This window comes from Cydia amplana, chromosome 18 (assembly GCF_948474715.1).
Source record: "Cydia amplana chromosome 18, ilCydAmpl1.1, whole genome shotgun sequence".
NCBI classification, from domain to species: Eukaryota; Metazoa; Arthropoda; class Insecta; order Lepidoptera; family Tortricidae; genus Cydia; species Cydia amplana.
The window spans coordinates 7,136,136-7,200,413 of NC_086086.1; the positions used below are offsets into that span (position 1 = coordinate 7,136,136).

At 37.8% G+C, this 64,278-nt stretch overlaps 1 protein-coding gene, 2 non-coding genes and 1 pseudogene across 3 annotated transcripts; 1 reads left to right on the top strand and 3 right to left on the bottom strand.

Annotated features, from left to right (window-relative positions):
* Positions 1–3,967: 3,967 nt before the first annotated feature.
* LOC134656538 (alpha-(1,3)-fucosyltransferase C-like) lies at positions 3,968–5,388 on the bottom strand (annotated as a pseudogene).
* Positions 5,389–22,528: 17,140 nt separating this feature from the next.
* On the bottom strand, positions 22,529–22,605 carry Trnam-cau (transfer RNA methionine (anticodon CAU)). Its single transcript has one exon. It is a non-coding gene; the product is annotated as a tRNA-Met (tRNA).
* A 603-nt stretch (positions 22,606–23,208) lies between these two features.
* On the bottom strand, positions 23,209–23,285 carry Trnat-ggu (transfer RNA threonine (anticodon GGU)). The gene has a single exon. It is a non-coding gene; the product is annotated as a tRNA-Thr (tRNA).
* A 2,031-nt stretch (positions 23,286–25,316) lies between these two features.
* On the top strand, positions 25,317–26,992 carry LOC134656405 (forkhead box protein L3). Its single transcript, XM_063511931.1, has one exon. It carries the CDS (start codon positions 25,426–25,428, stop codon positions 26,365–26,367), a length of 942 nt encoding a protein of 313 aa, XP_063368001.1. The 5' UTR covers positions 25,317–25,425; the 3' UTR covers positions 26,368–26,992.
* The last annotated feature ends 37,286 nt before the right edge of the window (positions 26,993–64,278 follow it).

Sequence of the window (64,278 nt, forward strand, 5' to 3'; positions counted from 1 at the left end):
AAAAAAAAAAAAACTTTAACACTTTTATTAGCTGTTGTGATTGTACACAACGTGCAAACCCTGTCCTTGATAAAATATCAAACTTTACTGTTATTCTGATTGATAAATTTCAGCAACCCTTGCTATCCATAGCATTAATTTTTCAGGGAAAACACTAATTTTAAATTGAATGAGGTGTAAAACATTGATTACCTGTATATAAATAACGAACAATAATATTCGTGATGGTAGTTATTAACTTGTTAGTGATTATTTATTGCCCTCAAAATCATGAAAAAATCACTTCCCAAACGATTTGTAGAGGGATTACTTAAGTCAACTCTTAAAGATTTGTATTGATATATTTTTATTTTCACCACCTATTTAACCTGTTATGTGTTGTGTCAACCGTAAATCGTTTAGGAGTTATTGGTGGAAGAAAAACATCAAGGTGGAGTGATTCTTGTAATGAATTTTCTCAATTTCATAATCATGGTTCCATCCAATAATTTTGGTAAATCCTTACTATGATAAATGAGAAAATAAGTGTTACTTAAAGGTGTAACCAGCAACACACTGCCAAGAGTTGCTTATAGTTGTTGTATTCGCCAATAATTGAATCTCATGCTATCCTGTGATTTCTTTGATATTCCTATAATAATTAGGTTTTATGTGGTATTTGGTGGTATAAATGAAAATACTTAAGTACCTATTAATAAATAATAATATAAAAAATAATAATTCAGCCTTTATACGTCCCACTGCTGGGCACAGGCCTCCTCTCATTCGCGAGAGGGCTCGGGCTATAGTCCCCACGCTAGCCCAATGCGGATTGGGGACTTCACATACACCTTTGAATTTCTTCGCAGATGTGTGCTATTAATAAATAAGGATCAAATTATTTTTGTTTCAACTATCTATAGGTACTATACGATAGACAGTTTGATGAAATGATATCACTAGATCTCTAAATAATGTTGTAAACTAAATATACCTACATATATTCTGAAATCAGTTAATGATAACTAAAAAGGTACCTAATTTAAAATGAAATAATAAATCATTGTTAATCATTAATCAATGATTTCATTGTTCCCATACAAAGCCAAATCAAACTTTGAATACTTATCTCTAAACATCTACAAGTTAAAATTATCATTGAAGAAGTTTGTGCAGCGTAATAATAATTGGAAATTAAACGAACTTACCTGTAAGTGAAGTTCATTTCAATTATATTAGCTGCACAAACTTCGAAATGATAACCCATCCCACCCAGTACCCACGTTGTCCTGAGACAACCAGGGATTCGTGTACCTACCTATAATCCCTGTCAAAGTTATGGTAATATTGGCTTTGCTGAATTGGGGGCCAAGTTATTCCATCAATTGGCATATTCACTGCCAGCGTGAGCTACAAGCATAGCGGATACCATATGTTTTTTCCGCTTTGTAGCGATAAGTACCTAAGAATAGAGAACCCTAGCGGGCTACTGGCAGTGAAAGTGTTATGTCTTGGCTTGTTACTCTAAACTAAATGACATTTGACAGCTGACAGCGCGGGAACCGTTCAACGTAGGAGTTACGTTCATAAATCAGATACATATTTTTAATTTTGGCTTTGCCTCTCTGTAACATTCATGGAACAGGCTACATGATAAAGCGCGTACTACAAGTTAAAATTATCATTTCGAAGTTTGTGCAGCTAATATAATTGAAATGAACTTCACTTACAGGTAAGTTCGTTTAATTTCCAATTATGTTTAAATCAACAAGTTTAAATAGAAACATCAAAAGTCATTTGACGATAACTCAAACTTTATTGAGACACTCAACTCAGAGAATCTTACAAGACTCTGACTTTTCAGAGAACCGTTTCAAAAATAAACATGTTACATGACTCAAAACTCAGAATTTGTCACAATTAAAAAAAACTGAAAGCGGCTCGACTCTATGCCCTCGAATTGTAAAACTTAGGAAACCTTGTAAAACTAAAAGGTTGCAGGTTGAAGGATTGGCTTATACAGCCACGAGAGACGTTGTTCCTCGCTTACAGACACTGCATAAATCATCTGTCAAGATGTTAACGGCCTGATGTGTTGTGGTATTCAAATAAAGAGTCCCTGTCACTCGGTACCTACTTTTACTGGTTTGACCGAGTCGAACGCCTCGCTTGCAAGAATGGCAGTCATGTAGCCTCTCAATTATGTGGCAATTCAGACTCGCTGTTTGCAATACTGCCGCCCTGCAACCAAAAGCCTTATGTGGACGAGCCACGTGAGGAGATAGGACGTTGCTCAGAGCGGGACCGCAGTCGCGAGCGCGCTCATTGGAGGAGGCCGCCCCCCGCTTTGTGGAAGGGACAAGAGTGCCGCGATTGTTTCTATAGCTATTGTAAGTAAATCTTTCTTCGTATGCTTTAGTTTAGAAATATAAATGGTTAAATGGTCACTTTCATACATTATTTAACTATTTAAATATACAGGTTAATGTGATCGGCCAATCTCTAGATTTGTGCCTGCGTCTAAACTCCGTCAAATCATATGTTCTATTTGTTAAGTGTTTGCTTGTGATAGTTGTAGCTCATTAATAAATATGGTCCAAGGTTAAATACAACTTACGTGTGTAAAATTTACTCTAGAGAATATTTTTTTGGTTGGTGAAATAAATAATTTTTCTCTTTCTTAAACGTATGGCCGCGAAAAGTTAACAAAAAAAATTATAATTTGACTACATTTTGTCATAAAAAACGCAGGTCTCGTTCAAATTGCAAAAACAGAATCCGTGGCAAACATTATTCTACATGCTTTTATTCCTCATCAAGGCTGGTTTTAGTGTCATACGAATCGTCAGTACGGAGCGATCCGCGCGGAGGTGATCTGCGCGGATCGTCCGCACAAGTCGTTTTAGTACGCTCACTGCAGGCAGAGGCGCGCGAGCAGCCGCCCGCGCGGATGGCTCCGCGGCACGGACGGCTGCGCTCGCTGCGGAGTGCGGACCTTTCCGCGCGGATGGCCGCCCGTACGGACGCGTCCGCTTTACTCTAAAACGCTCCCTAAGCTTAATACATATTGGTCCGTGCGGAGCGATCCGCACGGACGGTCCGCATGACACTAAAACCAGCCAGCCTAATAATCAGCTACAGGCATCGTCAATAAAAATTATGTTTTATTCTTATCGCACTTATATTTGTGATTTAAGTGCGATACCTAAGTTGTAATAGGTATATGTACCTAGACCTAATTTACATAACGTCACTATGCTAAGACCACCTAAAACTGATGCAAGTTCATGTGAAAAACTTAAATCAGTTGAGTAGTTCGTCAAAATCTATAGGAGAGCGATGGAATCTCCACTGGGCTCCGGGAAATTGTCCCGGCAAGCAAATCCTAGCAATGCGCCAGACGGCCCTCGCCCCTCACTCACACTAATGTTATTATTTGGCAACATTTACTAAATAATTTCCTCGTTAAACGTTCCGATCCTCCCCTCCCTAACTACCGCATTGTGTAGCGATTTGCCTCCCCGACTAACGACTGATTCAACCAATACGACTCCAACATTAATTACTTCGTCTTTTGTGTCTGTATTTGTAGCAACATGCTCTTTTGTGCGATGTGAAATTAATAACGGGAACCTTATTCTTGTTGAACGTGCATTACACCGTTACACTTAGGTATCAATTGATAGCCATAACACTCAAATGCACGCGCTTGCTCGTTTTTCGAGCGCAGTCACTAAAGTGAGAGTGCAACTCATTGATAGGTATTAATATTGAATTGATATTATATTGGTATTGGATTCTAATTTCTCAACGGCTCAGTAGTAAACTATCGTGAACTCGCACCTACCTACAACGTCCTAATCGCCCGGATCTGATGGGTTTACCTTGAGCCCGGTTTTGTTGTTGCACATGAGTACGAGGGATTAATACGGATTTAGCAACAAAACTTTAATCGAAATAAAATAATTATACAAAATTAGTTAAAGTATTATTCTAAAGGTTTTGGAATACTGTTAAAGATTGGGAATAGTGAAGTTACCATTGTTTTGATTTCTGAGTAATCTATAGGAAGACATCGATGCATACGGTTAGGAGAGTTCCACCATACCCTGAACTTTTTCTTAGCAGGAGCATACTTGGCCCTGTCGCCGTTCAACGCCGCGCACAGCTCGCACAGGGAGGAGTGATCTTCCTCTATTGAATACACGTTCCTCCATTTGAAGTAACTTTCGTACGTCTCCCGGCTCTTCGTTGCCTCGTAAATGGCTTGTGCTAGGTTGTAGGGATGCGTTTCGCGCGCATTGATGTAGGAACCCGGAGGAAGGAACCTGTGGTTGATGAGAATATTTTGAAAATATGACCTTGGCCTACTTGGCGAACTGTGTTATATAAACATAAGTTTTCTGTGTGCATAGAGTACCTAAGATAGTATTTTAAACATTTAAGGAATCTACCTGTCATAATTGGCCCCACCGTAGACGACAGGCACAGCATAGTTTCTGTAAACTTCCATGACCTTCTTTGACACGTAATCTTTGACTATCGAGTTTTCAAACCACAGCACAAACCGATAATTTTGAGGCAAAATGTCGCTATAATAGAGACTGCTCTTTTTCAAATGCTTCTGCTTGTACAGTTTAAGATTGAAGTGATACAGATGTTTTTCCAATCTCAGCAGATATTCAAAGCCCTTAAAACTGCACTCGTCCACAATCCACACAACTGCTCTCATTTTACTTCGCAGCGTGGATTTTATGTCAGATCTGAGCGGAGCGGAGCCCAAGCCACCTCTGTAGAGGGTGCAATGATATCGCCGGTGAGGTTCCGCACTACGAAGGGCCTCCATAATACATCGGAATCGAGACGGTACGTGAACGTCCAGTTGAAGTAATCATCGTTGTACAACTCGCACGCCGGGAACTTGTAGGACGATTCGACCGACATGTACACGAATAACTGATGCGGGCTCCGCTCTCTCGGTCTGGTATCGGAGGTCAGAATGTTCTCACCGAAGACGATCGCGTCAAACACACTGAGGTTCAACAAGTCTTTATTTGTAGTGAAAAAACAATTCTTCACTGGACAATTCAATTTACGAAAGTTATCGGTCACGTTTGAAGTAAGATACGTATGGTCCCAGGAGAGGATGTATTTCGTGTTTGGATCGGGTATGAATTTAAGAGTGCTAAACCTAGTTGAGAATAAGGAACGCGTCTTGTTAGTGAAGTCGAGGATCTCGTCGAGCATCCACACGTGAAGGGCGACACATAGCGAAATTAAGAAAAGCGTATAAAACATATTTTTTATTGAGCATAGCCGCCAACACGAAACCCGGGAAAGCATGCCGGTACAACATTGATGTGGAGTTCTGGAATATTTCCAAGAAGAAAACGAGAATAACGTACCCTGCTTTGGGATGTTTGGGATAAGAAAGTGACAATCAAGTGTCTCGTTGACGTTACAAGACTAATGCTTTACTTTATGGTCGCCATAAAATCGTCGAAGCACTTTTTTAAACAATAATACTTATTACTGTCAGAGAATAGGTAATATAGCAGCCAGCCTATTATGGATAGCTTTATCCATCTTTATCCACGTGATAAAATAACTGTCACTGTTTAACACCGTGGGAAAGAAAGTGACGGACACCGTTTTATCACGCTGTCACGTAGACTAGAACGACCATCTGATCAACCAAATCTTGTCAGTAAATAAAAAAAGCGGCCAAGTGCGAGTCGGACTCGCCCATGAAGGGTTCCGTATTTAGGCGATTTATGACGTATTAAAAAAAAACTACTTGCTAGATCTCGTTCAAACCAATTTTCGGTGGAAGTTTACATGGTAATGTACATCATATATTTTTTTTAGTTTTATCATTCTCTTATTTTAGAAGTTAGGGGGGGGGGACACACACATTTTACCACTTTGGAAGTGTCTCTCGCGCAAACTATTCAGTTTAGAAAAAAATGATATTAGAAACCTCAATATCATTTTTGAAGACCTATCCATAGATACCCCACACGTATGGGTTTAGTGAAAAAAAAATTTTTGAGTTTCAGTTCGAAGTATGGGGAACCCCAAAAATTTATTGTTTTTTTTCTATTTTTGTGTGAAAATCTTAATGCGGTTCACAGAATACATCTACTTACCAAGTTTCAACAGTATAGTTCTTATAGTTTCGGAGAAAAGTGGCTGTGACATACGGACGGACAGACAGACGGACAGACAGACGGACAGACAGACATGACGAATCTATAAGGGTTCCGTTTTTTGCCATTTGGCTACGGAACCCTAAAAAAGGCGCGAAATTCAAATTTTCTATGGGACGATATCCCTTCGCGCCTACATTTTTCAAATTTGCCGCCTTTTTTAACCGACTTCCAAATCTCAAAGAAGGAGGTTATCAATTCGGTTGTATGTTTTTTTTTTTATTTTTTTTATTTTTTTTTTTATGTTTGTTACTCCATATCTCCGTCATTACTGGACCGATTTTGAAAATTCTTTTTTTGATTGTATGTATATGCATACAGATTGGTCCCGTTTTTGTCAAAACCCAGTTCTGGTCATGGGATCCATGAGGAATCGAGAGAACTCAAATCTTAAAGGCATACATACAGTGATTTTTGTGTTTTTATCAACAAATCAAGCATCTATGTACATTCAAAAACGTGACATTTGATGAAGTGGAACTGCTGATGATGATCAGAATGGAACTCTTCAACGACGCATAGTTCACGTTTCAATTTGTCCTCTTCGTTATGTTTGTTAAGCAAGTTTAGTTTTTAAGACACATTTCTGTCAATCTCGAGTTCTGATGATGGGATCCATAAGGAATCGAGGGAACTTCTCAAATCTTAAAGGCATACATATAGTGATTGTTGTGTTTTTATCAACAAATCAAGCATATACATTCAAAAAAGTAACATTTGAGGAAGTGTAACTGCTGATGATGACCAGAACGAAACTCTTTAACGACGCATAGCTCGCGTTTGGCGATTTTTCCTCTTCGTTATGTTTGTTAAGCAAGTTAGGTTTTTAAGCCATATTTAAATATTTATGTCAAGCTCAAGTTCTGAACATGGGATCCATGAGGAATCGAGGGAACTCCTCAAATCTTAAAGGCACACGTATAGAATTTTCTGTATTTTCATCATAAAATAAAGCATTAACATTAAAAACTGTCGCATTTGATGAACTGGAACTGCTGATGATGATCAGAACAGAACTCTTCAACGACGCATAGTACACGTTTGGTGATTTCGAATTTCGACTTTGACTTGGACTGGGACCCGGACTCGGATTCAGATCCGGACTCGTACCCGGATCCGGTTCGGACCCGGACCCGGAACTGGACCCGGACTCGGACCTGGACTCAGACCCGGACTCGGACCCGGACTCGAACCCGGACTCTGACCCGGACTCGGACCCGAGCTCGGACTCAGACCCGGACCTTGACTCAGAAAACCACTATGATACTTACTAAATAAACCACTACGATTACCTACCATAAAATGTAGGTATAAAGTATGATGAGGCCAAACCCCTCCCGCTCAAACCCCCGTACACCGCACCGCATGCGCCGTTAAGTGGGTTAGGTTAGGTTTGAACTGCTATCCTCACAGAACTGAACAAAAGTGGGTTAGGTTAGGTTAGAACTGCGAGCCTTACAGAAACGAAACGCTACTAGAAAAGTGGGTGGTTTTACCTCCTTTTCTACATAGCGCACCGTCTACAATAATCTTTCACCAGGCCGCATAGAAGTCGGTTTTTTTTTCTTAAAAATTATCTGTCAAGATCTGGTTGACCAAGTATAGATAGAGTCTGCCTAGCCAAAAATTGTTGACAGATATTTCGTTGTTGTATCACCCATGTATCACCAATTGTCTATTATTTAAAAAAATGCTAAAAGTCAGTGGTCAATTTATGTCATTGATTCAAATTGTTTGTGGTTTATAAGGGGTTTATTTTAAATAATATTAATAATGTCTATACTGAGTGAAGTTCGCAAACTATTATTTTAAGCTCGTAAATAATTACGACAATGTGCGAAGTCGACATGTAGCGTTGTATAACGAAAAACTGCAATGTTTACAAGTGCTAAACAAATGTACTTAAACAAATTAGGAGGTTGGTGCTGTATAAATTTTTTGATACTTAGCATTTAGCATATTTGGCATAGTACTTATGTAATTTTTTTGGTGATGGATTAATATTATGGTATTATCGAGATAGGTCTTATTTACACTACATTTCATTTTTCGCCTTGTTACAATGGCATATGGTGAGTAAGTGTTTTCATATGTGTTTATCGTTGACTGTACTTTACATAGTGGTAGAAATTATGTGAACAGACTTTGAGTGCCCGTCAACGTATATTTAACTTAGATGCTTATATCCTTAGGTACCTTACGTGTGCACAGAAAATCTAAAACATTTTCTAGTATCAAAACTATAATTCCTACTACACAAAGTGTGACCAGCCAAGATTTTTTGAATTTCTCGCAAAACATTTGTGTAATATTTCAGAATATTTCAGTAGCCAGACTCTATGAATGAAGATGACTGAGAAGTGAAATAAGAAATATAAGAATACCTATTTAATTTATTTAAGGGTAGGTAACTCTTGAGTTCATACATTTACTATTTCTATTGATATTAATCCACTTATACTACAATATGTTTATTTCCAAACCGGATGTGAGATCATAGGAAAATCCTCAAATATCTCATTGTATGCGTGGGACTACACCTCTACGGTCCGTCGATGACCATTCAAAAAGCAATTGTGCCTCTTAGGTGGCAACGCCATCACTTACCACTGATAAAGAGACAAATTTAGACAACCTGACAAAGACTTCAAACCCCACTAATCTCAGATTAAGATCGATTTGGACCAGAGCACGATAAACACTTCACACACAAATACTCAACCTTTCAAGAACAGTTATTATTACAAAAACTACCGGCCACTGGTCGTACTCGCGACTTTTGTAGAGATACAGTTATTGTTGACAAAATAATCTTTTGTCATGTAAGATCAGCAAAAACGTGACAATGGTGTTGTAATTGAATTAAGAGCACTCGGAGGCGTCACGAATGTCACGATGACCGTTCTTGGAACGCCGCCGGACTCACCTAGTTGTTGTTTGCTACACAGGAGCTGATGCAGCTGCGGTGGTGTCGACTTCCTTGCCAAGTAAAGAGGCAATACAGATGGTATTTTATCCAGTCCAGGTGACTATTATAGGACTAAGCAACATGGAAATGAGATAAATTTACGAGTATAGATTTATACAAAGAAAATTACTTTGCACGTACCGCTCGCTCTCCTACCTTAGCTTAAGCACTACACGAAAGTGAACTGCCATCTAGCAATTTAATTTAGACCTTTACGTAGGTGGCCGGTGCACATATTATATTTATTTAAATACAATGTTGCAAAAAGGAACTGAACCTATCAGAGTACTATTAGTTATTCTGTGCTATCTTACTAGCATGACATCAATATATCTCGTTTGCATTAACAATTTGTTAACCTTACTTATCAAATAGACCCGTCGATGGCTCATTACGAATTTTGCTGTTAGTACCGATTTTTTAAATGTATAAACGCTCCTCCATCACACACCGCGTGCGCCGGAATCACAGCTGAAAAACTAACCGCAACCGAGTGCGCACAATAATGCAAAATAACATTATCTGTCTAGGTAAGTAGCACCGGCGCTGAAATATTTACCAAATATATAAAACTGCTCGCTGAATGCACGTGAAACTGTGGTTAATCATGTGCTTTATTAAATTTAAACCATGACGTTACAAATGCTACAATCGACATACTTAATATTTGGATCATATAATATGCGAAATAAACGCTGCATGTATTTTATATAGGTACTACTGAAAAACTTCTTAGTTAAATACATAAGTAGGTACATAGGTCTAGTCTAGGTAGAGCTAACTAACGTCAGATGAACTTTTCAGCTTGGGATGGCGGAGTGAAATAAGTTTACTTGATATTATCTCAACTATATATCTAACTAGTAAAATGTGAGATGTCCTTTTTATCCAGCTCAAACCAAATTGCCATTAAACATAAGATGAAGTCCCGAGTTAATCAGGATTAGCGAATAATAAGGCGTTAATTTGTATAGGCATATGACCTCCTCTCTCCAGTGTTTTTAAGTTTCTGTAAGCAGCAAACATCTTATTGTTTATCTGATTTACAATGCAGGCCAAAATAGTCAAATAAGTATTATAATAAAAACAATATAAAAGGAAAAATCGTTTTAAAAATCACAATTATGGCAAATTTAAAATTAAAGCTTTGCAGACGAGCGTCTCGGACATCCGGCACATTCATCTCAAATCATTTCAACAACTTTTTATTCTAAAACCGCATGTTCCCAAGGGTTAATCCATAAGCTGTTAAAATATTTATGCACTATTTACGTATTGACAAAACAAAATGGAGGACAATGCCTCCATTGTACTAACTTCGATTGTTGGGTGTAAGTCGTGATCAGTCTATTGACCACTCGAGTACATCCTATTGGGGTGAGAAGGGCCTTTTGTTAATTTTTGAATCGAATATTTTGTTTCAAATTTAATTCTATGTTGGTTTGGTACCTATGGTATTGCTACATTACTTATTTATAGTACTTATATTTTATATTAGTAAACAAAGTCTTTTCAATTATATAAAATTATACATAGATATGAAGACCAGTCTATAGCGATAGATTTTTAGGAGTATAAAAGTAGGTACCTAATGCTCCGCTTTACACTGAAACTGGAATATACTTTTTGTCCTTTAGTTAGTTTTTCTTATATCATAATGTATTGCTGACCTTACATAGCTGTATTCCAAAGTCTCCAAATGAGATGGGTAGTAACAGTATAGTAGGTAAGTATACGAGTAGTTAGTAGTAGTTAGTTAGTGGCGCGGGTAACTACTAGTTACCCGCGCCACAGATATGAAGACAATCGAATTGTCATCGGAAGGGAGTCCTCATGTAAGTACAGTCGAGTCGTCAAGTGTCGAGTGGCCACATGGAGAGTAATCCACTTACGGTTAATCTGTATTGTGCCGAAGTGCGCCCGGCCGTGTCTAATTCAATCACAATTGTTGTGGGATTGTTGGTTTTTTCATGTGCACTGCAGTGATTTTTTTAGGGCATTATTGTAATTATATAATTTGCATTAACATATATTTTTTAAGTAGAACTGTTCTATTTGAAAGCAATTGCTGCTGTAGTGAGTACAATATAGAACGTTAGCTTTAACTTATTTTAACGACAGTTGTTAACAAAATATTTAGGTATGTTTGCTAACACACCTGGTCAGAACTTTAGCTACGTATATCATTAGTTTTGTGTGCCTACTCCATTATTGGCATAATCTAACCATCTAAGGCATGACCAGTTGACTAAGGTAGGGTAAATAGGTACCTACCTAGGCTACCTATCACCTCCCTCCCCTCTACATTCAGCGGGCGACACCGCATCGCCACCATCACCACCACCATACCATGAGTCACTGACACTGTCAAAACTGACTAAGTTGACTGCCTCCGTTCCAGTATTGCCTTATAAATCATCTAAAAAAAGAAAATGAGAAGTGCGGCTACCACCAGTTTGGGACTGACATAAACGCAATCGAGAACGTAATTTACTTTCTATGCATCTCGCTCGTACTCGCATATTAGTGCGAACGAGATGTATATAAAGTAAAGTAATAAGGCAATACTGGAACGGAGGCAGTCAACTTAGTCAAGTCAATTAAGAATTTAAACTGTTACTGACACAGCCTGACAATATTTATCTTAACAGCAATCGAAGCAAAAATGACACTTTGCAAAAAAATCATATCTCACCCAATCAGAGCTTACAAATACCTATCTCCCATCTCCAGATCAGATCACGCAACGACAAGAAACATTTATTGTGTTTACACAAACGTAGGTGGTAATCCGAGGATCTGACGATTACTTATTCAAAATATTAACTCACTGGGAAAGGAGACCCTCGAAAAAGCGCTTAATAATATTATTGGGTTCTAATTTCTCTTGTGAGTGTAATCGCGGGCATATAAAAGTGTCACCGGGCCTGAATGGAGGTGCCAATTTGTATAGAGTTACCTCTTGAATGGGACGAGGCGCTTTAGGTGTGGAATTACACAATGCCTTGAGGTTACGCAAAAAATACTTACCTAATAAGTCCGTAAAATAATTTATAAACCGGGACAATGCATTGATATCATTTTAGTAAAGATACAATTGGATTCTCGAAGTTTGGATTAAGTGGGCATATTCTGTTTGAAGTAGGGTCCATCTTGAATTCGATATTACTATTAGAGGCAATAAAAATATTGATTTTAACATCAATAACGCTCCAGTAGCATATAAATGCCGGTAAAAACATCTACACGTGACCCAAACCCAAAAAAAAAATTATAACTTTAGAAATATATTTAGTTTATTTATTAAACGACATAGTCAACTCTCGGATTCGTACCTACGCTAAGCGGTTGCGCAATTATCAGTTAACCTAGTTTCCAGAACTTGAAAAGCTCCCTGAGGTGTAAGTACCTACTAAAACTTCCTTCGTTGGGCTAAGCCCATATAATATAATATATACTATATATATTGAGTATTAAAGTATATAGTATATACCTACAGCTACACATAAAGGGGCCCACAGATTACCAGTTCGCCGAACGATATCAGCCTGTCAGTTATTCGGAACTGTCACCTTTTACGTTTAACTGACAGGCTGATATCGTCCGACGAACTGGTAATCTGTGGGCCCCTTTATACCTACTCAGATATTTATTATATATCGAGATTGCCTTCAGCAGTCAAAAAATAGTTAAAGCTTTCAGCCAGCCAACTCATCTAACTTGGCTAACAAAACAGCAGTTGGCAGAAATCTTTCTGACAAACCTCTATGATCTACCTAGTTAACCTTAATTACGTACATTTCGCTCTCGACTCTCTCGAGCCATCTTCACTAGGTGTACCTATATAGTACGTGTACTACCTAATACTTGTGTAGGTAGACCCGTAGGTATAGACTGTGTACGGCACAGACGGGGCCCCCACTCCGTAATTAGCCCCCTACCAGGCTTCCCTTCCCTGAAAACACGGAGCTACACGATAACAACAACTTTTTGCACGTAGGTACCCGTACCTATTTACATGTAAAAGGAGATTTTATTTTTCGTTGATTCTTGTGTTTATAACGTCAAAATGAGTAAGATGTACTTATGTATGAATAAGCTGTCGGTGTCGGTGATATAAGATCCTACTTATTTAGTTTAGGTACTAATTTAAATTACTTAGTACTTAGGTACTACCTTTTGGTAGTTCTTTGGGGTTTAAATAAATGAATTTATTTATTTGCGATCAACTTGGGTCAATTCAAATATGTTAGTGACAGTATTTATCTTAAGGCTAATGTTAGTATAATATATAAAATGATCTACTACTAACTATATACTAAAAATAAAGGTACATAGGTATAATAATGCTCAGATAATTTTTATACCTTGCCTGCTTAGCTCTTTCTGCTGTTAATTGAAAAAAAAATATCGTTATGTATTGCAAATAAATATTATAAAAACTTCATACATTTCAGACAACACCGAAACGAAAAGAGAAAGCAAGATATGAATCACACAGTTGATCAGATTATATTTACGTCCATGCTTCCGCTTCCGGTGCAAAATGCAGTAAGTCGGTAAGTAGAAGGTGTATTATTACTTAGTATTTAGTTTACTAAGAAATATAAATTCTCGATCTGGTAATCTATCCCAAAATTTGTGATTAAAAAGCGCTATGTCACCAACTTAAGGTGTAGTAGGTTCAGCCAGCCGATTTTTTGTAAAATCGTAGCGCTTTTTTAGTGATTATAATACGGTTGCAAAAAATATTAATAAGTAGGAATCTTGAGACCTTTCTTTTCTCTAGTAACTTCATCGATTCGAAACCTGATTTATTGACCTTCGCTCGATAGAAAGAAAACCATGAACATACTTAGGTCTAACGCACCTTAAAAATCTGTATCATTTTTTGCACAAAAGCTAAAAAAATGAAAATGGCTTCTAATAAAAATGTGCAATTAGATTTTTGATCGAACTCACCGAAACATTACTTTTTTTGTAACCTCCTGATTTTTATTAGAACATGCCCCACGGACCCTTAAATGTGTTTGGGAATGGAAAAGCAATCTCATGAAAGTCACTACTGACAAGTCGTGGTAAGAAACAAAACAATAAGCCAAACCACTGATATAAAATAGGGATAATCAGTAATAATAAAACACCATCAATCAAATAATCATGTAAAATTTTTGTTTCATATTTCAAATAAGTACAATTGAATAGCTGTAGGTACCCGCAGAAGCCAGACTTGATTAAACACAGTGCAATCCCAAATTATGCCGTCTCTCGAACAAATCGACTGAGCACGAGGGTCGCCAAGGGATTATCTTCAAATAAGCGTATTACTGCTCCTAGCCCATACTTAACACACGTGCTGTAACTACTCTTGAAAACTCATTCCATTATGCTCCTTATCCTATCAGAACAAGGTATAGAATAACATAAGCTTGCAAATATAATTATGACTTTTATGCTAAGCGCGTCAGTCCTCTAGCCCCGTGCTTTGTGATCCAAATAACTACGGCTTCGCCCTACGCGCCACATGCTATAAAAATACACTACCAACTATATCACTTACTGCAACTACCCCCAACAGTTTGGCAGTTGTCTGTGGCTCGACTAGATGTGAGCAAAATATCGTAATACAAACTCCTTGTTGGGAAGCCCTCTGAGACCAGACGGGCATTATTTGCGGATTTAACGACGAACTAAGGTTTCGTAATCCTTTTCATCTTTCGGTTTAGATTTTGAGACTTCCGATTGAGAATATTAACTTTTGAGGATTTTGCTGTTTTATTAGATAAAAACATTGAACTTTGTTTGTTACATTACATTATAAATGCCTCTGTTAAAAAATCCAAAAAAAATTGCCTGCAGTCATCTGCCAGTTTGTGACAATAAGATACACATAGGTATATACCTGCGTTCCATCAGGGGCACATGTTTTTGCCCCAACGGTGGCTCCACTCCGTGAAACGTCAGCACACAACCCCACTTTGATGATTCTATGATAAACGTCACAGACATGATCAGTAAATGTCTTCAACTATACCTATATCAGAATCATTGCCTTCCCAAAAATAGTCACAGTCACACATTCAAAACCACCTATCCTCTCTTACCTATAAACGACAATCCTTTTCCAAAACACGTGTAGATAAAACACCCCACGTAGGGAGGTATCCCGATCGATACGCCGAGTTGTTTCGGTAGACATAAACAAATTGCCTACAACTGAAACTCAGCCGTCGGGCGGGGGCGATTACCATAAAATTATCGCGAGAAAAACGCGCTTTTACACCCTGCGGTGTCACCTCCCACTACCCATCTTACTTACTTACTTAACTAACCATAATATAAACACCCTCTTTAGATTTACCCCTGAAATTTGGCCTTGTGATTTAGTCGTGATCGTCTAGTCTAGCGTTAGGACCCCTCGAAGTGAACCGCGGTACCCTAGGTTCTTTAATGAGTATCAGCTAAATTTTGGACTCTGATTTTATTTACAATTACCTGGACTTTGGGAAAAATATATTATGAAATTGGAAGCACATTTATTATGATGTTAACGAGTAACTTACTAGAATAATTTATTAAAATACAGAAATAGTACTGAAAGTTACCAGAATTTATTATTGTAATGTAAATGGAGTTATATTTTACTTGAAATGATATTATTTAGGTAAATGCAGCATATATGATGATACTGATATAAAATAAATATATTTGGTAAAATGAGTTTAAAAATGGGGTTGGTAAAAGCCTGCTACAATCTATTAAGCCTCCGGGATAACATATGAGTAGCACTCCTGAGGTAAGCCCATTTACTCCTAGCACTTCAAGTTAATATTATTAACTATCAGCTTCTATACGAAATATGCTACCCATACGCTCGATGCAGGTTTGGGGGCTCCTAGTCCAATCAGCAAGGTCAATTGGAACTCCTATCCTACCTTTTTAGCCAGACGGGCTATGACCAACACTTCGGAACCTATGCGTACCTAGATGGCTATGGAAAGAAGTGTCAAAGTATCCATCAGTCATCAAAATTACTATTCTTTTTTATTTCAAAAACTAGGGATGCGAATCCCATTTCCATTCCCCAGAACTAAAATATAAACTGTATTTCTAGTTTTTTAGAAGTATGAACGAAGTACTAAGTTTATTTGTTAAACTATATACTAAATTTTATGAGACTGAAATATCAAGATGAGCATTATTTCACTCAAATTATCCTTTGGATTACTCTTGCCTGCCAAAGGTTCCCTAAAACAGCTAGACGTCGATTTTCTATCTCCGAATAGACTGTGTTCCTAATCCCAACTTGATATTTATGATTTTATTGTGTAAATACCTTAGAAACATGATTGTAATACTCAGTACCTCGTCTTTACATCAGAAAACCAGAACTTCATAAATAAAAATAGAGATAAACTTTTACATTAATTATTTTCCCCAAATAAATTAAAATATTGGAAGATTTAAGCAGTTGAAACCCTATACCTATTTACGCACAATTTTAGTTTAGCAAGACCGTAGTTGAAGTCCCTTAAAAAGAGAAATACATCAGTTTTACAGACCAAGACTAGAACGAACCCTAAATTCCGAATAATCAGTGTGTGAATTTACCCTAATCCTACCCTTGTCCCTACTCTAGTATAACCAAAGTACAGTTCGTACTTACCATCGACCTGGTACTTTGGAATATACGCAAGTGTATCCCTACTAAGAAGCTGTAAGAGTTCGGCGAGCGATTCCGAGAATGCAACCTAACAGCTCGTGGGCTTGTCTCCCCCCATGGCGGGTTGCACAAAGGCAGGGTGGCAACATGGGTAAGACAGGGCCCTATTATGTATATAAGTGGTATAAATAAATATATTTAATATACGAAGCCTCCAAATACTGTAGATTTCAAATGGGCCCAGATTACTCCGGATGATGCGCACGTGACATCCCCATTATTCATCTAACAGCTGGACATTGGAGAGCTAAGGAGGGAGACGTTTTTCACCTTCTATGTTGGTAAAGAGAAGGTGCCAAGATAACCCTCATCTTGGAGCAAAAAGACTCCTAGACAGCTCACATTTAACACCGCAAGGGGTGAGCGGTCCAGTCGGACAAACAGTCAGTCCAAACAATGATCTGGTTTTAAACTATATAGCAAAAGACCCCATAGTAAAACACTAAAATAACTAGGTTCAATTTTACGAACCAAACTACTCACAAAATCAAATTAACTAAACACAGAAGTGAAATTCCCTTAAACACCGCTATCTAAGTTCAGTTTTATGACGATATTGTCCCCACAAAACCAAACACAGACACGCTTTCCAAGCCCCTGTTATGCAACGATATTGTCCCTGCATAACGTGACGGCACTTAGAAAACACAGTGTAGAAAACTTCACTATAACAACACACAGTAGCAAAGAATCCCCGCAATAGCCTGAGTTCAGTTTTACGACGATATTGTCCCCGTAAAACCAAACACAAACACGCTCTCCAAGTCCCTGTTATGCAACGATATTGTCCCTGCATAACGTGGCGGCACTTAGAAAAACACTGCGTAGGAAACTTCACTATATTTAAATCCCGTACTCGGTAACAAAGAATCTCCACAAAAGTCTAAGATCAGCTTTACGACGATATTGTCCCCGCAAAACTAACCACAGACACCATTTCCACGTTTAAATTCACCAGGATAATTCCAAGCGAAAACAAACATAGTAACAGTAGTAGAGGAACTTTGCTCACCGAATATTAAACGCCCGAGAACCAGAGTCACTGCTAGCCGATGGTTGAAGAATGAATGAATACCGGCGGTCCGCACCTGCCTTTTATACTCTTTTACTGGCGACATAACGGCGACATACTGGCGACATAACGGCGACATACTGGCGACATAATGGCGACATAATGGCGACATACTGGCGACATAATGGCGACATAACGGCGACATACTGGCGACATACTGGCGACATACTGGCGACATACTGGCGACATACTGGCGACATACTGGCGACATAATGGCGACATACTGGCGACTGGCGACATACTGGCGACATACTGGCGACTGGCGACATAATGGCGACTGGCGACATAATGGCGACACAATGGCGACACAATGGCGACACAATGGCGACATAATGGCGACATAATGGCGACATAATGGCGACATAATGGCGACATAATGGCGACACAATGGCGACATACTGGCGACATACTGGCGACATAATGGCGACATAACGGCGACATACTGGCGACACAACGGCGACATAACGGCGACATAACGGCGACACAACGGCGACATAACGGCGACATAATGGCGACATAATGGCGACATAATGGCGACATACTGGCGACTGGCGACATACTGGCGACATAACGGCGACATAATGGCGACATACTGGCGACATAACGGCGACATAACGGCGACATAACGGCGACATAACGGCGACATAACGGCGACATACTGGCGACATAATGGCGACATACTGGCGACATAACGGCGACATACTGGCGACATAATGGCGACATAATGAGACAAACATTAATCAGAAAGTACCAGGATACCATGACTGAGGAAGAGGTCATTTGCCCCGTACCTATTAGCGATATGCAACCGACGACCAGTGATTTATTAAGACAAATGTTTACCAAAAGTACCAGGCTACCATAACCGAGGAAGAGGTCAAAAGTCGTAAAGTTCGATGCTACCAAGATCTATCCCTTTCACGCTTGCGTCTTAGAGAAAGACGGAGATATTCTCAATGACGTCTACGCACACATTCACAGGCAATAATCGGGTAGTCAGTTTGAGTAGACTAAATTATAATAAAAGGGAACGCTTTATGGCCCCTCTACACGCACGAACCTGCAAGTATTATTTTACTTTGAAATACTTTTAGTTTCTTTCCGAAAAACACTCCTGTGTGGAAGTATTTTACGTTTATTAGTAGCAAACATACTCAAAACATAGCGGGAAGTTTAAAATCTTAGGCGTTTTGGACTGTTTGTATTAACTCTGTACTAGGAGTTCAGACTTCAATACGACCGAACGTCACGCTGTCAATGTCACTGTCATTCTAATGCCAAAAGTTCACATATTTGGGTTAGCTTCAACTTGTGATGTTTATTTACGCAAATTATTAATCTAAATAGCAAAAAAAATTTATAGTGGGTTATATATTTAATGAAACCACAAGTGGTGAAATACGAAACGTGCACTTCAAGTTGTAATTGTGACATTATTCATTGGAATCATGCATGAAATACGCGACTGAAAGGGATTTTAGTATTCAAGGTATTTCTTTCTAGTTTGTGTGTTTTGTAATGAACAAATTAGGTTAATACTAGGTATGTAATAGGCATACGACCAGTCACAGCGGGGGTTATTCGGTAAATATATGTGGACTGTGAGAGAGAACTGATAAAAACGTACTTCAATAGACACTGGAATAAAAAAAGTGGCATGATGGAACATGAAAAATACAAATAAAAAAAACGCTGAAACAGTGAGAGAAAACTGATAAAAAAACGTACTTCAATAGACACTTGAATAAAAAAGTGGCATGATGAAAAAAACGCTGAAACAATAGAATTTATTTATGATGAACCACATACATACCTATTGTTTACCACTTCAGAAATTGTGCTACACTATGTAACAGTTACATACACATTGTAACTTTGACAGAGCTGACTGACAGTGGGCGGGAACTGCGGGCATTGGAGGCAGTAGGTATAATTAGTGTCTTTAAAATGCCGAGTTGTATGAAAAGCTCATGGAAGCTTGGGTAGGTAACGAGTAAACACACCTTAAAACATTCCAAAAATAATAGGGTTTAATTTAGGTTGAGTTAGCCCTAACTGGAAATAGATCGAACATTAGTTTTAACTAAATTAAAGGAAAAACTAATTGTTGCTAGAAGAATTCAGGTTTATAGGCATTATTTAAAGTCATCTTGAAAATCTGACGCGCAGTAAAACATTTTATTTCATGCGGAAAGCGCAAGTTAGGTTTACAGTAGGTATTACAAATCGTACGTATTATACGTATTATAAATCAGTCGTCTGCACCGTATCAAATCGTCAGGATTGGTTCTCCGCAGTTTATTTGTCAACGTTTCATGTTCATGGAAAAGTTTAGAACACATTATTGTTGACGGAGAACCTGCGGAAAAGAGCGATGTAGATGTAGCATAGATAGGTATTAAGTACATACTTAGTTAAAATAGTAGTTTTCTAAAAATCTGTCGTCTCCGTATCGTCGCAATGTAAACGAAGCTTAATACCTCCTTTGTGACGTCTAAATATTTTGCGCGCATTTTCTTCCACAAACTCCGCGGAGTTCGGCTCTAATTCAATATTCTGAGGCGCACGTTCGATTCTTCGCAGAGTTTATTTAGCACCTAACGTTTCACGGAGAAGTTTAGAGCAAATTGTTATTGACTGAGAATCTGCGGAAATGGGCGATGCATAGATATTTGGTTGGTACTTGGTGGTTATGCTTATAGTAAATTTTCTTCAGCCATTTTAATTCTTCAAACATTCGCAACTTGGATTTTATAAAATATTCGGACTCGGAGCATGAAAATTTATAATTACATACTTAAGTCCACGGATATGGAAGTTCTGAATAGCTCCAGTTTACGGTATTAATTTAATAGATAATATAACTTTCAAGCAACTATTATTAGGTTAAAAAAAAACCCATAAAACATGGATAGTAGGTTAGTGACCAACATGTAGGTATCCTATACCTAAACATTTTTCATTGAAATTGTCAATATGCTTTTAGCAAATTAAAATGAACTAACAAACTACACATTCTAAACTAATTCAATTAGTTTACTGCACATTGCAATTACGCACTTTACAATTCAATAAAAAGCTACGCCCATACACATGAAAACATTCCTACCGCTCAAAAATACCGTTCCATAAACAAAGCAAACATAAAATAAACTGTACATTCAGAGACACAAATGAATTTATTTCAGTTAGTACAATCGCGGACAAAGGACCTCGAGCGATGGGCGGGACGCCCCGCCCCGTCTTAGCAGCAATTACTTCAGTGTTGCCAGGTAGAAATAAATCAATTTACATATTTTACACCCCGGGAAATATGGGACAAATCTCGACAACTTTGTGTCAAACAAATAAAGGCCGTATTCGGGTGGCGGATGTATAAAGGGAAAATCGGGATTTAAATTTTGTGAAGTCATTGCTTGTTTTTATTTGACAGAGTATAAAGCATAGGATCGATTTAAGGACGTCAAAGTGATGATGAAACATACAGTGAAGAATTATTATTTAGATGTACTCGTACTTTACACCATAATTAAAACCACATAATAGGTAGCTACGTCTAATAGCTGTTCCATTTCAATCAACTTACGTAACATATTTAAGTCATTTCTTTTACAGGGGGGCATAGTTGTTGTTTAACCTCTCGAGTTAATATTGATACCCGTGCAAGCGAAAGGTTCAAAATGGAACCACAAACGTGGCAAGTTGTTCGACAAGTGAAACTTAAGCGTTGCGAGGGTTTCAAGGCACGAGGGTTGAACAATCTTTACCACCGATTACGAGGAAAATTCTATTTGTAAAACAATACAAATCAAATTCAAATGAATGTTAAAAGTAAAAAGTCAATTCTACCAGCCAACATGAGGAAAAATGTCAACATGTAGCTATGCAATGTACCTCTACCTACCTACCTAAAGCAACTCTTTACCTAGTATAATTGGCTTCAGCAATAAAGAAGTAGGTATAACCTAGTCAAAATATAGATAACACACCATATATCAAATAGTATTTAATAGCCTATTTGATATGTGTTATCTATATTTTGACTACAAATAGGTACAGTAAAATAAAATAATAACTAGGACATTTTGTTATAAACCAACTAAGTACCTGCTTTGATTGTATGAAATAAAATTTTGTAGTATCATTGCTTATGTTTTTATTTGCCGAAGAGATTAGATCGACTCGGAATTCACTGTCAAAGTGAAGTGGACGAACAATCGTCAAAAACCCTAACAAAGAATTTGCATGTCATTGTTTTGCAAAGAACACGTAGTCAAGACTTTCGCTCGATAGAAATAAAACATGAACATAGGTTAAACGCATCTTAAAAGTTTGTAACAATTTTTGTATAAAAGCTAAAAATATGAAAATAGCTTCCGAGCCTACGCAAAAAAAAATCTGCTGTTCCATAAACCGTATATTATATTATGTGACTCGCTAAAATGTAAGAGACGGTAGATTTTTTTAGATTCGGCAGATTCTAATTCTCCGTTCTACCTAGGACCTAGTACTAGGTGTCTCTATCTCTCTAAAAAAACTGTAAAAAAAAGAAATAATAATTAAAATATAATAATTCTCGCTCGGAGCAAGGATTCGAACCTGCGACCTTCCGACGCATGGAGCCGGAGGCTCTGACCAACTGAGCTATCCAAGCCGTGCGTTAGTTGGTGAATCTTTTTATCACTTCCCTCGTTACATAAAACTACCCACAATACGCTATATTTATTAGTAGAAGGATTTGATTCCCGTACCTACCTATGTTCTTACCTAAATACCTAACTACCTATAGGTAAGTAGTTTTTTAAACTTCCGACGTAGGTACCCAAGTAAGTTAGTTTCTGTAAACATAACAAATGAGTTTTGGGTAACAGCAACAACACATTTTCGCTCCGTGCATGACGGTTGTGGCGCCGCCCTAGTGGGTGTGGGACGTACTTATTTGACAGTTGGCAGCTGCCAAATAGTTGGTATGAAGATATTATCGTCCCAGTCCCAGGAAAGTTCGTATTTTCACCATGTCGTGCGTTGGCGTCGCATGTCGCTTGTTTTTCTCCACCACCACCAACTTCGCACGTGGCCAATAAAAAAATAAAAAATAAACAGTAATAGCAGAATTAAAAAAAACTATCGTCATCCCTCTTATTGGAGTTATAATGCTAGCATAAATGAAAGCGACTGTTGCTAAACTATAACATTTAGACAAAAATCAAATGCAGTTTTTTTTACCCCTACTATTCCAGGGATGAAAAATATAAATCGCTTCGAGCAAGGATTCGAACCTGCGACCTCCCGGCGTACCAAGCCAGGCGCTCTTACCAACTGAGCTAACGAAGCTTTACCGAAGGCAAGGAATATTTCTATCACTAGGTAGTCTAAAGGAGCCCACTGATTACCTGTCCGCCGGACGATATCGGCCTGTCAGTTAGAACAAAAATTTGACAGCTCCGAACAACTGACAGGCCGATACCGTTCGGCGAACTGGTAATCAGTGGGCCCCTTTACATGAAATTATGTTTTTATAAAGAAAAACATTATTTTCAATCTTCGGTCGGATAATAGTGTAGTGTCATAGAATTAGGCTGCATATATTACGTGAGTAGGTAGGTATCTAATAAACTACCTACGAGTCGACATTTTGGCCAAAATAGCCAATTAAAAGGTTTAAAAAACACACAGTTAATATTAATTAAGTATGATACCCATAGGTATACAGGGTGGGCCCGAATAACCTGAGAAACTCTAATTATACGTCCAGATATAGGAGAACAATACTAAATACTTTTTTCCCCCAATATTGCAATAAGTAAGGCACCAATGCATTAACTACTTAGAGAGCGTGCAAAAAAAAGGCCCTATAAGAACGCCAATAAAAATAAATCTCTGTTCGCAACGTAGCATCATTGCTACGAATGGGTAAATATTTCCTGTCATTTCGTTTACACGAAACACTGCTCGGATACAAAGCAAAAGCAAGACAGTAAACAAAATGGCGTATTTAAATGGGCGGCAACTGCATTGTTGTTCTACGTTCCATCGATCATCGATATCGCTGTTGTTGTCTCGCTTGCTCCCGCTAAAACGCTATAGCCGCAACCTATTTATTTTCATTTGTCATTCGAAATGAGTACAATGCAGTAAGACTTACCCTACGTCACTGAAATTTGAATCTTAATACCATAACCTAAGGTTCAAATTAAATAGGACCGGTTTGAAGTGAAATGGTATCGCGACTACCTCAACTATAGACATGTGAAACTGTTGCACGTTGCTCTGTCCCTATCTGGCTACAGAGGGGGAGAGGTATTATTGTAGCTGCGTCCCGCTCTGGCCCGCTTCCTGAGAAGTAATGTGTTGTTGTGTGTTGTGATATCTCTAAAATAACAGGGAAGCACTCGCTACGAAGTTGTCATTTGTAACGGTTTTGCAAAGTACCGTTAGCAAAAAAGAAATATAAAAAAAATAGTTTTCATCGAGGTTTCTTTATAAATAGGTAGGTAAGTACATTGTTTAAATATGTGTACCTATAGGCTAGTGCCTGTTACGTGGGACTCATTATATTTTCTCTGTATAATCCCGCTAACGCTGTTCAATAGAATCAAAAATTAATACCTACAGATTTATTAATTGTGAGTTGATTTACGCAATAGTCGCAAACTCGCAATACCACAAAAAAATATGTAATGGAACGGAACTCTCAAACGCATTATATTTTTATTTTGCTTGATTTTAGGACTTTGGACGCAAACCACAAACCTCCCCAAGTCTCCACCAGATTATTAATAAACATGGTGGACACCATAGGCAATACCCAGTAATAGGTAAGTTAAAAAAATACCTACACATAGGTATACCAACCTTACACATACCAAGTAACTAGCCTTGAGAACCTTTGACTTGGCACTTTTGAAAAAAAAACTATATAAGTATCTCGTTAGGTATATACAGCGTTTTCACAATTTATAGGTATAAAATACAGAGGTAGGTAGGTATAGGTATACCTACCTACCTCTGTATATTTTAATAATTAATTAGACACCGAATTTTTTGTTCACCTAATATTGGTTAGGTTATTCGGGCCTTCCTGTATAAAAGCTTTAGTTATGTCAATGTCAGTGTAGGATAAGAAGACTATATATTAAGTATGTGTACCCAAGTAAGTACCTACTAGGCTTATTAAGAGTTAAGTGACAAGTGTTATTATTTATTTGGCTTAGGTACGTGAATAAGCAAATAATAATTTATGAAAGAACTTACCTTAATGTGAAAATCGGAAGATTTAGCTGCGAGCAGTACCTGTAGCCTCAAGGCAGGGCGCGCGTCGCAAGCCGCCGGAGTGGGGCGTCGCTAAACAAAAACACGTACACAGCCAGAGCGCGCCGCGATTGGCTGCGGGCGCGGCCGGCCCCCGGCCGGAGCACCCGTCGGGCGGAGCGCCTGCCCGGCTCACTCCGCCACGCGACCTCAGCCCGGCAACATGTGCAGCGGTGCCGAGGGAGGCCCCTGGCCGCTAAAAGACGCGCCGACCGTAACCGCCGCGGCTCTCGACCACTACCGACTCCAACTCTACAACTACGCCGTCGCCGAGCGACTCCGCCTTTACCCTCCGAGTGTCGCACCATGCTACGCACCGTATGCTCCACGCTTGGCGCTCTCCATGTCCCTGCTGCAACACCGAGCGCTCCAACCTGAAGAACCGAAACCCCAGCACAGCTACATCGGCCTCATCGCCATGGCCATCCTCAGCTCCCCGGACCGCAAGCTCGTACTCTCCGACATCTACCAGCACATACTCGACAACTATCCCTACTTCCGCTCCCGCGGACCCGGCTGGCGGAACTCCATTCGACATAACCTATCACTGAACGATTGCTTTGTGAAAGCTGGTCGATCCGCGAACGGAAAAGGACATTACTGGGCGATTCATCCGGCGAACGTAGAGGATTTTAGAAAAGGTGATTTTAGAAGACGAAAGGCGCAGAGAAAAGTAAGAAAGCACATGGGATTGGCAGTCGATGATGATGGAGAAGATTCACCATCGCCGCCGCCGCAGTCGCCGCCGCCGACGACGCTAGCGCTGCCTTTTTGGGGAGCGGCGCGGCTGCCGGGCGGCGGCCAGCCGAGGAAGCGGCAGTTCGATGTCGCCTCGCTGTTGGCACCGGATGATGCGCCTGAAAAGCGCGCCCGGAGAGACAGTAACAGTGAAGAAGAAGCGGAGGAGGATATTGATGTAGTGGCGAGTGACCAAGAGCCGAGTCCGGAGAGCGAGGAGCCGTGCGCGGCGCCGGGCCCGTACCCGCTGCTGGGCGGCTGGTGGCCGGCGCTGGACCCGGCGCTGCTGCAGCAGCTCCGGCGGCACGCGGCCTCGCCGCCGCGCGCGCCCAGCCCCGCCCACCCCCAGCGCCCACCGGACACTTAAACCGATTCCACGTGTCTGTATATTTTGTGAATACTTAGTGAACTTTTCGTGTTAGAAATCCCGACGGATAATAAATGTTGCCTAGTGAAATACTCATGTTGATGTTAAGCTGTCCTTATTCTCTTGTTCTATCCTGAAATGTCTATGCTCACTCCTTCGTGGGTCTTCACCATCTATCAATTTATTCTAATAGTTGTGTTGTGATGATGTTCTGAACTATATTTCGTGATCGCGCGTCGATATCTTTTCCGCCGCGGTGCCTGGTGATCCTGTTATTCTTACTTTTTACTATAAGTATGTTTAATCTGTAAATTATTGTACAGTATAATATTCATATATTTCCAATAATAATACCTATTTAGCGAAGTGTTCGTTCGTAGTATTATTCATTCTAATAATGAAGTCTGAAAACGACCAATCGGCTGTAGATTGATATTCTTAGAGCTATTTGTATATATATTATGTTATGATAAAATTGATAAATATGATAATGAAGGTGTCTACACATTGTTATGGACAATGTTGAACATGCTGTTTCTGTTAAGTAACAAAACATTAATGGATTTAAATTACAATATGATGACTACTATATACAAATCTCTGAATAAATAGAAAGTTTAACTTAGTGCCTCTTTTATTTCTCACTATTATTAGGTATATTATAATACAAAGCATTAGCTATTAAAACACTTGGTATTTTAACTACTTATACCACTATGAAAACAAAATAAGTAAAGGAATACTACCTATTGTGCATTTACGCAAGCGTATGTAAGTAATTATAAGGTAGGTAACTTAATTCACGTGGGTATAGGTAGGTATTCGGGTATATGTCAAGATGTCACTTAAATAATAAGTCTACCGCAATATTTGGTTATACATATTTTTAGATTGTTTGATCTATTCTACAATAGTAAGTACCTACTTACCTATTTAAAATTACTGGTTTTTGCGGTTGTGTATTTAGGGAAAATACCGCGTTATATGTAATGTACCTATATGTACCTACCTACTTCGTAAAATTATCTGTAATACGTTGTATGAGAATAAATAAGTAGGTAAGTACCTACCTGTACTTTTATTTTCAATGACATTGTTTTTGAAAAAAATATTTAAATTTGCTGTCTGATAGATAGGTCTCTTTATTAAAAATTTGAGGTAATTAATATGATTTTAAATATAATTTAAGCTAAAAAAAATGTGCAGAAAATGTAAAAATAGTGTCCCAGAACAAAAAAGTGTTTCTTTGATCCCTCCTAGCAGGAAAGAAACAGCCCTTTTTCGAATTAGTGATGTGGTAAATCATTTTCTGCTGGAACAAAGTAGAAGAGTATAGGTAAGTACCTGGATATACTATGTATATACATACGATATCCTAGACATATGATTTGTTTAATGTATGTCTCGCAAAGATGAGTCGTCAGATAACCTCTATTAAAGAATTAGCGTTATTTTGTTAGGTTACGGGCAAATTCGTACCAGGTTATGCGCCTGGTTATAAAGTGACACTCAAAATCTACAAAATACGTAACCTGCCTTTAGTTCGTTGTATTAACATACAAGACACTAAAATTACTGGTCAAGCTCAAGACAATGTGGAAGATAAATTAAGTGGGTTAAAATTGTTGTCATCAGAAAGTTTTATTCTAGAATAATTTTCAACAGGTCAACGTGTTAACTACATGTTTTGAATTTGAATGTATTGGAAATCATTGACAATAAATAATTAATTACTTACTAAGTATGTATCTATATAAACAATATATAGTCACATCTAATAATTTCGACAGATGGCCATAACGAAAATAATTACGAGTATTTATACCTACCTATAAAGTCTTGATTATTACATTTATTACGGATCCCTATAAATGATTGAAAGATAACTGATACTTTTATATCTAAACAATGGTAAGTCCATACCTCCCATTAGCGGTATCTAACCTATAATAGATAATCTACATGGATCGTTTAGACAACGCCTTTGTATTTATTAGGTATCTACCGGAAAACGATTGTGACATACACGCTTGAATCTACCTATACATATTTATTAACTTGTAGCAGTTTAAAACTGACATGAATAAAGTAATCTAACAATTAATTACTTCGGATTCTAAATACCTATCCCGATATGCATAAGGTTCCATAGGTACCTATCGCTTGTCATGACCCAGGAATAATATGATCACGCGCCATGTTGCGGAATTTCACGAATTTTTTCATACTATACTGAACTTGACATTTACACATACATGAGAATAACAGCATCCTCTAGGTATGGTATGTATAAGTGTTTATGATCATGATCATATACACTTACATACCACTGTCCATTTTATTATTTGTCACACCGTAACAGCATAACGCCCAGCATTTCCTTGGCGCATTGGCTTTTTAGAAAGATAATTAGCAAAATTTCTACCTGGCCTCATTAACCCTATACCCAGAACCTCCGATTAACCTTAATCCGAATCTTGGTGTGAAAGTACTAATGAAAGTATTCCCACGGTCAATCCTAGGAACTTCATGTGGTTTTAAGCTTGTATTACCGAACCTACTTAAAACTTAAAACTGGGTTAACAATAAGATAGTTGTTTGGAATTTGGAATCACAACATGGATTTTGAGGAATTATAGTACAAAAATGACTTACCGACGTGGGAAAGTTTTAGAAACAATGCAAGAAAGAAAATTGCCAGGTTAAATTAGGTAAGTACGTGAATTATGTTTTCCTCGATGTGCTGTTTAGTTTTTTATTCACGTCTTTCAGGTTCGTGGTAATCGCGGTACTTACCTGAACTAGTAGGTACTTACGTACCTACGTAGTAGAAGATAAGTGTTTGTTTTTCATTAAGTTAAGATATATACAGATTAAGATATATACTCATGTCAAAACTAGGTTTTCTTGCAGGTATTTAAACATCTGACACAGATGGTAATAAAGGCCTATTATATCTACTATACCTATTCGATATTTAATTTTGATCATTGGTCCAACCGATATCCTGAGGCTTTTTTTAAATAATATGTATTTCAAATTCTAACTATAGGTACTTACCGTCATTATAGACAACTTTGCCCGCTTTTTTTGAAAAAACTCGAATTTCTCAAAAAAAATATCACATCATATGACTTTGTTTTGCTCAGCACGTCCATAGTGATCAAACGCATCAGTTTCATTGAAGAAAAAATGTTTAAATCGTGTTTTTACCCACTTTTTTGGCGTTTTAGAGGGCGGGCAAAGATATCCGGGGTTGGGGACAACATTGCCCACGTCAATTTGGTGTTCAAATACAGCTCGTATGATGATGATGTCTAAGGATCACTTAAAGGTTTAGAACTTTTAAATAAATTGGGTGGGCAATGTTGCCTACCCGTTTTTGGCCATTTCCATACAAGACTCACCTAAGCATTTTACAAAGGCTAGGGTTGGCACTTTAGAGAAAATCTGTCACAATAGTTTAATGGCCAAAAACATGAGTTTTGCTATATATTTCACGCGTTAAAGAGATAAAACATCTAAATAAAGGATAATAAGACCAATTAAATACAGTATATATGTATTTATAAACTTACTTTAGTGTACCTTCTTTTACTTGCGAAGTTGGGTAAATTTGTCAAAAGTGACAACCCTAAGCCGTTTTTGGTGGTGGGCAATGTTGGCATCCATAGGTCTGTAAATTACCGGATTACATTGCCTACCACCATAACTTTAGTGTCTTTAGGCCTTTTTAGATTAAACCTCAATAGACATAATCTATGCTTCATGCTTTATAACTGAAACCCGGAAATATTTGTCTAAGGGTTCTCAATTTTTTTCTACTTGCATTCATTTTTCAACAATTTTTGGCCCGCCGAAATATTCCCTATATTTGACAACTCGCTGAAAATTCCCAAGTCAAGTTGTGCACATGTTTGGTATAGGTATAGATTTGTCACAAATATAATCTATTTTCTACTAAAAATAGCAGGGTGGCCATAAGTATTTTAAATATGTCTACATTAACGAATTTGTTTAAAATTGTCATTTTGGGCAAAGTTTCCCCTGGCGGCAAAGTTGGCTATAATGACGGTACTTGTTTTGAATGCAGTTTCATAATGACATAATGATGGTGTGAGAATTCGTGCATGTGCAGATAGAATCGTAACTTTCGCAACAAAAACTGACAAAAGGCTTGACGGAACAGCTCCGGTAACAATTTAGTTGAAGCGATCTATGATTAGATGGTTATCTTATCACTCACACAAATATGCTTTCTTAAGCCTTTCGTTTTATACATTTGGCTAACTACCTAGTTGTTGTACCTGGTAAATCTACTGATAAGTGAAGTTATCGATTAAGTTTGCGATTTATTTACGTAACAAATTAGGTACTTACCTACAACATGTCATTCAATTATTTAACTCATTACTACCTATGGATAATTTACATGGATACACAGAAGTTGCTAATTAGGTATGGTGCTCAAAATGAACTGAACACAACTTAATTGTCATAACAAAGTTAGTAAATCTTTTATATTACCTAATTCTAATAGCATAACCCTCTTGGTACAGCGTTACGTCTACCTATGTAACAATGTTTGCCCTACCACTTACCAATTTTGTGCGGAATAGCAAGTTAGTACAGACACGTTTAGCTTTGGAGCCAGTTTCATGAAGCTTGTAATAAAAACAGAACTCAGATAAAATAGGCACACCTGCATGTACCTAAGCAGGATAAGTTACCAAGCTAAATAAAATATACTTAAGCGAGAACCCCTAATATATACTCGTATTACTGGATCATATTGTAGATATAAAGACCAGTACACACCGGATGAATACACAGCTACTCTCCCATCTGAAGTTTCTACAAATTCAGCCGCGCGAGTAGGATGAACGGACTTCTCCGCCCAGCATACGAATCCAATGTAGCCCGGAGTTAAAACTTACACAGGAACATTGTTTAAAACAATGAATTACGCAATATATAATGAATGAAGGACAATGTTTAAAAAAAACGGAAAGGAGCAAGTGACTAAACCATCAACCACGTCTAAAACTTCCTATCAGTTTAACAATGGGTTATCGTTGTTCAACAATACCATCGTCTACCTACACTGTTCACTGCCAATTCGTGAACCTTATTGCAAGGACGTAAGGTCCATCAATGGTCAGTCAACAGTGTTGAAGTTACTACAAACAGGTTGAATTTGGTTCAAAGGAAAGCTGAATGCGTCAACTTCCCGTGTCCTTCCTTTTGTTATCTGTGGCGCTTAATCTGTAATCCGAGATTAGAGAAAAAACTATGGAAACATAATTTTAAATTGATGTTTTAATCTGGCATGTTGCTACTGAATTTCTTCTCCGTGAGAGCATGTCCGAGTCGGGTGTTTGAACTATTTTTTTAATTTATATAATTTTTATATAGACGAAATAGGGAACGATGACATTACCTAATACATACCTAAATATACCTCTATAATACATACTTAAACTTAAACTCCATGACAAAGCTCCCAAGTTATAGGGCCTATATGTGATATGTCATAATCTACTTTTCTTTTACATTATAGGTTTTGTCCTCGTAATATTTTATACTAGTACTATTTCCTTTTACATTTAACATAATTATGCTAAAAATAATATAGCCTAGTTTGCTTCGGCCACGGCCACGGGGTATTGCATAGGTAAACAAATTACAAGCATTCAGAATTTCAGACCAACATGTACGGAATTAGTGTAGGTGAATTAATGCATATGAGTCCATATGGACAAGGTGGTCATGTCACGAACTCTCTTTAGTGGAAGTCGAATTTTCCCCTGTTGTTCTCCCACCCCCGTAAACGGCAGTCGTAATCAAATGTGGCGCGTAAGCGGCGGACGCATGTAAATGCCCCCTAATAGTTCCGCCTAAACTCGACAGCGAAATGTAAGCATGGCAAGGCAGTGTTAAAAAGTAAGAAAAAGGGTGAGCAAAATATTAGTACCTTCATGGCTTTTGTTCAAAATTACGTGACGCGGTTGTAACAAAACGGTTTGGTGTGGTGGTGTAATGGTTTGGTTGCCGGTAGGTACAGTCAGCAAAACTATTAGCTAAACTATTACATATATATGTGTATGCGGGGGTGCTAATTAAGCTAATTGTTTTTCCTGCTATTTTACCTACATTTTTTTAAGTACCCGGGTAGCGAAAGACCTCCAACCACAACAATAAAATTATTTATCCATCACGCAATCCCGGCTGAATTGTATAAACTAATAAACCTACAAGTTACGATTTTAGGAATCTAAAGCGAGTTACTCGATTGGGTTGTTTTTTTAGCTACGTTATAATGTACTTTGAGAAATAAATAAGGCGTTGGCATCATAAGCGGAGAAAGTCTGCTTTTTCTGGTAGATTTCTTTTTTTTTGCGCTTTGGATATGTTACGCCTCAATGACTATGCCAAAATAGTTCGCACCTACAAGAGTGCTCAAATGTCTTCAAACCCAAATCCATTAGGCACCCATCAACGTACGAGCGTCCGGCCAGGATGTTCACAAAAAATAACACATCAGTTAAAAATAACCGGTATAACTATGATCCCTGATCACGCATAGGTGTTACGAATCTCTGATTGAAGTTATACTAGTGAAGGGAACCAGGTTTTGTGAATTAGACACCAGTTCCCGTCCACTCTCCGCGATTACCCTCCCGAATCTAAACGCTCCCAATTCCAAGTGTCGACAAAGGCCGACTTTTAGCCCCACAATGACTGAATGAAGCAAATTACCGCCTTTCCACACTTGAAAGCGCCCATCGAATCGCACCGGTTAGCGCTTTGTCGTCGAACGGTTTGCGAGTCGAAACAAACGATAACAATAAACAGTAAAAAGGAAAGTGTAGCGTTTTGCGCGCTCACAAAAGGCGGTGGCAATCGGCGTCGGTGCTCGCTGGCTGGAATGAACGCCCCGCGACGCGTCTTTCACGCGTATTGTAATTGTGACTTCGTAATTGTTATTATATTTGCGAGTCGGGAATTATTTGGCGCACTTAATTAACTTCGAAAACGAATCGTAACGTATGCAAGACATCCCAATTCTGCAATAAAGTAGGTAACTTACGTACATCTGTGAAATTGCTTTGATGAAGTAAAGTAAGCCATTTACTAGTCTTTAATCATTTATTTACAAACAAGATATGTACAGTGGAATGACTAAAATAAATTAAAAACTAGCTTAAATCTCAAATAGGCCCTTTACTAGTTAAATTACTAGGTATAGTTACTAAAGTGGGGATATCCCAATCCCTAGCATAATTTTGTTGAAGAGTTGTATCACAGCCAAATCCATTGGTATATAGTGCTCAAAAAATATTGCTGTTCGTATTATTATTCAATGTATGTATATTGATATTTGTTTAAATCTACACCCATTTTATTTACAAGATCTATGTAACACAATCTGCACTACTTAATAGTGATCCCGTGAAAATTATGCAAGAGTGCAAACAACCGCCACACCCCAGCAGTTCAAACACTGGCAAAGCAAACAGTACTGAAGTGGACCTCCCGTGGTTCGCACTTCAGACCTTCAGGCCCGGTCCCTGTTCCCATGACTTCCCGAGCTATATTCATTCGGTCGCCCAGTATGAAGGGACTCCGAGATCCTTTTGACTTTGCGTAATCGGAAACATTTTTATTAGGCAGGTATAGTAGTTGGAAGTGCGGGTAGTCGAATTCTCGGGCTAACTTGTGTGATAATACAATAAGATTTAATTGAGTACCTATTGTTAATTATTACTACTTATAGGTATAGGTACTACCTATACCGAATGAAGGAATATTATTACACTGGTTCGTCTAGGTCGTACACATATTCGAGTAAAATTTTCTATTTACTTAAAAACACTGGTGTTGAAACTGTTGTACAGAAAATGCGCAGATCTTGGGTTTAGGAGATATAAGCATAGGATAAGAATTAATATATGATACAAGTCACTTAATTTTGGAAACAGAAAATACTGTTTCAGAGACCCGTCCGTGCTCTGTGAGCGATTGGAACACCATCCAAGGCAGCTGCCCCTAATTGGTGCGAATGTCAACACACCACCCTTACTACAATAATGTCACATATAACTATAGAATACAAAGAAATGTCATGCATTTTTGGCAAAGTAGGAGGTTGTGTGTGTTTGTATAGTTCTTCAGGACTGAAGTGTCGGAACAATTTTTCTCACATTACATGATACTTAACTGACTGGTGTTGTTAAAATGATACATTTATTTATTATACATAGGTAATATAATAGTCAGCTAAAGGCATAGGTAAGTACATATTCGTATACGTCCTACTTGGCGCTTTAAAAACGAAGACACGAAACTTACTACTTTTTTTGCTGATTGTATCTTGTATCTTCCCACCAAGTGGTAACTTTCGAATAAAACAAGATAACTCACAACAAGCCCACAGATAACTCACCCCCAATTCACCGAAATTACACAAACACAAAACATCAACTTAGTCAAGGAAGTAAGTACGAGGAAGTGAATTGTCAAGCCAAGAGCGAGTGCGGCCAATTTGCAACGTGGAGTCTGGACGTAGCGGACTTCCTGGGCAGATTCCATTTGCTCACAAGACTCACTATCCAGTTTAAGAGTAATCTTTGTTCGCGTATAGTTGTTTCGGGTCTGCGGGCCACTTAATACTGGTTTAGGAATAGTACGTTCTGACAGACCCAAAGTTATGTATTCCTATTGTTCACGTGCGAACAGCCGAGTCTGGTTTAGTGACGAACCAGCCTAATCTGACCTCACAAACGAAGGCCCCATTGTTACTTCGTTATCACAAAATATAACAAATTAAACCTTACGTGTGCATTGTTAACCCCCGATGCAAAACGCTGTATCGTGTTGTATCGCTGATCGCTGCGTAATTCTTTAATCAAGTCTTCGATATAGTTCTTAACTTTGTTTTGATATAAATATATCGGCAGTTTTTTTTTAATCATAGGGATGTTGACACATGTTGAATTTTATAACAAAATCTAGTAAAATAGATAGTAAACGAGCAATTTATCACAATAATGTAAATATTAAAATAACATATTGAAAAATTACAAAAATACAGGACCTGAAAGTTTCAAAATTTAAGTTTTTTTTTTAACTTCCAAAAACGATAAAAGTAAGGGTACCATTCGATTCCTTACATTTCACCAAAAAAAAAATTGTATAGCAACTATATACATAAACGCAATATTTCACCGACAAAACCGCAATTTTCTTGTTTTGTCCATACTACAACGTGGACGATGACGTCACGGCCTCTGGCCGTTTTGTATAGGGCGTTTCGCGAGTTAAGTGCGACTGTCGGACTTTGACTACAATTTCTGACTTTTATGTTACTTTAATGCAATGGGTCCCATATAGACATTTGATCCTAAAAACAAACCCGATCGATTGATACCATAAAAAAATATTAGTCATGTAGCCTTTCCGGTCTACGCTGGTTCGCCCGAGCCTTGGACTCCCCCCTGCCTCTGCAACACCGCCCTGCACCGTGTGTCGCGCCACAATTAAATGTGTCCACCCCGTCAACTCTCAATGCAGCACGCATGGCCGCATTTTACTCACCATTCACTGCGATTTGTTATTCGACTCGATATTTATGTTCCGGGATCGGTGGATCGTGAATTTTGCGGGATTATTTGCGACTTGTGCGATTTTAACGAGATTTTTGTTTATTCGATACGTAGGTACTGTACGTGAGCGTTTTAAGTTTTAACAACGTTTTATGTTTATTGTATTAAACTCGCTTCCCTAGCAGTAAAAAAAGCTACTTAGAGGACAGCAGGCCAGTAATAAACAAATAATTTATCCATACAATCGTAGTTTTCCTCGTGGGATTTGTGTATTATGGGAAATATTTTTTAGTTTGATATTCACATCGATGCCCCTCCGTTATACCATAAGGAGGTATAGGTACCTACCTACCCGAGATCGACACAAAAATATGTTTTAAGTTCAAAGTTGCATTCTATTGCGAATAAGGTACGATTGAATTTCGTTTCTTTTGTTTATGCTTGAATGCACGTAGGTGGTTAACTTCCACGTAACCAGGTAACCCGTAATCAAAATAAATTAAATGTATACCCACAATATTCCAAAATATAAGCACTGCATTACAACCCGAGTGTTTACCCACAACACGGACACACAGATTAAATGTTCCATTAGCAGATATGCTACGCCTGTCTCATTCATTCATTGATGGAATGTCTGTGTTTTACAATAAAATAAAATTTTCAGTAAGGCATTTGAGTTTTGAATGCCCGTTAAATGTTTTATAATATAACTACATCGTACTTCTGTGCGGTGATGTTCCAAATAATTATAAATAAGTACACATAAAATAACTGGAATACGATATATCAAGCTGTTAAAATGCATAAACACATTATGAATTAATTTATTTATAAAGTGGCCATGCACAGACACGAACGCTACTAGAAAAGTGGGTTTAGTTAGGTTGGAACCACGTTGGAACTGCCACCTGCGACCTTCACAGAAACAAACTGCTACTAGAAAAGTGGTAAGGTTAGGTTTGTATTAATTTGTATGTCTAATTGACTGTAGTACCCACTATGTTAACTTGACTCAAAAACACACAGACATACAATTCGCGCTCGCGCTTGACAGACAGCTTAAGTGTGCGAAAGGGAAGCCATCACGTATATGAACATCCCATGAGTGCGAAAAAGTCAGACTACCAATGAGAAAACGTAACCACTTTTGAGTTTGACGACGGCCGCGGACGGCCAAGAGCGTATCACGGTAATTTTCAAATTGAAAAATATACACGGATTAGGACGAAAAGTATTAAATAAAGTAATTCAGTGAAGATGGTGTCTTGTAGTGTGCCGGATTTCAGTGTTACAGTGCCAAATAATCCAAGCAAATACTCATTTCAGAGGATTTATGATATTCCGAGCGAAATTTTCATAACGATATTTTGTCAAATTAACAGCGTAAAAAGTGTAAGAAGCCGGTTTATAAAGTTCATTATAAGTTTTTCTTCCTTCGTGTGCTAATATTTTATCATATTAGTCTATAATTTAAAATATTTTGTGTAAAAACATAACCTGTTACTTTACGCTAGGCCTTGACAAAATGTTCATATGACAGTATCGATAACTTGTCGGTATATTAATAGCTATGTAATTATTTCTTCACAAGACATCATTACGATATTAGCTTTTATAACCGATTTCAAATAATAACGATTGTTATACCTTTTTGAAGGTGCTCATGTTTAGCGGTAAATTTAAACTTCACTTTCCAACACAGTAAGAGTTACATTAAGATAAGTCTGCAATGATTTTGATAACACACGCAGTGCAAGTGTTATTTATACGTCATAATGTCGTAGAATTTTAACGTTTAAAATAACACATTTGAAAAAGTAGTCGATAAAGCAATCAAACATCAACAGATTATTAATATGTTGTAACATGACATCACTATTTTTGATATCACATAGACAATTTACGCACACACTTGCATTTCATTTTTGGTCGCACTTTTGAAGATTGACAGTTGTTCTAGTCATATTAATTCTATGCAAAAACATGCGAAAATATGTGTGGTGTCTGTTCAAATCAAAGACACCTCCGGGAAATATGTATGATTGAAATACGGATACCTATATGGTATGTAGAACCTCTTAAAATATTGTGTAATCTCCGACCGGACCACCGCGATGCACTCAAAAGGAAAGCACGTCTCCAATGGGCCAGTTTCTATGGGTTTCTATGACAACACTGTTATTTAGTTAAACAAGATGGCCATTATTCGAGAATCAATCCTTTCGAGCCCTCACATGCCCGATATTGTTTGTTTTATTACGAACACCGTCAATAAACCCACGCGTGGAAATAAATACCTACTTACTCATAGAATTGCTTGCTTAAAAAACGGCTCAATATAGTGACAAATTATGAGGAGTTATGACCTTATGTTAAGGTTTTGAGCATCAGGGCTGACTCATGTTGGCTTTTGAATTCCCAATAAGGTTTCTAGTGGAAGGAATATGTTTATAACACATTAAAATCAACGCAATGTTTGATTACAAAACGTGTTACTTTAATTCTACCATACCATAATAAAATTGTTGGGTGCGCCTGCGCCACCCTAAGGTGGCGTACTATTTAGAAAGATAAAAATTACCCAATTCAAGGGATTTCGTAGATTTTCTTTGCGAAAAATGTTATATCTCCAAGGAGGAGTCGGATTCCTTACAACTTTGAATTTGAACTTTGAATTACAGCGACATTTACCTACTCCCAGATAAAAACGCATTTGGCTATATGCTATAGCTCGACAATTGCCGTGCCTACTTACGGTTGGAACGCTGCTCTTCAAATAAAAACTTCCGTAACCAACTCACAGTGCTCAAGAATTTCAAACAGAGTTAAAAAGATGAGAGCATTCATACGTAGTTATTACAATCTCCTCAATCATGTACTGAAAATTCTAATGAATGAATGAAGATTGCAATTACGATTAATTCGCTAATTTAATTAAAACTATAGTGAACTTTTCGATACCATTTACAAAATCATTTTAACCTAAGTATCTCAAAAAGCAAACCTTATAGACGCATGCGACGTTCTTTGTGTGATGTCAACCACACCGTGAAGTTTTGAAATGGACACGGCCACAAAGAGGTTCGGGGAAGATTCCTGGAGTGTTGACATTGGCCCACAATGGAGGCAAACTCGCCTGTCCTACGGATTATTTTGAAAGGTGACCCAAGTTTGTCGAGATGACTCTGACATATTGAGATTAATAAAAAACTTTTTGTGTCGATAAATTAATTCAGGTGCATGATTTTGAGTGCGCATGCAAATATGTGTGGTTATTTAGGGTTTGTATGCAGGTTGGATTAGTAAGACACAATTTAAAATAAATGTGGGAACGTTGCGATGTCTATTTAACTGCTTACCTATTGGAAGAGAGATTTTGAGTTTTAGTCACAAAGGAGTTTAATAAAAACTATTTTCCTTCATATTTCGGGAACTTAAAAAGTAAAAACTTTCTCAGGTATTTCATTGCTGCTAGAGAGCTAGGAAATACAAGAAGATATTAAGTTAGGTAATACGTTAACACATTTAAGGGGCTCCCAAAATAAATAAATAACCTACAAATAACAAAATTGTTGTTGATTCGTAGATATGCTTTAAATCCATACATCTAGATTAAAACTAGAATGAGTTGATTTTTCGACCAAAGTATTTTATTATTACTGGAAATTTACCACATCACCTGAAAGAATGGTCTAAATCTGAAAAAACTCATGTTAGCAAGCTTACGATGGTCGGGTCAGATTCATTCATCTCTTTAGATAAAAGTTCACACAAAGTCGTCCACTAAATTAAAAAAAGAAAATATATTTTCAGCATCGGAAAGTCACGAGCCCTCAATAATATAGAAAACGAAACAAGGAGAAAGGGTAACCCATGACTCGCTAAGGACTCTTTACATAGAAGGTGGGTAATTACCATAACAATAACAAGCCTATATTATTTACACGTCCATATTTTGTCCACTATGATCTCACAATGCCGTCAAACATTTTAAGTGCCTTGGCACTATTTAATTTAAATATTTGCCTCGCCTTACAGTAGAATTACACAAAAACTAATATCCAATACTATTTACTTTCCCAGCAATATTATTGTAGTTGAATTCTCAAAAATTCCAGGTAATTTCTGGCTTGCAATAACAAACATGATTTCTCTGTTTGATTTGGGTAAACACGGCAAACAGGATTATTGTTAACTATTTTTTTTTAATTACTTGGTGGAACACGTTTTCTATTTGGTGAGTGGGTAGTGAGGTAAACAATGGAAAGGAAAACTTCTCCCATGGATAATATCGGCGGTAGCTCATTACCGGTCGAAAGTTTGAGGTAAATATTTGAGGTTACCGGGCGTATCGTAATTACCGTCGGTCAGTGGTCGCACAAAGACTGGTAGTTGGTATAACAGGCGGTTATCGACGACGAAACAGAGGAGCTCATTAGAAACACATCGGGCAACATGTGTAAATAAATACGTCGTACAAAACGCGCGCTCAAACATCTCGAGCGGTCGATGGGCGCTCACTAAATAGTTTATCGGACGTGATTGAAATTAATCTAATAATTGAATCTGAATTTTTTATTGATGTGTTTGTTCAAATAAACACTTTACATTTAAATAATATCAGAACAAAATATTAGGCAACCTAAGTATTTATAGTTAAGTATTTTGACAATGATATGGCGCGCCAACACACATTTAAGAGTATTAGGTAGGTTGGACCCGGGTATGTCCATATACTACGTCCAAAAGAGAGGTATGGGCACTGTGAATGTCATCTCGCTTTGTGTGGTGGGACACAGCACAGCGGATGTCATTCCAGATGTAGATCGGAGCCCAACGGGGGAAGTACCTCCATCCTTACGGAAAACCGCAGTCAAATAACACTAGACCCTACTAATAGTGTTGTGTTCCTGCCGGTGAGTAAAGTTTGCCAGAGCTCAACGGGAACATCTACCTAACTATATAGTATATGTGATGGTCCAGCGTTCATAAAATATCCATACCGTTCTATCTTTCAGACATAACTGTGACTCATCACATCAGCCTTTAACGCCCACTGCTGAGCATAGGCCTACGAGTAGGTACGCCACTTATTCCGGTCCTGAGCCAATCTCATCCAGATCCAGAGGTGACCCGCAATCTTTCGAATGTTGTCCACCCAACGAGCCAACGGGCGCCAGGCACTCCTTTTGTCTGAAAGCGGCCACCACTCCGTTAACATTTCTTCCCACCTGCCATCACTCTGCCTGGCAACATGTTCCGCCGCTCCATAAGTTTGGTAAAGTGTACGGTAATTGTCCCTTAGACTCTATAGCCTATATCCCGTGGACAAGTGCACAGAAGAGCAGAGACAACACGGCTCGGGTATCATTCTATACGGTAAACCAACCGATGATGACTTGATGACCACGCACAGTTTATTACAGGAGATGTTTTCAAGCATTGTTGGAGGATGGAAAGGAAATTCTTGACAAGATTATTCTTTTTATTGAATACCAATACCATAAGGAAGATCTTAAATTGGATAACATTTGCTTAAACATAATTATTGACAAACCGGGTACCTACATGGGTATATTGCCATCCATCAACAAACTATCGATATCGAAATTGGACTGCAAAAACTGTTCTTAAATATTAATTAAACCACCAATTCCTAGAAATGATAATTCCTAGAACTATTATTAATTTATTATTCACACTGAATGCATTGATACCAAATATAGCCATATCCGAGATAACATGAGCGAAAATCGATTTCTAGTAGACTTTTAGACAAAATAACGTCTGACTATAATTATATCGAGAAGTCCATGTTAGTTAGTTACTTAGAAGCTAGTTTAGAAATATTGGAGATGTCTCAAAAATCATCTATGTTTGTCTGTGTCTCTGTTTGTCCCACTTGACCGATGTTTACATGAACATTCTTCGTCTCGACCCGCGTGACCCCTCGACAGCCCACGACGCTCTTGAGGCTCTGCTTTAAACATATAAATACCTACATGTACAGTTACTTTGTTGATGGACGTTGGAAACAGTCGTAAGTGATCTTGTGCCAATGAGTGTGCTTTATGCATTTGATTCGAGTCACATCACATGTCACATTCCAATCTCTGGATATTTCCCCCAAGTGTTTCCTTATTTACCTTATAAAGATCCAGCTTTCCGGTGTCCATGGGCGATGGTAATCGCTTACAATCAGGTTATTCGTCTGCTCGTGTGCCTCCTATACTTATCATAAAAAAATTGCATTAGCCCATCATACTTTTTTTTACGCATCTCACTGGTCGGTTCCTGTGAAAGTTAAAAGGAGATATGTGTGGGTCAAAAAGGATCCGAAAACGGGTATATTTCCTGTGTACTTGTAATATTTTACCAAAGCCTTGATCATACAGCTTTTAAGAAGCTTTGTTCATATTTAAGAAGTAGGTTTGATTGAACATAACTAGTTATAGGGGTCCAGTAAGAGGTTCTAAAGTCCAAATTTATTTTATGATGTTGACGGGAAAGACCATACCACTAATTAACTCATACCAAAAATGTTTTTGACGCGTGTGAGCTGAAATCATACGTTTCTCTTGAAGCGCTTACAGAGTAAAACAATTGTGTGTGAAGTAAGCAGAGCCTCGTTTAGCCGGCCAGCTGCTTTGATCACACAGTGAGTTGTTAACCCGGCTGTTGGCAGTAACGAGTCTCGTCGACTAGCCGCTACCAAGTATCTTACCCACTATTTTATGGCTAAGATAAATATCTATAGATATTCATCGTCATTTGCATGTAATTCTTGTGGTTTGTCATTTCGTTGCATCGCTGCATCACTTTCGTCTGACATATGTATTGAGGAAAGAGATACAAAAAGCGCAACCTAGTAACCACGAACTGAATTCTTGGGATACTGGGGTAAAGCAACAGCATTAGCTACTTACTTATCCATTTTTTTATTACCTATAAATAACAGTTGTTATAATTTTTTTTTGCATTTTGCCCAATAAGAACTACTCGTACCTACTTTAGCACATGAATACTATACATGCTTGATTTTACTAGTTTATTTATATCCGATAAAGCTTCAAATAAGATGTTAAGTACTTAAAAGTATCTGTCTGAAATGTTCTTTAACTAAAATAAATCTACAAAAAGCAAAATATTTTCACAAACAAATAGTTATTCTCTACAACAATCAACATGAGAGCAGCCGTAACCAGTAGTAGCCACGTACAAGTCTGACGTCGCGGATTAGGTTAGCCTGAAGTGAAGCCGTATGCAAATGCACCCCTGGGCGCTCTGTTTGTGTGGTAGGTACTTTACATGCGGACGTGTTATGTTTCGTTATAGTCTGTAGTTACGTCAGGAATAAGGGAAAAATATGTTTGAAGAAAAGTTTGTGTCAAAAACAAAACGTTGTGACGACACAGGACGTGGTAAGTATGCTAAATAAGTAGAGGTAGTTTTGATATACAGAGAAAACTGTGAAGAGCGTAGGACTTTTATTTGACTCAAAATTTGACGATATGGGTATCGTCACATTCTCGGGTCCTAATGGTCTAAACTCTAATGGTAGGCCATATCGCTATTTTTGTCATAAATTGACGATGTTCTTGTTGAACAGAAAAAAATAAGGTGCTTTAATTTTTCCATTGCCGTGTCCTTTTAATCTTCAGGTACCTATCTAAATTAGAACCTAAGTGTATGTGCAGTGCTTAAAAAAAACAATAAAATAACCAATATCTTCCTAAATTAACTGCCAGCGTTCGTTAAAATTCGTTTTAATCAAATATTGGATGAACATTTTGTTAGTTGTTCTCTTTGTAGAGAAAACAAACGAGATGGTGCCCGCTGCTCTTTGACGTCAGGAGCCTTTGTTTGAAATGCTTTTGAGGTGCATTCTCCCAATTTAAACAAAGTATAACAGAACACAAGGGAACGTGCTACTTGCTGGTCGTAGAACTCGTATACCGCGCTTTTGAATTGTAGCGGCGATTATTCGGGCTCCCAATGGTCCTGTAAGACGTGGCCGTGATATGACCACGCTTTGCGAAATGACATTTCAATTTAAAAAATAATTTGCATTTGGAGTCGAATCTCTAGGTCCATGGGGTCCCAGCGCACATAAGTTGTTCGCAGAAATCACGAAGGGTCTGGCTGACGTAACTGGTGACCGAAGAGCTGGCGGCTACCTCGCACAAAGTATCAGCATTGCGATACAGCGAGGAAATGTTCAACAGCATCCTTGGTACAATGCCTCAAGGGCCTATTTTAGATTTAAGCTAGTTTTTAATTTATTTTAGTGGAAACTGTACATATCTTGCTAACTATGTAATTATTAATACTTAACATATTTCATAATTTAAAAAATGTTATATCGGTGGCTAACAAATGCATGCTACTGCAATTTTAATTCAGTAATTTTCTGAAGCGAAATAATTTTCATTCAGGTTTTTGTAACCAGCGCCTAATTCTAATCACGGTAATTGCACAGTCCACACTCCCTCTTCCTACAACTCCTGCGAGTGTCATGGCGCTAGATATTATACTTATTCCATTGATAAACATTTATGCCTTAGGTAAATTTGGAAAATAAGGAATACCTATCACTTTATCCACTCCAATTAGGGCGGATTTTTCGGGCAGTCCCGCTATAGTATTTACTCAACTTAGTATTGACCTATTTGTATGTAAGAAACAGCGTATCCGTGCTTGTTAAATTATAATTTTAATCTCATTCCTGATCATGTATGATCTTCATTATATCTATGTACAGGTACAGATTTACGTAGCTGTTCATACTCAAGATATATATAGCAAGATGTATGTAGGTATGCAAACTTATACCCACTATTCAAATAAAACTCATTAAGATACATATGAATAAACTATTACAGCTTTAAAAGAGTTTTACAATAATTGCCCTCAAACACAATAATTATCCGACGTTTATCTCACGCCTTCTGTCAATTACCAAGTCCCACAATAAGGCACAGCTCAACGATTTCTTTAACCCGGCGTGTTCAGACAGAAATCAACGTTGTTCAACAAAGCATTGTTATAAAAATAAAACGGCACAATAGTGGATCTAATTGAAATGCTACATTACGTCAGCATCGGAATAGGGGCACTGTTCGACGCTTTACAAATATAAAACAATCATTTGGACAGCTCAAAGGGCGCCGGCAACGCAATCATGTAAGGTGGGGCAAGTCACTGGAGCAGGCGATATAATTATCGTGTAAAGATGCATTTTAGAGCGGTATGCCGTTTAAAATCACAATGATCATTAATTTCCTCCAGGAACAAAAAGTTGAATTCTCATAATGTTGAATTATCGAAATGTTGGATTCTCAAAATGTTGAATAATGTTTTCACGGATATCACTGATATCAGACTAAATCAATAGGTAGGTAGGTTAGGTTCGTTAGGTAGCTTCAGATCAGGGATGTTACGGAGCTCCGTTTCCGTTTCCGTTAAGTCGGAACTTCCGTTTGGTATTAAGGTAAAGGGCCCCTGTTTCGGCAGGTTAAGGCTCTTGAGAGTTTGTATATTACTAAGCATTTTTTTAAAATATTACTAAGCATATCAATACCTTGAAAGCTTTTGAGTAAGTTATATTAGTTCTTTGTTAATAATTTAATGTATAAACTATAGGGTTTTAGTTGAAACTTTTTTTTATATGAATTTTTTCGTGAACCTCTTATTTGGCTCCCGTTTCGTGATACAAATTTAGCTCAGCTCCTAAGTTCGTGAATTCGTGTCCCCTGTTTTGGAATAAAGTTTTCTTAGAGTAATTGGTGATAATTTGCTGATAATTATTTAAATTATTTAACGGTCTTACCTACTTACGAGTAATTGTAAGATCAAATTAATAATAATATTTTTAAAAAAATGTTAAATATTGAGAGCTAGCTTAAAATTTTTGTACTCGTCGTCTTTAATAGTTGAATTAAGACTTCGTAAACCATATGGGTACTTTATTACTTGATTAAAAGCCGAACTATATAAATAAAAAATAAAAAAATTCAAAAAAAAAAAATAGAAAAAAATTTACCTATCTTATACGTTAAATATACTTGGTCAACATCTTGACAGTAGAAAAAGGCGGCAAATTTGAAAAATGTAGGCGCGAAGGGATATCGTCCCATAGAAAATTTGAATTTCGCGCCTTTTTTTACTGACAAGATTTGGTTGACCAGCTATATAAACATACACAAAAATAAATCAAATAAATTGAATTATAAATAAAATTGAGCTAGTAGTTAATATGAGAATATACTTGGAATATACCTTAAAAATTTAAACTCGGGTCACATTCAAACTCGTTTTATGAGAATTCTAGTGAAAAAAACATATACCGAATTTCGCTCATACGAAACTTCATGAAATACGTTAATTGTTTTCTAATTTATTTTTTTTATTATCTTCGTTGTTCTATTTAAAAACAAGCACTGAAAATGTATCTAGAAAATCCTTGATTCGTTAGTGGCACGAAATAGGAGACACACGAAAAATAAAATGACCGCTATTTCGTGAGTCGATTTATTGCAATTTTAAGGTATTTCTATGCATATATTCAATATTTTTTCTTATCAAATCAATTACTAAGGAACCCACAGAAACACTCCCAAAAACTTTTATTCGAATGGGTTTAGCTTTTCCTTCCTATAAGCTTAACAAGTGAGAGCGCGCACCTTACGCCTAAAAAAAGTGCACGCATACAACACAGCTGTTCGCGGCCGTCTGACAGTTTCAACCGTCGTATTACTCTCAGTTTAATCACTAAAATATTGGTTATTATTTTATTGAAGAGATTAAATAATACCGATTTTTTTTATATGTATAATTTAAATAAACAATACTTGAATTCCTTATTATTTGCGCCAGAAACAAAACTAACGAAATAACGTACTAACACGAACTTGGGGCCCTTTACCTTACACATCCGTTTCTGTTCCGGTTCCGTTACTTTTGAAACGGAAGTTATATCGGATGTCAATGCTTAGCGCGGCAGCGGGACATGAGCGGTGTACATCAAAAACAAACAGGTTTATACCAGTCATTCGCTCATAGCCCCGCTTGCCACGTGCTGCAGTAATTAGATGTTCTGGTATATCCGTGTTTTTGAATTTAAAGTTCCTATTCGTATGTGTTGTGTTGTGTAATATATACCTACTGATAGTACTGACTCAGGCTCCGGTTCTGGTTCCGGTTCCGTTTTCGGTTCCGATTCCGTTTCTGGTTCCGATAAACTAAATTTAAAACATCTGGTTCCGCTTTCGGTTCCGATAAAACCACATCCGTTACATCCCTGCTTCAGATGCCCGAAGGACAAACGGCCTAGAATAGAAAAGAAATAGGAGCCCCGCGGAGCGGGGCTCCGTCTAGTTAAGTTCAAGTCAAAGTCAACATTACAGGATTTCAACATTTTAGGAATTCAACTTTCTGTTCCTGGACGATTAATTTAAGTACCGTATAAAATGTGAGATTAATTGCCCTAATCTGGTCTGAACTGATCATCCTTTTAATTCATTTAGCTCTTTTGAATTTGGAATGAAATTATAATAGTCCTTGTAGGTTGAGATAGACGCCAATTTTTCTTTGCCGTTTGTAATATTATCGCGGAAGTTATTTAACCAAAGCGTAAGGGTTTAAAAATGTAACATTTAAAAAACCCACATTTAACACATAGCGGGAGCAAAACGATAGCGCTGTTCAGCTAGCATTGTCACTTTGTAGTTATTATTATAACTATGGTAAACATACAGAAAGCGAACCTGTACGCCAAAGTATCAATGAAGGAACTTTATCCTCATATTCAGAAGCCATGAACACTTTGAACAACATTCTGTCCGTGTGTTTCCTTCGGCCCTCTGCGCTCATAACTCGCGCCGCGCCCCGCGCGCGCCTCGTCATCCCGCGGCGCCTTTCAATCCGCATCTCAAACGTTTGGATACTCCCCCACAATGCCCACGGCCTACGTGTGCCTCGTTATGTAAAACGCGCCAAACAATGCATATCGCTTTCTGTAAGAACGCAATCGCACCGACAATGGACCGGGCAACTGACAGCTTCGCTGAAGATTTGATTATTTACTATGACTAGCTATTGTGGCTACAATGTCTATCGCTATTTACATAAAGGCTTGTGTAAAACAATGAAGGCGTGCCAATACTTTAGTAAATCAATACGTAGGTATACTATGTGTATTTGGCGCGTCATTTTGTTAAATGAATGTCGAGATGCAAAGCGACACCGACCACCGTAACCGTAAGTCAAATTATAAAGAAATTGTAGGTACTTAAAGTCTCCTCCAGTTAAAAAAAAACCTAAATGACATCGAAGACTAGACCAAATTATGGTTACCACTTATTTAAAAAATATATAGCTTAGCCTAGCCCCTTGTTTGCGAAAAACCTACGGTGTCTATAACTGTAACTCTCAATTTAGAGGGGGTGTTTAGAGAGATAGAGTCCGATTCTAATTTTAATTACAGCTTGAAATCAAACCTATAACAGTCGTAGAACAAGAAATTAAAATTAGAATCGGGCTCATTGATCAAGTAAGGTGCAATGGTACACAATAACGAACTTATGTACAGTACTGTACAATTGTTATAATTTATTTTATTGTAAGTACAAATTAGTACCATTGCGAGTAAAACAGCAAGTGCTGGATAGAGTGCCAGACAGCATTACGATAAGGCATTAAGTCTACCACTGGTGGTATTATATTAGTGAATTTCAAAGTGTTTACACATAGTTAATGCCTTCGTTGAGTCATAATCAGTGAGCTTGAAATAGTCTAGAATTTAATTTCGTTCCTAAGTGCAAAGAGAATTTGTTAATAAACCAATAATTTGTTTGTGTGTTGTGTGTGTTATTAATTAATGCTCGTAATCTTCGTTGCAAAATCAATAAAACTGTAGTTCTATTTAATAACTTTACTATACACTTTTTATATTAACTCTTATCCTATATTGTGCAAATAGGGCTATAAAAAACTGCAACTGCACCACAAACACAATTAGTTCGCGCTGCAATGCAACTAAGTGAGTCGTAGCCGCTACGAACAACTTCGTAGCACTTTCTACGCCAATTGTCTTCGACGCAACACTCCGACTTGCTACATACTTTAACTAAGGCGTATTCAGGGTTTAAAAAGAAATCTAGGCTAAACTTAGTCTGTATAGTACAGTCAGACATTAAAGTTGAAATACATGTATACAATATGTAATGTTAAATTCACGTATAATCTGTGCTTGTGAACGTCATAATCATTTTAATATTATCGTGAGGCGTATTCGGGTGAATACCAGAATACACCTTAGGTATACTCGTAATATAACCTATTCAGAAACTAGACTCACCTACATTGTACCAAGGTACAATGTACATGTAGGCAGTATCTCGCCCGCGAGATAGACTACCCGTCTTTTTCTAACTGTATTGAGTAAAGAGTGACAGGCAGTGTATCTCGCGGGCGAGATACTGTCGCGCCGCTCCTGTTCTAGTAGTAAGTTGAAGTGATCTACACCTGCTAATATAGGTACAGTTAGCAGCAGAAGTTGCTAAGCGGGCAAGGTGTTCAAAATGACCTTGACACGCTCTTATTCTCTTATTAACAATAACAATAACTCGCGTCAAGATCATTTTGAACACCTCGCCCGCTTAGCAACTTCTGCTGCTGACTGTACATTATACGCACACGTATAGCTGGTCAACCAAATCTTATCAGTAAAAAAACCGGCCAAGTGCGAGTCGGACTCGCGCACGGAGGGTTCCGCACCATCAACAAAAAATAGAGCAAAACAAGCAAAAAAACGGTCACCCATCCAAGTACTGACCCCGCCCGACGTTGCTTAACTTCGGTCAAAAATCATGTTTGTTGTATGGGAGCCCCACTTAAATCTTTATTTTATTCTGTTTTTAGTATTTGTTGTTATAGCGGCAACAGAAATACATAATCTGTGAAAATTTCAACTGTCTAGCTATCACGGTTCGTGAGATACAGCCTGGTGACAGACGGACGGACGGACGGACGGACGGACGGACGGACGGACGGACGGACGGACGGACGGACGGACAGCGGAGTCTTAATAATATATAATAGGGTCCCGTTTTTACCCTTTGGGTACGGAACCCTAAAAAAGGCGCGAAATCCAAATTTTCTATGGGACGAGATCCCTTCGCGCCTACATTTTTCAAATTTGCCGCCTTTTTCTACTGTCAAGATCTGGTTGACCAAGTATAATTTTACGTACATGACAACATTGACAACATCCCGATCCGGCGGAAGTGACGTCTAATTAGATCAGGCCGCGTGCATTAGCGCGCCTGTAATCACGCGCCGGCGCCGTCTGTATAATCTGTGGTAAAAGGTAAAAGCATAGACAAATCGAATGGAACAGCATTAGGGTATTTTCACATTGTCCGATCCGACATTGAATGTCGGATGACCCTTGTCAGCTGCAAGAGTGCCCTATTGCAACAAGTCCTTTTATTTTTGTAACACTTTCTGTTGATCAACAAATAGGTAATTAATAATTATTAAACGAATAGGGGATTGTATTAAAATAATAATACACTTTAACATTTTACTTCTTTGTGGTCGTACCTGACATAATAATTATATTGGATCGGAAATGAAATCCGCATTCGTCTTTTTTATTCATGCGAATAAATAGTTTTGGTTTATACGTTTTTTATCAGATTTTTTTTTGGAAATCAGTCACTGGACGCCCTGTATTAATACCTCTTTCGACATACATAATAGCCTAGGCCTAATACTGAAGCTTTTCTATTGTTTTTAGCCGTTCTGACCCGAATTTAAAGATCAAGAGCGACAAAGAAGATAAGTGAAACAGCTTTAGTCAGGGCGCCCAACTACAGAATACCTAAAGCCAGGCGTGTCTCACTCCGCAATTTCGTCGCTTTGCTACAGGTAGCTAAAAGTACATCCGTTCGGCCCCAATTTTGGGGACAACCATAAGCCGCGCGTGGCGCTGTCGCCACCTAGCGGCCATATCTGTGCTGATCGTAACAGACGCGTTTTGTTAGAGAGTGAGTCTTCTGTACTTAGTACTATTATTTATTCTGTGCTAAAGCTGGAAAACGACGGTAATAAGTAGTGTCAACGTCAACATTTCATGTATAAAAGTCGTGTAAAAGTAAAGTTACTTCACTGTAGATGTTAGGTACCTAAAACAGTTACCTACTTCCGGGCAGTGTTTTTGGCACATTAATCTTGTTCTGTTTCAGTAGTTTCGAATATTTTGAAGTTATTTCATAAACTGTAACTAATGTTTGAAACGTAATTGTAACAAAAAATAAAGTATATTTCATTAGTAAAATGAATAAGAGTTAACCACTTCCTTTACGAATGTTGACTCCTAATGATATGTTGACAGCTTGGATTGATCCTGTGGATTATACGAGGGGCGTTCAAAATATTCTCGGTATTGATATCTTACAACCTCTTCTAAAATTTCTTTCGTTACTGGCCGCTAAGGTTTATTCATTGACATTAAAAAAAAGTATAATTCGAACCGAGATGTTCTTTTGTTTTTCTGCAATTGCTGAACAAACATGAACATCATGTGGGAATTGACAATGTTAACTAAATTAGAACATCGATGCGTGATAAAATTCTTGACAAAACAGGGTAAAAATCAAAAAACCATAAAAGAGGAAATGGATTGTGTTTACCGTGAGTCTGCTCCTTCTTTATCTACCATTCAAAAGTGGTCAAGCGAGTTTAAACGTGGAAGGGAGAGTGTTGAAGACGACCCTAGACCTGGCCGGCCTGTAGTAGCTACTTCACAAGAAAATATTGATAAAGTGGAAAAACTTATATTGGAAGATGGTCGAGTGAAGGTAAAATCTATAGCACAAGTAACCAATCTCTCTATTGGTACCGTACATGATATTATCCATGACCATCTTAATATGTCAAAAGTAAGTGCAAGATGGGTTCCGCGAATGCTGACTCGGCTTCAAAAAGACATGCGTGTAGCTTGTTGTTCCGATTTTATTGACCTGTGCGGTGAAAATCCTGATGAGGTGCTGCAAAGAATAGTTACTGGAGATGAAACCTGGGTTCATCATTATGACCCAGAGAGTAAACAAGAGTCCATGCAGTGGCACATTAAGGGTTCAGCTCATCCCAAGAAGTTCAAGGTCATCCCTTCAGCTGGCAAAGTCATGGCCACGATATTTTGGGATTGTGAAGGAGTATTACTGATCGATTATAAAGAAAAAGGTGTAAATATCACAGGACAGTACTACGCTAACATTCTACGTCAATTAAAGGATGCAATCAAAGAAAAGAGGCGAGGAAAGTTAACCAAAGGTGTTATGCTTCTGCATGACAACGCCCCCGTCCATACTGCTCATATTGCCAAGGCAGCTATTGTTGAATGTGGGTTTGAAACTGTTACTACCCACCGTATAGTCCGGACTTAGCCCCCAGCGACTTCTTTTTGTTCCCCAATCTTAAAAAGGATCTGCGTGGAAATAAATTTTCCGATGATGAAGCATTGAAGGCGGCAGTGGAGGAGCATTTTTACACCAAAGATAAAAAATATTTTTATGCAGGATTAAAAAAAATAATTGATCGATCTTTTAAGTGTATGAACATAGGGGGGGAGTATATTGAAAAATAAAAATATCAAACTTTTCGTACTTGTTTGTTTTCATTCTCATACCGAGAATATTTTGAACACCCCTCGTACATGGGTGACATAGAATAGGTACCTACGCAATTTTAGCATCGAGGTAAGTAAGTACTTTAGACTATATTTTATAACTGTATTTGCATGTATTTATACGTGAAAACAAATAAATGATCTGATTCTGATTAGAACTACTTAATTTAAAATGTATAAAAACACAAATAAACGAACCTATATTGAGGATGACGTTGACGTGTTAATATCGATAGCATCTCGGCGGCGCCTCACATCTCCTTATTAAATGATTGCCACTCGACACGAACAAAAAACACTACGAAAACGTGTGTAGCCACTAGCCACAGATTTAATAACAGCGAGAAACAGGCTTCCTTGGTTTGCGAGTTTTTAGTGTTTTAGTAAGTGTTCGCGTAAATAAGTGCTCTAGAGTTAGGTAATCTTTTCATCTTTTCAATTGACATTCTGCATTGATAACATTAAGTTATAAAATAGTTGATCTAAATTAAATATTAATATTTAAGATAATTTAACAAAAATCACTCAATATCATTAAAATAACGAATATCGACACAAAAGTCGTCAAAGTCTAAAATAAAACCCAACATAAGAGAAGGGCCAAGTTTTTTTTTATCAACCGCAAGAGGAAAATAAACAGGGTGCTTCCTGTAACAGGAGCAATAAATTAAACTGTAGGCTGTACTCCTCAATCTGACCAACATTTGTTCAGCAACTTTTAAAAATAACACGTGTTTTGATTTTTATTACACTTTAAAATTTATTCTAAGACGCAATGTATTGCAAATTTTGTTATTAATGACTTTAAAGCGTGACAAGCAACGTCAAACACACTGATAGACTGATGTCAGCGTACATTGAAGGCAATATTTATTTTGTATGAAAAAGAGGAAGTCTAAAGGATTCGTAATTTTTTAAAGTTGTTGAACAAATGTTGGTCAGTTTGAGGAGTACAGGTCTTTAGTTTAATTTATTGCTCCTGTTGCAGGAAGCACCCTGTATAATATCAATAATCATCGAGAGCACGCGACGGAAAGAAAAGAGTACAAAATACTTAATATTTTCGACACATCATAGTTTTAATCAAAGAGTAGTATAATATATATATATGGTTTTAATCTAAGAATTTACAATATACATTTACACCTGTATATATATATATACTAGATTTTGCCTGTGCGCGGGGCCCGAGGGCCCCGCGGTGTGCGTGTTGTTTGTTGTTGTTGTTGTTGTGTAGTTGGTGCTGTTGTTGGTGCTGTAGTAATTTGTTTTCCAAAGGGAAAAAGAAATAAAGTTGTACTTTTGCTAGAAAGAAAAGATCCGCATGCGAGCACTTCATTCCCGCAGCTCGGCCTTCGGCCTCGCGTGCTTGGGAAACCGTAAGGGACGCTCCGGGCCTTCGGCCCTACGCGGAGCTCGGCCTTCGGCCTTCGCTGGGTTTCGAAGCTCAGCGTCGGGCCTTCGGCCCGCCGCTTCGCTTATTAAAACACTTGGGGAGGGTTGGTTTTGCTTGGGAGCGTAAGCGGGAAGTTGAAGCTTAAACACGACCCAATAGTAAAAGTGTCTTGACAAGCTCACGTCGGGCCTACGGCCTACGGCCTTCGGCCCGCCGTTTCGCTTGTCTAAGCCACTTTTACTATTGGGTCGTGTTTAAGCTCCAACTTCCCCCTCTCGTGTGACGCTTCGGGCCTTCGGCCCTACGCGGAGCTAGGCCTTCGGCCTTCGCGAGCCTCGACGCTTCGCCGCCGGGCCTTCGGCCCGACGGCTCGCTTATCAAGACAGTTGACTTGGTAGAACGCTTGGAAGCACTGCATTCACGCAGCTCGGCCTTCGGCCTCGCTTTAAATTACTGAGGGTTGCACGCTTGGGAGTCGGGGTGAAGGCTCCGGGCCTTCGGCCCTCCGCCGGGGTCGGCCTTCGGCCTCCCGGCCTGAAGCTCGCCCTTCGGGCTCGCTTAACACACTTTTTTTATATGATTTTGCTTTGTTCGTCATTCCCGCGGCGAGGCCTTCGGCCTCGCCCAAAATTACTGGGGGTAAGAGACGCTTGGACGTCCGGGGTGAAGCTCCGGGCCTGACGGCCCGTCGCGGGGTCGGCCTCCGGCCTCCCAGCCTGAAGCTCGCCCTTCGGGCTCGCTTGACCTACTTGGAAATTTGACTTTTGCCCCTGCCCGCGCCGTTTTGGACTTTTCCAAAAAATTTTTTTTACATTGTAATCTTGGGCCCCCAGGCTCGCCGCGTGCCAAATCTCAGCGCGCTCGGACCAACTTGAAAAAAAAAAAAAAAAAAAGTCGGCCATTTTAATTTTTTTTTAATGCAGTTTGTTTTGTCTCGGGGCCCTCTATGACATTTGGTCGAGCACCCCCCACCCATCTCGCACCGTTTTAGAGCTGCCATACAAAAATAAAATTGCTATTTTCTCCGCCATCTTGGGACTTTTCCAAAAAAATTTTTTATCATACGAATCTTTAGGCCTCTATCTCCCGCCATGCCAAATCTCAGCGCGCTCGGACCAACTTGAAAAAATTAAAAAAAAAAAGTCGGCCATTTTGAATTTTTTTTAATGCAGTTTGTTTGAAATTGAAATTGAAATTGAAATATTTATTGTCATATTGTGAGTTACAATGATCTTAAAATTATGTTAAGGTAGAATCATCACAATCAACCGCGATGCGGAGTACAATATTAATACTAAAACTAATCTTACAGCTAAATACTTATACAAATATCATGCCATTACATGTGATACGAATAAAATGATTGGTACTATGTCAATGAGTAAATTAATAAATATTACTATTCGTACGAATTATTGTTCGAAGACATAAAGTGGTCACTTATCTTATAGTAAGATTTTTCTAGGCACCATTTATAAAGTTTACGTCCGAAGTCAGGTTGTTCAAGTATTTTAATTTCATTAGGCAAGTGGTTAAATGTGTGAACAGACATATAAAACACACTCTTTCTAAAGTAAGCTGTTTTGTGATCAATGGGATAGCACAAGTTAAAGCCATGGAGTTTGGACGTTTTGTCTCGGGGCCCTCTATGACATTTGGTCGAGCACCCCCCACCTATCTGGCACCGTTTAAAAGTTGCCATACAAAATAAAAGTGACCAGATTTTCCGCAATTGAAACATTTTTCAAAAAAATTTTTCTTCATAGGAATCTAGGGGACTCCGAGTTTCCGGGAGCAAAAATTCAGCGCGCTAGGACAAACTTGAAAAAATTAAAAAAAAAAAGTCGGCCCGTTTGAAAAAAAAATGGCGGCTTCAAAAACTGCCAGGGTCCCTCTATGACATTTGGTCGAGCACCCCCCACCTAGGTCTCACCGTTTGGCCGGGCCGTCAAACATTTTTCTGACCGAGAGCGGTAGACCAAATGTCAGATTTTTCTGGAGGTCACCGAGCCGCCCTCTATACGACCGTACCATAGTCAAATACCCCCCGAACCCCCTTCCGGGAGATCAATTGATCATCAGTCAGTCGTGTTGCAGCTTTATATATATATCATATATACCTAAAATGTGCATGTTTCGCATTTCTGTTTTTGTTCGACGTCGTCCCACAATAAATAATATTAAGTAAGTAGGTAACTTCTAGAATTTATAGATCATAAACACGAGAGTTCACTATTTGTAGACATGTTTTTCAGCGTTCTGTCCATTGCTATCTTTATAGTTATCAGCCTAAAACCACTAAAGTACTTAATTTATACATATAGGTATATTACCGTAAAGTGCACACAATTATAGAGAAAAAAATACATAGAGTGCTCACTCCACACATCAGTTTTAGTACCAAAAAGACTATTAGCATCTAGCATCGAGTAGCGGAAACTATCAGTACTGCTACTTGACAATAGATGTAGCACCGACCGGAAAGTCTTATGCTGTTGAGATAAGACTTTCCGGGCGGTGCTACATCTATTGTCAAGTAGCAGTACTGATCTACTCGATGCTAGATATAGACACTGATATTAATAGTCTGAACTAATGTATGGAGTGAGCACTCTTGTCTTACTATATTTCTCTATGACACAATTAATGACAATAATGACACATAAAGTTTTAATCGTCATTTAATCTTGTTAAAGGTTCCTATTTCTATAAAAAATAAGTACTACGATATAGAATTATAAAAAAAACCGGCCAAGTGCGAGCGGGCTCACGCACGGAGGGTTCCGCACCATCAACAAAAAATAGTGCAAAAAAATCGTTGTTGTTGTATGGGAGCCCCCCTTAAATATTTATTTTATTTTATTTTTAGTATTTGTTGTTATAGCGGCAACAGAGATACATCATTTGAGAAAATTTCAACTGTCTAGCTATCGCGGTTCATGAGATACAGCCTGATGACAGTCGGACGGACGGACGGACAGCGAAGTCTTAGTAATAGGGTCCCGTTTTTTACCCTTTGGGTACGGAACCCTAAAAAATAAGTACATACTTACTATGATATTGTATTATAATGGTTGTTTTATTGCGGAAAACATAAATGTAAAGTTCAGGGGTGTAAAAAATTGACCACCGACAGGGTTTGAGACCGTGAACCCGCCACCGGTCAGAGTTTAGAGTACCTACTCGTAGTTTACCAACTAAATAGTAAAATAACTTATGTGAGTGGTTTTAATGCGTCGTTTAAATTGCGGTAAAAAGCTATTTTCGGTTTTAATTATTGAAGTAGTGCCAGTCTTGTATGTGGTTATACATAGAACTAGTATAGTATATACCTAGTTCAAAAATGGAAGTTGTTATTTTTTTTTTGGATAGGTGAACATCACTTAACAGTTAAACAAATATTTTTCGATTTCTTTTATTGAATTGTGTAATATGGAAAAAACTTAATATAAAGAAAAAAATACATAGAAAGAGCAGTAGAGAATTATATTCGAAATTAAAATAGGAAGAAACACAAGCAACTCCAATAGTTAATTGTACAAAGATCAAAGTTTGATATTTCTTCGAGTGCTTATTTTGAGTCCCGTGCAAGCGAAAGATTCTAGGGTTAGTTGTTGATCAATGAAACACTAAAAGTTCAAGCCTTTCTATCTCTGGTGTTTTTAAAGTTACGAGTGTGACATTTCGCATGAAGATAAACAATTTAGTTGGCTATCGTATGGCATTCAAGGTTCTACTTATCTTTAACAGTTTCTGTATTGTAAACCTTTTTTTGAAAAATGAGTTTTGTTTCATTGTGTCCTTGTGCATGTTTTCAATGAAACACTCTAATTTTTACAGTGAAACAGATGTAATATATATATAGTCTACCATGAAACATCCTTAATAAACATTGAAACGTTGTAATAAATAAGTTACATTAATACATACATCCTTTCAATCAATTAATGAGAAAGGAAAGGAGAAAATAGTGGTAGGCTGAAATTTGTTATTTAAAAGGTTTCCGAAATATGGAATCGTTATAAGATTGCTGAAATATCTAAAAGCGAAAGACTTGTTTCATTGTACGCACACCTAAGTTTCATTGTGAATCGAAAATCTGGTCGGCACTTACGGCATGCTGCGAGAAAGGCACCTTTTATGTCCACGGAGCATGATTGCCAACTAGGTGGACGCGGGAGGGTTTTAAGCAACACCATGCTCGATATCATACACTTTCTTGCAACATAGTGTTTATAAACGATTGTTTCAATGTTAGACATGTAACCTTAACCTTGCCATCAATGAAACATTCAACATATAAACTATCCTATCTCAGCCATTTCTAAAGTTAAGTATCTTATATTTTGTCATATGATAGACAAATTATTATCAATTTTCATGGTATTTTAGTTTCACAAATTTCGGACATAGTCTTTAATTAATTAAAAAAATAATGAGTTTGTTTCATTGTGTACTAATACTGGTGTTCAGTGAACATCATGTTTCATTGTTTACTACATAACAATGTTTCATTGTGAGACTAGGGGGTGTTTTTTGAATCAATTAAAAATATTTAGCTCCAAAGTAACTTTAATACACATAGAACACAACAAAAAATTAAATAACGCCAAAGTAGACTCTATATGTTGGTAAAAAATTGCGAAACATAAATGAAAAATATTACTTTTGTCGCACGAATTCACAATAACGCTCGTAGCAACGTGCTCCTTCTCCGAGGCGCGCTCGCATATTGGGGAGGTGCTGGGGGTCCCTGAGCCTGTCCTTGCTTGACAGACGGCACTAGCTGATAACACCTAGTTTCCGAGATATCGCAAAGTTTCACTGTGTACGATTGATTCAATGTTCGACAAGTGACCCTATAGTATCTTGAGCGTAGTAAAGGAAAGGGACAGAGATAATAGAATCCAAGTATTTCGAACTTGCATTAGACCCCGCATGTTGAAATGACATTTGAATATTAAGGTCACTTGAATGTCATTTTGTCTCACTCAGTGAGCAAAATGCGATTATGCTCACTGTTTTTAAGTAGCAAAGTACCCTTGTTCGAGCTGCTGAGGTGAAAATTTAATAACTACACTGTCACATTTTTACCTGTTTCTTATAAAAAACAAAGCACTCAAGCATTTGTTCCGCTAACTTCCTTTCACCTTACTAACACGCAAGATTTCAACTATGTATTATTTGGGTTATTATAGAAAGTGTGAAATTAAGTCTGATTTTGTGTCAAAACGTGTCAATTATACGCGGCATGTGTATTAGCCAGTTGGATAACCGCGGCATTTCCAAAAACTAAAACATTCGGTGCACAAAAGTGTCAAATCATGGCTTCCATTTACACCACTATATTTGGCCAGGAGTCGGACATCGTTGGTTTAACTTATAAACAACTCGAGTGTTAGAATTAATCATGTAAAAGTATTAAAGAGTGGTAGGTATCAATTTGTTAAAAGAATCAACAAAATCATGATTAAATGAAACGTTCTCGGAAACGTTTTTACTTCTGTCAACCTCAGTACTTAATGTACTGAGACTCGTTCGTGCGTTCTCGTAAAAATACGATAGCAAACAATTATGCACTATAGTGTCATTCTATGGAACTTGCTAACTATGTAAACAAACCGCCATACTAAAATTGACTCTGAATGTCAATTTAATAGTAACTTTTGTTTACATAGTTAGCAAGTTGACACTTTACATCTGTATACTAGTATAGATGTGTCAGGTGCGCAATATTTGTATAGAATTGCACTTATATACCTACTTAATGTCTTAATGGTATTCACATTTTATTACTATGGTGTTTAATTAGTCATTTCGTAACAATTCCTCCCAGTACCTGTCAAAAAGATATTGTAAGATAGGTATCTAGAATTATTTTAGATAGGTAGGTACACAAGTAATTCGAAGCAGGGATGTTGCGAATATCCGCATCCGCATCCGCAACCTCGGAACTTCCGCATTATTTTTAACATACGCATCTGCATCCGCATCCGTATAAAATCGATGCGGAGTTTAATGTGGATGCGGATGTGGAACAGGGGGCCGATTTTTGAAATTCGACCGCTCGATTTCGTGTATTTCGTTCAGTAATATCTCCACTACTAGGCATGTAAATTCTACTAATAGAATTGAAAACGAGTGGTAAATACCACTAGGTTCCCAATTTCTATCGCTCGTATTTCAAAAATCAGCACTTCTCTGTTTTCCACCGATTTTCGAGTGACGAAATCGAGCGATCGAAGTTCAAAAATCAGTCCCCAGGTCGGTACAGGAACGTCTTAGCATCGGCATAAGTGCTAGACTGCTAGGTAATTTAGTCATTAGCCAAAAAACCTATTAGAAATGAGCAGTCAAGCGTGAGTGGGACTTAATGTACGAAACCCTTGGAACGCGAGTCCGACTCGCACTTAGCAGGTTTTTTGAAATAAAAATTACTAAAATGTAATATTTGACTTTTTTTATGTACCTATCTTGACATCCGCATCCGCGGATGTGAGCCTTTAAAAATCCGCATCCGCATCCGCATCCGCGGATGTCAAAAAATCGGCATCCGCAACATCCCTGATTCGAAGTATCAATTATTTATAAGTGTTATTAAGAGCCGATCAACGTGCACACAACGTGAATCCAGCAACATAGAAACTAGTTTACTGTATTCAAAAGGTACTTTAATACAAGATACAGTAAGTAGCGGCCCCCTTTTTTAAATATCTTTCGTTAAATTGAAATAATCTCGATTATTTAGCAGTGGCGCTAGTGTGCTCTTAAAGATCGGATCCAACAGTTGTGAACTCCTGCGCAGCTGGCGCCTATTCTGTTTGGTTGTTTGCCGCCACACGTAGTGGCCGATTTTATCTTTCACACAACACAATCACACGACGACACCTACTCGTACTAGGGCCTTAAGTGAGCGCGGCTAACACGAATGACTCGTAAACTAGGAACAGTTTGGAAAAATCATGACGCACTTTTTGTGGGGCGGCGCTTTTCAACTGTTTGAGGAATCGTAATTCTGTGGGAAATAAACTAATAATATCAGCACACAATCAAACTTTAGATTACGCATAGGTACCTATATCATTTTATTACAGTTACACTATCATAATTATTAGATTTTTTGGGGTTTGTCCCTTAACCTATTGTAATGTTACTAATGTTTCTCAAGAAAATTATTAGTTTAGACCCCATCATCAGCTTGTAGTAGGTACTAGGTACATATATGTAATTGTTGTATTCACCAAAAATCCAAATATATAAATAAAAAACCTACCTTTCATTTTATTTAACGTTCAGAATGTTTGTGTTGAATTACTTATGAAATAGGGTAAACCCTCCAGTGAATGAACAAAATCACGTTTTTTGTTTAAAATAAGAAATATAGCAATTTCTACCACTTGTCTTATTTTTTTTCTTATTAACAACTCTATTTCCTATTATGCAATGGCAGCCCGTAATAAATTTATTTTCGACCAGTTGTGATGTGACTGGCGTTTGAAGTTTACGTATTTCTGGATTTGAAGTTTTGTATGGAAACATTAGAATCCCAGATAAGAACAGTGTACGTTTGGAACAACATATGAAGTGCTTATTTAATCTTTACCAGTATAAAGTTTAGTTATTTGGTTAGATTAAGTGTTAAACCTTCTATTTATGTACACTTTATCGGCTTATTGTGCGATTAAGTCTTTATTTTTTATAGTTCCATTACTAGCTCATCAAATGTTCTGAAACCAGTAAATGAACAGTGTGTTCATTTACTGGTGTCGCGTAGATTTCATTTTTTTCCCAAATGTATATGTAAACGCAATCGTATTGAGCTTTTTTTTGTGATTCTGCATAGAAAACGATTCTTATTCATTTAGCCAGTATTGGAACAAACCAAATTTCTATAGTCCATTTACTAGATTTGTCATGCCTACGTAATACAAAATTTGGCTTGTTCATTTATTGGATTTCTACTAATGTATGAACAGTGTAACCACGAACAATGCAGTGACAAGTTTATTATTTTAAGCATTATTTGTTTTAATGGTTGATTTTATTTTTTCCTTTGAATATGTAACGGGTTTCTGTGTTATTGGTGAATAATCATAATTTTATTACATTCTAATCGATTTGAAGTCAATATGGAGGGATAAAAAAATATAAACGCTATCGCTATACCTACCAAAATAGAGCCGAAAACGGTGTTTGTGATAAAAATGATTTTTGTATGCTAATTAAAAAGATTTAAATTATGTTCATTCACGGGGTTTTTCGGTGTTCATTGACTAGTTTTTATGTTCATTCATTAGGTTTTTGGGTAATTTTTAGTAAATGCTGGTATAAATTAAAAACTATGAACGTAATTAAAAATCGCAAAAATTACTTTCTTATTTATTAAATGAGGATTGATTAAATTGCAGTTAATTATTCCAATTATTAATGAATGCTGAGCAATGATTTTTCAAACTTGGATAATTGCTTAAGAGTTCATTCACTGGTGGTCTTACCCTATGTCAAAAATGTATAGGTACCTATCTCTGTATTTGACAACGATGTTGCTAACATAACACCCAAACCAGGTTATGTTATGTCATATCTATGTGGTTACATATACTTAGTAGGTAGGTTCCTAGCTGTCCTACCTCCTAGGTATATTGTTATTTTACCTATTTATGCAATGAAAAAACCTTTTCATTGGGCATCTTGTTTTAATTAAGCTGACCAAAAATTATATCACACATAGTATTTACGTTTTTAGGTATTGGAATAATAAAGCGATCTTACTATGTATTTCACAAGCAAAGGACACGTCATCATAATCATCACCCAAAAAAAAAGGCCTCAAAAGTATATCGAATATGAAATTGGGTTAGAACAGGATTAAAAAGCAGGCAGGTAATATAACCTTTGTTCCCCTTAGCTTACTTATTGACGTAGTCATACATCATGACTTTGGCATTCAGTTAAATACGCACTAAAAATAAACAATAGATGTAGTGCGGTGATTATGGCGCCCAGATAACATTCTGTCCCATTCAGCCATTTTGTTAAGTTTTTGTTTGTTTCCGCCTCAAACCACAACAATAGCCTCTTGCATAAATTAAAATTAAAAACTTGAGATAAAACGCGTTCATTAGCGCGAATGAATTTAGTAGATAAATAGCTCTGTTTCTAAACTTAATTCGCAGTAAGCGTAGTGCAGACGAGTCTATATAAATCGTTTAAAGTTAGATATTCATTATGAAGTAGGTACCTAACTAATTCGTATTATGTTTATTCCGATGATACTTGTTGGTTTTGATGGGTCTGCGTAGAGCGAGAGGTCGCTTCTAGGCTATCCAGGCCTAACTTATCTTTAGGAACCGAAAAGACAAACCATAACACTAAATCCGAGTATGACCCACCACCCACCTTTGTAAGATTAGGGAGAAAATATCATGATATAAACCTGCTCTGATACTGGAAACCGCGTACTCAGAGTACTTACGTTTAGGTATTTTTCAAAGCTCACCTTTTGCGACGAGTTAGGTAGGTATTACAGTTACACACTAAGTATTCGAGGTGAGAGCTTATAGTAGTAGGTAATTCAAACATAAACTCCCAGCCTTACACGTGAGAACAAAACAAGATGGCGGTGCTCTTCCCGAACGTGTAATTACAATTTTGTCTATCAAAATATTTTAATTCAGTTTACGCGTTGGAATACTGTAATGTATGATTAGTGGGCTACAAAGCTGTATATTTGCTTAATGGACGGAGATAAAAGCGCGCGCTATCGGTCGGATCTGGTAATTAGAGGGGCTGCGGCTGCCTCTTCCTCCGCGAGCCACTTAAAACTACACTCCGGAGACATTGGCTTGTCATGTTCAGTGTTCGCTGCAGTATGTTTATAGGTACTACACTAACTTTTGCCCGCGACTTCATACATATCCAGATGGAATCCGTTAACCAGATCCTCTTTCCGTTAGCGGTAGGTGAAAACGTTTGTTTTTCTCTCTGGATGGAAATAGCTCGTGAAGTCGTGATTCTGAATAGATAGAATTAACATAAAAATCACAGAAAATATCACATTACCTGAATTTACCAATAAAGTAAAGACGCGCGGTGAGTCGAGTCTCACTCACGCACTGCGCGTAGGTATGCCGAGGTAGAGGTACGTAAAGGAAAATAAACTTACTTTATGGTAAACAATATTAACTTGACTACAATATAGTAGGTGTTATGTA

Excerpts from the sequence above, each read along its gene's own strand:
- LOC134656405 (XM_063511931.1), top strand. The coding sequence starts at position 25,426 with ATGTGCAGCGGTGCCGAGGGAGGCCCCTGGCCGCTAAAAGACGCGCCG.